The sequence below is a fragment of the Aegilops tauschii genome, chromosome 3 (assembly GCF_002575655.3).
Source record: "Aegilops tauschii subsp. strangulata cultivar AL8/78 chromosome 3, Aet v6.0, whole genome shotgun sequence".
NCBI lineage: Eukaryota > Viridiplantae > Streptophyta > Magnoliopsida > Poales > Poaceae > Aegilops > Aegilops tauschii.
In genome coordinates, this window is record NC_053037.3 from 451,993,087 (window position 1) to 452,065,175 (window position 72,089).

The 72,089-nt window shown below is 46.1% G+C and overlaps 5 protein-coding genes across 5 annotated transcripts; 2 read left to right on the forward strand and 3 right to left on the reverse strand.

Annotated features, from left to right (window-relative positions):
* Positions 1-11,562: 11,562 nt before the first annotated feature.
* Positions 11,563-14,210, reverse strand: LOC109776508 (uncharacterized). The gene is made up of 2 exons (XM_020335152.4): positions 12,827-14,210; positions 11,563-12,007 (listed from the first exon to the last, which is right to left on the reverse strand). Exon 1 carries the CDS (start codon positions 13,332-13,334, stop codon positions 12,843-12,845), a length of 492 nt encoding a protein of 163 aa, XP_020190741.3. The 5' UTR covers positions 13,335-14,210; the 3' UTR covers positions 11,563-12,007; positions 12,827-12,842.
* Positions 14,211-16,662: 2,452 nt separating this feature from the next.
* Positions 16,663-18,752, forward strand: LOC109776507 (F-box protein At4g18380). Its single transcript, XM_020335151.4, has 2 exons — positions 16,663-17,048; positions 17,314-18,752. Exon 2 carries the CDS (start codon positions 17,457-17,459, stop codon positions 18,525-18,527), a length of 1,071 nt encoding a protein of 356 aa, XP_020190740.1. The 5' UTR covers positions 16,663-17,048; positions 17,314-17,456; the 3' UTR covers positions 18,528-18,752.
* A 16,110-nt stretch (positions 18,753-34,862) lies between these two features.
* Positions 34,863-39,648, forward strand: LOC109776504 (aquaporin NIP3-3-like). Its single transcript, XM_020335148.4, has 4 exons — positions 34,863-38,156; positions 38,222-38,626; positions 38,723-38,784; positions 38,889-39,648. Exons 1-4 carry the CDS (start codon positions 38,022-38,024, stop codon positions 39,034-39,036), a joined length of 750 nt encoding a protein of 249 aa, XP_020190737.1. The 5' UTR covers positions 34,863-38,021; the 3' UTR covers positions 39,037-39,648.
* Positions 39,649-66,657: 27,009 nt separating this feature from the next.
* Positions 66,658-67,266, reverse strand: LOC109776505 (uncharacterized). Its single transcript, XM_020335149.2, has one exon. The coding sequence runs from the start codon at positions 67,264-67,266 to the stop codon at positions 66,658-66,660; it is 609 nt and encodes a 202-aa protein (XP_020190738.2).
* A 2,640-nt stretch (positions 67,267-69,906) lies between these two features.
* Positions 69,907-71,369, reverse strand: LOC109776509 (protein RETICULATA-RELATED 3, chloroplastic). The gene has a single exon (XM_020335153.3). The coding sequence runs from the start codon at positions 71,210-71,212 to the stop codon at positions 70,145-70,147; it is 1,068 nt and encodes a 355-aa protein (XP_020190742.1). The 5' UTR covers positions 71,213-71,369; the 3' UTR covers positions 69,907-70,144.
* Positions 71,370-72,089: the final 720 nt, after the last annotated feature.

A 72,089-nucleotide genomic window follows, 5' to 3' on the forward strand; every position in this document is an offset into this window, starting at 1 on the left:
AGCAGTAGTCGGGTTACCAGAGCAACACGAAGCAGCTGAATAGTGGGCACTACCATGTCTTCACCACTAGCCTGTGTAAGCGCGATCAGAAGCTTCATAAAAGGGCAGTGAACTCAGTTGAACCGGCGGTACCCTGTTACTTGCGCTGGTCTGAACAGCCCATCGTGTGGAGTCGAGAGGATCATCCATCCCGGGTTGATAATCCAGGTCATCTAGCATTGGTGGTGGCGCCTCAGGTTGGAGGGTATAAGTCCACCAAGGTACTCATGGATGGAGGGAGTAGTATCAATATCCTTTATTATGAAACCTTCCGTCGCATGGGGTTAACAGATAAAAATCTTAAACCATCGAACACCGTTTTCCATGGTGTCGTGCCTGGTAAATTGGCTTATCCAGTTGGTAAGATAGCTCTGGAGGTTGCTTTTGGAGATGAGCATGACTCGAGGTCAGAAACATTGACTTTTGAAGTGGCAAAGATCAAGAGCCCATATCATGCCCTGTTTGGATGGCCGGCTTATGCCAAATTCATGGCAAGGCCCTGTTATGTTTATCTGCAGCTCAAGATGCCGGGTCATAAGGGAACCATCACAGTACATGGAAGCCGTAAGATCACTTTGGAATGTGAAGAAGGTGATGCGGCATATGCTGAGTCGGTTTGTGCGACAGAGGAGTTGAAGTTCTACAAAGACAATGTTGATCCGGCGGATATGACCTCTTTGAAGAAACCAACTACAGGGCATGATCCGGCCTTGAAGTTTAAATCGGCTGATGAGACTAAGCTAGTTGATTTTGTTCCTGGAGATTCATCCCAGCAGTTTAGCATCAACGCTAACTTGGATCCGAAATAGGAAAGTGCGCTCATCGAGTTCATCCGTGAGAACCGGGACATCTTTGCATGGAAACCCTCCGACATGCCAGGTGTACCGAGGGAACTCACTGAGCACACTCTTAATGTTGATCCCAAGTTTAAACCGGTCAAGCAGTTTCTCCGCCGCTTCAATGAAGAAAGGCGCAAGGCTATTGGTGAGGAGGTAGCCAGGCTCTTAGCGGCTGGGTTTATCGTCGAAGTATTTCATCCTGAGTGGTTGGCTAACCCGGTGCTGGTACTTAAGAAGAACGGCACTTGGCGTATGTGTGTGGATTACACAGATTTGAACAAGGCTTGTCCAACAGATCCTTTTGCTCTCCCTCGTATTGATCAGATCATTAATGCTACGGCGGGTTGTGAGCGTTTGAGCGTTCCGGATGCATACTCTGGTTACCATCAGATCAAAATGGCAGTTAAGGACCAGGAGAAGACAGCTTTTATAACTCCCTTTGGAGCCTTCTGCTATGTGTCTATGCCTTTTGGGCTCAAGAGTGCCCAGGCGACTTATCAGCGCTGTGTGCAGAATTGTCTTCATAATCAGATCGGCCGCAATGTTCATGCTTATGTGGATGATATTGTGGTGAAATCCAGAAAGGAGGAGACATTGATAGATGACTTGAAGGAGACCTTTGATAACCTCCGGGTTTATAAAATGATGCTTAATCCGGCCAAGTGTGTCTTTGGTGTACCGGCAGGCAAACTCTTGGGCTTTCTGGTGTCTAACAGGGGCTTTGAAGCTAACCCGGAGAAAATCAAGGCTATAACTTCTTTGGCTAAACCGAAGTGTATCAATGATGTTCAACACCTGGCAGGTCGGATTGCAGCCTTGAGCCGGTTTATCAGTCGCCTTGGGGAGAAGGCCATCCCTTTATATCAGATGCTGAAGAAGACGGATGACTTCGTAACTTTGCAAAGACTCAGTAACTTCAGCCTCTGTCAGCTCAATATCAATATGTCGTTGGGGATCCTTGAAACTCCCTGTGTATTCACACATAAACCAGGGCGCCGGCTTAAGGGAAGAATGCTCCAGGATATCCAGCAGCGAACAAAGTCAACACATGTTAAACCATTCGCCATAAAGGCTCTGAGCTTTGACAGTTGCGATGCATAGTTGGACCTTTCCTTTGCAGTCAGTCTCTGAGGAAAGGGATGTGTGTTGCTAAGCCGGTGAGGACGGTAACCCGGCAGAGGATTTTCATCAGTTGGAGACGTATCTTTGCAATAAAACCAAGTCTGATTCCAGTCCTTGGGGTGACTATGAAGCTTGGCATGAGGGAAGCTGACATCTTTCCTCTTTTGAATAGCCATTCCACCAAGTTCAGTGTTGGGACCGTCTGTAAACTCGGTACGACGGTTTAAATAGAAGAAATCCCTAAACAGTTCAACTGTGGGCTCCTCTTGAAGATAAGCCTCACAAAATACTTGGAAATTGCAGACGTTGGACACGGAGTTTGGGCCAATGTCCTGAGGATGCAGTTGAAAACTAGCAAGTACATCCCGGAAATTTTTTGATCCGGGAGGGCTAAACCCTCCACCCAGGTGATCAACAAATATGACTATTTCTCCATCTTTTGGCTCAGGAGGATTTTCTGGACCGGGGACCCTCCAGTGGATGATTTCTTTCTTTGCTAAAGCGCCAGTTGCGACACATCCCTCTAGTTGCGCTTCCGTAACCCGGGAAGGGACCCAGTTACAAGCGTAAAATTGTTTGGCCGTTTCAATGAAAAGCTAGAAAAAAATCAATGTCGGTTTAAGATTTATGACGAACAGGCATAAATCGACGCAAGGTCAGAAGCAGAAACAGAGGCATGTACACTTTGTCAAACCGGAGTCTGACATTATTAAACCGGAATCTAGCATTGGAGGAGTTACAAAGATAACGAATTGGCAGCTTAAGAGGGGACTAATGGTACCTACCGAATTATCATTTTCTAAAAAGTTAAACCGCCCATATCAGTGCGGAAGGTACAGATCTGAGATGACTAAGTGATGAAAAATAGGTTTCACAGATTGATATGATAATTTCAGATCTGCGGTACGACAGAAAATTAGAATATATTCAGACCTAAATTTCAGGTGCTCAAACAGTTCATCAAGTTCAGATGAGTTTGTCTATATGAAAGGGATGCTCTAATGAGGAAAAAAGGAACTATAACTACGACGGCACAGGAAAATATCAGATCTAACTTGCCATTTACGCTACTGAGAAGAACAGGGAAGAACAGCTCTAGAACTTCGGTGAACTCCGATGAACACAAACCCTAATGACAAGATCTAGGGTGAAAGGAGAGAAGACTTACCAGTATCACATGAATAGCTGAGAGGAGCCGCGGCTTTCTGGTTCGATCAGGGTGATGCAGCGGCCGTTGTTGGGGCAGAAGCGAAGGTCGACGGCGGCGGCAGAGCTCGAACGTTCGGTCGGTGCAAGGAAGAGGACGATGTGAAGGGGCACGAAGGGGAAAAGTGAAAATGACCCTTGGCCTTATTTATAAGGTGAATGGATGAGTGACAGGCGCGAGAACCGAGGAGCCCAAAGATTGGATATGTGACACAGCGGTCGCCTCGATTGTCAGAGGCTCATTAATGAAGGTCAGATATATACAATCTTTAAATAACAGGTGACGTCATGGCGGTTTATCATGATCCTAGAAGATGACGTCATGGCGGTTTACAAGATTTACGTGCTGAAGGAGGAATTTTCCTAAGTGTTGAAGATTGACATGAACCAGTTCAAATCAATCTGGGCCCTAATGTTGGGGATATTACTGCTGGGTATAAACCGGCCAGGAGAGGCCGGGTTATCCCCATAATGAGTTATTATATTTGAAGCCCATGAAGACAAGGATTGTGGCGCTTTACGAAGGCCCAGGGCCCAAAGGCGGATTAAGGCCTGCAGACATAAACCGACATTGATATGTAAACTTGTGTTGTAAGATAGGAAGAGTAGAGACCGGGCCGGACACATTTATGAGCCGGCCTCGGGATTCTGTAAACCGACAAGCGTCAACCCATGTATATAAGGGGACAACCCGGCGGCGGTTTAGGGACAACAATCAACAACTCGAGAGCCAGGCATAGCGGATTCGCTCCCTTGTCATCGAAACCCTAGAAATTCCACAACAACTGGATTAGGCCTTTACCTTCACCGCAAGGGGCTGAACCAGTATAAACTTCTTGCGTCCTTTGTCCGCTTTAACCCCTTTAAGCCAACCCGTCGCGATGGCTCCATGACTAAGTCATTTCCCTAGGACATCTGTCGTGACAAAACCACGACAACTTATTTCATTGTTCTATAGTTGATAACCCAGTAAATGACGCGTTCGTGGTTGACTATTGCCACACATTCCCTTCAAATCTCTGCCCATTCCTTGTAAAAGGCTTGAGAATTTACTAAATACCACGAGTATGGTTTTTCTAGACCGTTCTTGTGCACCATTTCAAGCACCAATTGTTTGAATTTGAATTATGTGCACTAATGCCTACAAAATGCACATAATCCCCTAAATATTGTAAATGAACCCAGAAAAGTGTCAAATTTGAACACGGTGATTAGCAGGGTTTATGTTCATCGTAGAAAAAACTCCTGGATGAAGGACAAAGGAAATTTGGATTCCCATTCAATCTTGATGATTTACTATCGCACACGATTCATCTCTGTTGCCTCTGCGAACCGTGTGTGTTCACTCACACATGCAAAGAAAAAGAAAAACCTCGCCCACTTTGTCCCCACCCACTCGCCGCGGACTCCTCCGCAACTCTGCACCTCATCGACTTCTCTATCGCGGCAGCCATCCTAAGCTCGACGGCTGTTGTCGGCGGGCGTAGGTCGTGCTCCAAATGGCACGGGATTTCGCCCCTACCGCTTTTCGCCGCCTATCTGCACAGACATTCTAGACTCTGGTCGACTGGGGTTTTCTGCGGGATTGGGCCGGGGATTTTTCTCATGAAGAAGGTAATCAACTTAGAGAAATATTCACTCATCTCTTATCGCAATTCGTCCATTGCTGTTAATCAACCGGCGGAAATCACCGTGGAATCAGTTTTGTTCTAGCTGATTCGTGGGTGTTCATTCATGTGTCCATAGTGCGAGCACAAATCGGGCAAGTGTGGTCGTGGTCAGTCGGAAACAAAGTTCTATCTCACCATTCCGGATGACTTCAGGGATCGCTCGGTATGTTCAATCTCAACCTACCACGGTCGGCATGGCCTAAATTTGTGAACATATACCGTCTGTTGTTACATTATCTATATATTTGCATCAAATCTTTGTTACATTATCTATTTTTAATTCTATATTTTTGTACTTTGCTTTCATCTATATATTGATCTGTTCTACTAGTTACTCCCATATTTGCATCTTACTCTGTTATTTCAATATATCTAATTTACGATCTTAATTTTCATTTCAAGCAGTACATCCCTTGCTTTGCAAGAACAGGAGTAGAAGGAAATCTTGGGCTTTACTTTGTTGATGACTCCCAGGATGTTATATTGACAATGCAGCATGGATTTACAATGACGGTTAGCGTAAAACTTGATAAAGATGGTCACTCCTATTTTAATGCGGACCTTTGGAGAAAAATTTCTAAGTGTTAGGAACTGAAAGCTGGCAATAAAATTCTAGTGCGTGCACCACAGCCTGGTCTAATTAACATGGATGTTTACTTCCCCAACGTCATCAGCCGATCAAAGTCTGATCGAGGTTAGTGTCCTTTCAACTTTATCCATGCTGCCATATTACTTAGCAAAATCGGGGTATTTGTTCTAACTAATTGATCACTATTTAAGCAACCAATTGTGGTTTCATATTCTGACTCCGTTCCTAGGCAGTAACAAATTCTATTTACCAATTTATGCGCACTATATATTCTTCTGCCATGTTCTGAATAAATAATACCTTTCCACCTTTTAAGCACGATATGTTGGATGCATAGTGAATGATCTGTATGTTACTAAGCGTACCAAATTTCACTGGAAGGACTTGCAGCATGTCATAAACTTTGTTGATAATCTGACAGAGATAGCACAGAGTATGAACGCTGGATTTTGGATGGGATTAATTAGATCTATGGTGCACACATTGAACAAGACCAATTGTGTGCACAAAACGCTGGTAAAAAGTCTTATTTTAATGTTGATGCTCATAAACTATATATATCTTCAACGATATGTTAAAATTAGTTTTTATTCTACATGTCAACAGAAATTGTCCGTTGTAGCAGTTCCTGGATCGATTTCCCGGCGTGGTCGAATTACACTTGTGCCTGCTAATAACGCCATAGTGATTGCAAGGTACTGCATTTCCCGCAGGAATGGAACCATTCAAATTAATAGTTCTCGCTTGTCGTGGCAATGCATCCATATTGGAAAATTGGAGACACTGTTCTACTCATGCTCTACCAAGGCACAAGAGGGCTCTTCCTTTTCATTGACGAGATGCCGTGTCACCGTGATCATGCTGCTTCCAGCGGATAGTTGTGGTTGTTGGCCCTCAACCTCTTAAAATGTGCTAGCTGTTACTATGTTAAGTATGTAGATATGGACCATATGGTTGTTGGCCCTTAGCCTCTTAAAATGGGATAGTTGTCACTATGTTAAGTGTGTAGATATGGACCATATGATTGTCAAAACCGTGTTACGAAGATCCTCCTTTTGTCAAATAGTGTAACCACTATATATATGTTACTCAAATGTTGTTACCCAAGTTCTTAAATTTTCATGGAAAGTATTAGTATTGTACACAGTTCATTGAGTTTAAGCGTGTGCCCGATGTCCGGAAGGCATTTGCATATTAACTGTCCATATTGCAAATTCACACACATGTTAACATAAGGAAACGTATGTGTAACTTACTAATCATCGCACACGAGTACTCACAGACGCATCGTGTGCGATACTCCTAGCCACTGAAGGCAACTAGTTTGCTTTTTTCCAAGATTTTATACACACAAAATCGCACACGAACTAACTGTATTAACCGTCTGTGTTGTAATTTGTCATCGCAAATAATTCATCCGAGTCGGCTGTTTGCCATGTATCACACACATCTTGTTTACACGACTCGATTATGTTCTTTTGGCTCATCGCAAACAGTTCATCCATGTGAACTGTATGCCGCATATCACACACGTCTTGTTAAGTCGAACCGTTTCTGTTGTGTTCCCTAATCGAAATAGTTCGTCCAAGTGAACCATATGCCATATATCGCACACACATTGATATGGCTGCCCTTTTCTGTTGTTCTACCTATTGCAAACAGTTCGAATGGATTAACTGTGTGCCCTGCACCGCACACGCAACTAAAATCTAAACCGTGTTTGATGGCTCCGCCATCGTAAACATTTTGCACCTTTTTTGATGGGTTTTTTTACACCACCGTTTGCGATTATTGCATCGCACACAGTTTCGTCGAAGGGTCTCTGATCGTAGTGTCGCGTTAGCAGTGTCCTGCAGTAGTGAGGGCTAACCTTTCTTGAACTATGTTGAAGTGTTGTCGGTTCTGTATATTATTTTAGGTGGCGTGTTTATTTGCACTGGTGGTGTCCTTTGATGCCCAGTGTATGTAATCTGCTGTCTGGTTGCGCTTTATTATCGCTGGCGGCAAAATTTTATGCCCAATGTACGTAATATGCAGTAATTTGTTTGTTGTATAGTCTAGGTATATTCTTCGTCATGATACTATAATTTAATTTGTGTATATGCCGTCGTCGCTCCCTGAGAAGGTCGTAAGCTTTGACGGAGCGCAATGGGCCTAAACGTTTGGTTTATTATATATAAAAATTACGGTACTAAAACTGGTCGGCCGCCAATCGTTGTAAATGGGCCGAAATGTGGGCCTACAATTATGTCCGGCCAATAGCAGGCCTAGACGTAAACTCACCAACTATTAGTTTCGCGCCTTTAACAGGTCGAGTAAACCAGTTGCCTAAGTTGGGCCAGAAAAAAGAATGGGCTTTTAAAAGTTCGATAAGTAGATTGGGCCTGAACAGTGTTGGAGGCCCATGATTGGCTCAACCACAAGACGGGCCATTAACGGGCCAAAATATTTGTCGGACCACATTTGGCCAAATAACATAATGGGTCATAAGCAGGCCGGATGCAAAGCAGGCCATCATTAGGCCCAATTATCTCACATGCCTTTAATGGGCCAATAGTCAGGTTGGGCTAAAATATATCCACGAAGACTACGGGCCTTTAAGGGGCCAAAAGCCACTTTGGCCTAGAAATAGGCCCGCATGCAGCATAGGCCGTTAAATGGCTGAAAGTGAAACCGGGCCAACAACAGCCCATATGTACCAATGGCCATTAACAAGCCAAAAGTAATATCGGGCTGAAATATTACATGGGCCTTTAAGAGGCCGTACTTCAAATGGGCCCCCAATGGGGCTGAAAGCATAGTGCCTGTTAACGGGCCAGATCATATATGGGCCATAATTTGGCCCAAAGAATGTCAGGTAGTTAACGGGCAGGATCCTATATGGGCCGTCATTTGGCCCAAAACATGGTAGGCTATTAATGGGCCGGATCTAATGTGGGCTGTCATTTGGCCCAAAATGTGACCGACATCTAACGGGCTGGATCTTATGTGGGTCGTAATTTGGACCAAACCATGGCAGGCTGTTAACGGGTCGGCCAGTAGAGTATGACAAAATCTTGTGGGCCCTTGGATGGGCCAGCCTTTTTATCTTTAATGGGCTACTGTTGGGCCCTGCCACGTGTCGAGGTAACATAGGCATGTCCCCTCGAATGTACGGATGACATTTGTCCCAACGCTAAGTCGACACGTGGATCCTCCGGCGAATGAGAATTTTACACGTGGAAAATCCCCATTGGTCTGGGCTGTTAACGGGTTATTGGATCCAAACCGGAAGTCGATAGCTTAACGGCGACCCATTTCAGTGGATGCCACATGTCGGTTACCCTTGACGAAAACACTTCCATGACGCGCCATTTATCGTCATGGAAGTGGACACTTCTGTGATGATAATTTTGGTATTGTCATGGAACACTTCTACGACAGCACAGGTATGACTATCTTGATTCTGTCATAAAATCGTCATGGATGTACATGCATGACAGAAAACATGACCTACTATGACAAACACGTATCATCACGGAAGTGTTTTTTTTGTAGTGCGAGTCTTGAGATGAATCTACTCAGAGCTGCCAGACAGCCTGTGAGGCGCTGCACATCATGGAGACGCTCTGGTTGTTTCATTCGGATGATAGCCCCTATCTTCTTAGGGTTGGCATCGATCCCTCGTTAGGAAGCGAGGAAACCGAGTAACTTGCCTGCGGGTACGCCGAAGTACACTTAGTCGGGTTGAGTTTGATGCCGAAAGTGCGTAAGTTTGCGAAGGTCTCGACGAGGTCAGACAGGAGGTCGGAACCTTTCCTGGACTTGACCACGATGTCATCCATATAGGCCTCCATGTTTCGACTGATTTGTTTTCGCAAGCACTTCTAAATCATGCGCTGAAACGTGGCCCCAGCATTTTTCAACCCGAATGGCATAGTGATATAGCAAAAACGCCCGAATGGGATGATGAAAGATGGTTTTATTTCATCGGGACCGTACATTCGGATCTGGTGGTACCCGGAGTACGCATCCAGAAACGATAACCGCTCACACCCGGCAGTAGAATCTACTATCTGATCTATGCGAGGGAAAGGGAAATGATCCTTTGGGTAGGCCGATTGATGTGCTCAAAATCAATACACATTCAAAGATATTAGCTATCTCCATAGCCCGTCTGAGAGTCAGGGTCTCAGTTCGGCCGAACTTCATGTTCAGCTCACAACATTTGACTCCAGCCTTGAAGGCGCAGATCGCCTGGTGCTCGGTGACGTTCTCCACCGTAAGGTGGTCCACCGTTGAATGAACTCGTGGAGAGTCTTGTTCCGCCTCTATACACAGTGTTGCAACTCGGCCAGACCACCTGGTCTCTTGTAAGTGCCTTCAAAAGTTTTGACGAACACTCTCGCCAAATCATCCCAACAGAATATGCTGCCCGGCGGGAGCTGTGTCAGCCAAGCCCGAGCGGAGCCCTCGAGCATCAGCGGTAGGTGCTTTATGGCCACATTGTCGTTGCCGCCGCTGATCTGGACCGCCACTCAGTAATCTTCTAGCCAGATCTCTGGCTTGGACTCGCCGGTGAACTTGCTGATCCCAGTAGCCAACCTGAAGTTGCTGGGAATCTCTGTTGCCCATATGTAATGACTAAAACACTCGGGACCTGATGGTACGGAACCACTCGGAACATCGGGATCTTGTCCTTCTCGCAAGGCCTGGCCCCTGTCGACCAGGTTCTAAGTGAGAACGGATCTCGCATTGAACTGCGGGTCTCGGGTGTCCCTCGTGTGATGAGTGGGACTTGGCCTACGATCGTTGTCGTGCGTTCGTCTGTCGTCGTAGGGCTGACGCTCATATGCGCCATCTCACGGTGGAGGCATCAGGGCATGATCGTAGTCGTCGTGACGCCAGGGTGATGCAACTCAACCGCGCCTCCAATCTTCGTAGTGATCTCTTGAGGAGGATGTGGCTCGGCGCCTGCCGAAGCCGAGCGGGCTATGAGCCGACTGAACGGTCTCTGTGTGCACTGATGAGCTGTGGATACGGTCTCTGGACTGGACACGACCACATTTTGCGACAGCGCCGTCTTTAGGAGTGCTTGGATCTGCCAAATCCCCTCTCCAGCTGCTGAGCCAGAGGGCTGGATGGAATCCATGATCCGAGTGGCGGCTGCCACATTTTGTAGCGGAGTATTGAGGACTTGATACTTACGAGGCTGGTCACTCGAGAAGAGCTGACGCTTATGCCGACTGGAACTGGGTTGACGGGCTCGCGGTCGTCCAGCTCCCTCTGAAGCCGTTCGAGGCGATCGCGCTTGGCCAGGGTGGCCAGGCAAGTCGACTCCATGGCCAATGCCTCAAGGGTCGCCTCGATGATGGGGGTGTTCAGGAGCCGCTCGTTCCTGCGATGGAGCTCGTCTTGCTGCTCCCGGGTGAGAGCCTGAGGCACGTACGGCTCGTGGCCCGTGGTGTCACCGTCAGTGTTGCCGTGCGACGGCGTCTACTCCAACGTCGGCGCGGAGCTTGGGAGGTAGTCGAGGAGCGGATGCAGATTGTGGTCTGCATTGACGACATCTGGAAGACGGAACATGTGCTGGGCTCGTGGTTCGTGGATGGCAGGTATGGTTTCCTCCTCCGACGTCTTAGTCATGTGGGGGTGCCAGATCTGGAGTTCGATGGCGTGTCCGGAGTGTTGCTCCGGTCTGATTCGTTCAACGGCAATGGTTTCGCCTTTGGCGAGCCACCTTGGAGGTCCGCAAAGCTGCATATCAGCGATGGAGCCGTGTTGAGCTCGGGTGAGAAGGTGATCCATCATTTTTTTTCGGTGGCTGCTATGGTGGTGCCGGAAGCAGGTGACGGGCGTTGGTGTCAAGCTCAAAGACGTTTTACTATCTTTTCAGTTTTGTCATGTCGGTCTTTATGGGACTTGTACTTTAATCTTTATGATATGAACGAGACCCAAGTTATCATGAAAAAAAATGTGTGGTGCCTCACCCGTATTCCCGAGTCTGACAGCAACGTGTCTCTGATAATTCTCTGTTTTGTCTTCTTCCTTTCGAACGGGAGCTGCCAATAATGCCGCGAAAAGAAAAAGGGAAACCCGATTGGACGACAGATGCGGATGGATGTAACGCGCATTATTTATTCCTGACAAGATAGCGGATAGCACATCATGGATAAGCATCTGCAGGTCGCTAGCTGCGAGTTGCGTGCGGCATGAGATGAACGAGGAGCCTTGATTAATCTATCGATTCAGTAGGCCGTCGTCCCAAAGATGAAAGATTCCAGGGTGGAGAGCGAGGCATCGGGCACCAACCAAAATGAGCCAATCAGCCCAGCCGTGGGGCTTGGTTAGGCCGGCGGGCCCGCCTCCGCATGTGCAGCGGCGAAGCGTGCGCGCGCGGGGCAAACTTGTGTTGCGCCGTCGTGGTTCTCGGCGAATAATGCACGGGCGGACGGATCGTCCCCGTCGACGAGGCAGGCAGGGGCAGGGGTCTCCCCGCCGGCGGTCTAAGCTCGGGCTGCCACTCCGGAAGCCAGGCGGCTAGTTGTACACGAATTTCGACTCTGAAATCAACGAATTTCAGTTAGTGCTGAACTGACGTTACTGCAAATGTGTGCACTATCATTTTGTTGTTGTTTAATTTGGGACTTACGTGCCGTCTACTACTCCTGATCGATCGTGGCAGAATAGTTTGTTCCGTATAACCGGACTGACATACCATACTGCTCTAGTACTACTATATGATTTACGTTGTCCTTGCGGCTCTGCTAGTCTAATGCCACTTGCATGTACGGGCCCTTCCAGCTTATCGCGCTAATAGTAGCTTACAGATTACTACTGCTCCCCTTACAGCTTGTACGGTGTACTACAATGTAATTGCACGGTGTCTGGCCAAGTACATACAAGCAGCGAGTAAACAAGTGAGTCGTGGACACGCACGCACGCATCGTGGGCTGCGCGGCGTCAGTTGGCACGTCCATGTTATTGTTAATCCTGCATCTCGTGAGGGGGTACAGTGCGTAGACGCAGATCGTAGATGGAAACCGTATGTTGCGAGACCAGGAGACGACGAAAACCTCGTGCTCGTGGAACCATGGCTCACCGTCACCGTTCACGTCGCCCCGTCGGCCGGGGCAGCACCGGAGCCACCAGACATGCAGCCTGCTCATCCCACTCTTCGCGGAGCCACCAGATAGCTAGGCTGCCTCGGCTTGACCGCATTCGACCTCAGTGAGTAAATTGCATAGAAGTACCACAATTGGGGCATTGGAAGCAGATTGGTATCAAGATTGGTAATTTTTACGTGTCCGTATCAACTTTGAGGCGAGGCGTTGCAAAAGAGGCTAAAACAGCTGTTTATACGTATTGACACGAAAACTGACCGGTTGGGCCCGCCTGTCAGGTGCTGACGTGGCATGTTTTTTGCAGCACCGACACCGGGCTCGAGTTCTCCAGGCCGCATTCCTCCGCCGCCGCGGCCGGCCTCCTGCTCCGGCCAGGCTTTGACTCCGCGTCCTCGTCGCCGCGCCGCCGCCGCGGGAGCCTTCTTCGCCTCCGCCTCTGTTTCTTGGCCCCGTCGCCGTCCACCGTCCTCTTGCCGCGCCTGCTCCCGGCCATCTCCGCGTCGTCGTCGTCGCTTCTGGGCCACCCTGCCGCGTCGCGGTCGTCGCCGCCGTCGTCGTCCGGGCTGAAGCTGAGGAGCAGGAACTCGTCGTTCTCCCGCCTCAGGTACGTGGGCCGGTCCCGGAACGACGCCGACGTGGTCCTGACCACCCTGCGCCGCGGCGCGTCACCGAAGCAGCACGGCGTGGGCGAGGACCAGCCCTCCGCGGAGCTGGCGGAGCGGCTCCGGCGCAGCGTCTGCTGCTGGTCGCGCGGCGGCGTCGGCATTTACTCCCCCTCTCGACCCTCCTGGCGACCAAGCCTACGAGGACGACGACGGTTACAGCTACCAAGGGGAACCGGCCTCCTACGCCGTCCGCCCCGGCGAGTTCTATCGGCGCACGCGCACCGTTGTTGCGCGCCTCGCCGTCAACCATGCCGCGGAGAGGGCCCGACGAATCAGGCGATTTGGTGGCGGCGTCCGCGCCGTTGACCGTGCCGCGGAGAGGGCCCGATGAGTCGCGCGATTTGACGCCGTCGCCCATGATGCCAAGGCGGAGAGGGCCTGACGAATCGCGCGATTTGATGCCGTCAACCATGCCAAGGCGGAGAGGGCCCGATGAATCCTCGGCTTCGGCTCCCACACGCACGAATCCATGGCGACCTCTTCCTCGGCTTCGGCTCCCACACGCACGAATCCTCGCCGGCCTCGCTCCTCTCGTCAATGCCGAGGATGGAGGCGCTGATCCCCCTGCCGGAGTCAGAGAAGCTCGACCCCAGCGGCTCCGGCTCCCCCTCCAGCTCCCGGATCGGCGAGACGTAGCCGCGGCCGTCGATGTCCAGCTCCGCGGTGGGCGCCGGGGGCCGGGGCCCCCGGCGAGGCGAGGACGCCCGGACGGATTCCAGCAGGAAGAGGGAGAAGGCGGCGACGGCGACGGCCGTGGAGGAGAGGGGGAGTTTTCTGCAAAAAACATGCCACGTCAGCACCTGACAGGCGGGCCCAACCGGTCAGTTTTCCTGTCAATACGTATAAACAGCTGTTTTAGCCTCTTTTGCAACGCCTCGCCTCAAAGTTGATACTGACACGTAAAAATTATCAATCTTGATACCAATCTGTTTTCAATGCCCCAATTGTGATACTTTATGCAATTTACTCGACCTCAGTCTACTAGTATCTCACTGTGACGGTGACCTGTCCCGTGTGCGGACCAGGTTTAGCCGCGGCGACTCACTGTGGCCCTGGATTTACGTCGCTCGCCGCCACACATACTCGAGTCGATGGTGGTGTGAGTACGTGGTGGAGAGTGTAGGAACAGGAACAGCCATGCCGTGCCGTGCGTGTGCGTCGTCACAAACAGGAAGGCAAGTGTGCCGGCAGTGCAGTGACATTTTCGCGCTTTCATGCATGTCAATCGTCTTGCTAAGACTTGGTCTCGCTGGAGTATGAGATTGCTTTGCCAGGTCTCATACGTCGGGATAGGAGCAAGGCGGTAGGGACTTCATCTAACGACTAATTACTCCTTTGAGACGTATATATTCTTGTTTTGAAAACGTTTGGTTTGAGACCAAAAAAATTTACATCTCGCTTGGGGCATGGGGTTTCTGCTCCCTGGTGCACATGTATCCGGATTAACGGTAACGTTCAAAAAATAGATAAATAATTTAAGCAATTTTGAAAAAGAATTGTGGTGAACAGCGACGACTTTCAATCGCATGCAAAATTTCACGATGGGGGTCTAGAAAAAATGATATTCCAAAGAGACTATTTCTTAAAGCATCTGCGAGAACTGATTTTTTTCACGTGCCCAAGAATGTCGTTTCATCATGAAAATTCACACAGGTAGAAAACTAAGCAACGTTCGTTGACGAAAAACATTTTTTTTCTATTTCTGCATTTTTACTCCTCGTAAAGATGCACATAACCTGAGGACTAGAATAACAATTTATGTCTCGCTTGTCCTTTTACCTCTCCGACACATCAATTTTGGCCTCGACAACATGACAACCTATGTTGAGTGGGAGGAAGATCTCTAGATGGTATCCCATATACCTTTTTTAGAGATATTGCGGGCCAAAACAAAGCGCCCCGCTTCCATTTCCACGAAATGAAACCAGGATAAACAAAAGTTCAAGGATGCTCGAGATGAACCTGAGTAGCCATCAGAAGGGTTTAGGTTTTTTTTTGACAATTCATTGCAACCAAGGTAGACAATGATGATAAAGAAATCAGAACCATGATAAAGCAACCGACACCAACACAAAAAATGTCTCACATTGTATATACTTGTCCTATACTTCCATATAAGTACTAATAATACCATCAAACTATCGAGTACAACGTGTAACGGCACATCACTGACCACAAACACTCAATCAAATCTGTCAGAAACTACTGTAGAGAAAACCACTTCTAGTAACCACAGAAGTAACCGTTGGCTTGGTTTGAGAAAATAAATCAACTTTGGAGCCTCGATAGAGTGTAATTACTCAAATGGAGCCTGAGAGGAATTACACTATGTCGAAGCAAGAACATTGGAAACACACAAAGAAAAATTGTACATGATTACAACACAGTGCATAAAAAACCCTCCTAAAAATAGGGGTTGGATGTTGCAGCTAATGTTGTTCTGGTTTAAGGCTTAAGTTATCAGATTAACTAAGTAAACAGTAAAATACAAAATATTATTTGCTTCTTAAACGGTGTCTTTTGTGGATACAAACTCCTACATGCATGACTGTATATGCCACCATGAGCGACAAGGATGCTTGGGTCTCGGGTGCCAATGCGCCCAAATGAAAAAAAAAGACCACCATTAGGGTCGCCGCCCCGTCATCCAAGACCACCCCACTGTCGCCACACCTGGACACCATCGATTGATGAAGGGAAAAAGGCACCTCCTTACATCGCAAATAACCGCCCTTTGTAGGAAGGGGGCCCAGCCGACCATAATCGGGTAGGGGAAATGTCACCGTTGGCCACGCCGCAACCACTGCACCGCCCCGCTAGGGACCAGTGCCACCGTCACAACCCATTTGGCTCCTCCAGATTTCGGCGACGACAAGGCTGGGAGGAATCCTTGCTGGTGTTGGCGTCGGCTGGGCTTTGCCGAACCGCGCCCTCAGGCGGCAGCGAGGGACGGCTAAGAGGTGGAGCCGGTTCCCCCTTGGTCGCACGCGGGGCAACACGAAGAGGGGAGCGGGCATCCACTGCACCTTATATTCATGTGGCAATCAGGCGCCACATCAAACATCAACCGCTTTAAACTTAGTGAAGGGTGTAAAATTAAGTGAACTTTTTCATAAGCTACATGTTGAGCGCACGAAGGTCACGTCCGTCGCCCCACTAACACCAAAGCCAAAGGGAAAAGGTCCAGGTGTACGTGTCTGCATACGGACGTACCACTACCGCAAGCAAATGGCCACGTCCTCTGTTTCCGATCGCTTATCAGTGCTCATCTTTCTCGTGGTAAAAGCGAAGGGGAAATTAGCTTGCCGACCAGGGCAAAGCGCAAAGGCGCAGGCGCGTGCGCGAGTGACCCGGTCACCGTGCGTCCACCCGAGTCTATCCACGTAAAACGGCGTTATTAAACTAAAATTAAAGTAGGCCCGTGCGCGCGCCGCAGCGACACCGTCGCCTCCCTCCCAAGGCAGTACTATTCCCCAAGCCACGCCCACACCCAGTCCCAGTGGTGAGCAGCACGCTTCCCCTCCTATAGAAAACGTCCCCGGGACGAGACCCCGAGACCGGAAATTCTCCAAAGCAAACCACATCCTCTTCCCCTCCCCTCCCCTTCCCTGCTCGCGCGACCTCACTGCCCGAATCCAAGCTCCCGTCTGGGCGGCTGCTCCTGCTCGTGTGGGTGTGCCGTCGTTAGTCTGCGCTCGGGTTCGTCCGGAGCTGGGATCCGGTTGGGTTTCCGGGCGGAAGGCCGGATTTGGGGCCGGCCGGCTTCATCTCGGCCCATTGTTTTCGCCGCCGAGCTCTCCGTAGCCATTCTCCTGGTAAGCACAGCCTTCCCGGGTTAGCTTGCTTCGTGTTCTGCAGTGCGTCTCCTAGTCTTTGCATAATGGTACTACCCATGGATGAATTTTTGTTCGTCTCGCCTGTTTGTGCGGAGAGATTCAGTTGCATTGTGAATAAGTATGTTTTGTCTAGCGTTGGATGTGTCTTGCTGGCTCTTCTCGGGTCGTTTGCGCACCAAGTTTGTGTGACCAATTCTGCCCCCGTCAAATTCTTCTTCTTACCATAGCTCTTGTTTTGTTCCAGAAAGTAAAAATTAGCTTCAGTTTGAGGGGTTCTCCCGCCGGCTCAAGTCATCCGAAGAACCGGACGCTCTGTTAGCGCTAGCGTTTCCTGCTGCAACAGACAACGGATTGCTGGTTCGTTCGTAGCAGTCCAGAGTCTGAAAAATGCATCCCAAGGCTCGCATCCACGCGGACCCGGCGGCACCGGAGCCGGACCGGATCGACGGCCTGCCGGACTCGCTCGTGCTGCTCATCCTCAACAAGCTGGAGGACGTGCACTCGCTGGGCCGCTGCGCCGCCGTGTCCAGGCGCTTCAACGACCTGGTCCCGCTCGTCCACGACGTGTACGTCAAGATCGACCGCGTGGTGGCCGTGGACGGCGACCCCGACGACGCGCTCAACCTGTCGTCCCCCAAGCCCCGCCACATCTTCTCCCACCTCTTCAAGCTCATGCTCTTCACCATCGCCAAGCCGTTCCAAGGCATGCGCGGCCCGGGCGGCGCGGGCGGCCGGCCGCTGTTCCCGCGGCTCGCCCAGCACTCGCCCGTGCAGGTGCTCAGGGGCTTCTCCCACGTCCGCAACCTCCGGGTGGAGCTCCCCTCGGGGGACGTCGGGACGGAGGAGGGGGTTCTGCTCAAGTGGCGGGCCAGGTACGGCAGCACGCTCCAGAGCTGCGTCATCCTGGGCGGCACCCTGGTCGACCGCAAGCCCGCCGGCGGGCACGAGCCGTCGGCGGCGGAGGACGGCGGGAGCATGCCGGAGTCCTTCTACACCAACGGCGGGCTGAAGCTGCGCGTGGTGTGGACCATCAGCTCCCTGATCGCCGCGTCGACGCGGCACTACCTGCTCCGGTCTATCATCAAGGAGCATCCGACGCTGCGAAGCCTGGTGCTGGCGGACGCCGACGGGCAGGGGACGCTGTGCATGGGGGCGGAGCAGCTCGCGGAGTTCAGGGAGAGCCGGCTGTCGGCCTCGGCGTGCTCCAACAGGACGCAGGTCCCGGCGTGCAGCATGAAGCTCAAGTACGCCCCCTACCTCGAGCTGCCCGGCGGCCTGGGGCTGCAGGGCGCGACCCTGGTCGTCATCAAGCCCTCCGGCGACGGGGCTGGCGGGTGTCACGTTGGCCGGAAGGAGACCGAAGCCTTTGTCTCGGGTGCGTTCGATGGGCCGTTCAGGTTCGCGGCCAAGGCGCTGATGAAGCGGCGCACCTATCTGCTGGAGATGAACGGGTTCTAGATGCTGTTGAGGTGTTTGTGGATGGATATCTTGCATTTGCAGTGCTTCTCATGAGTATAACTGTTTTCTGCTTGGGCAAATGCAGTTTCTGAATTGTAGTGTTGCATATAAGCTGGTGCGATATTAGTTGACAGTCTTATCTGTAGCGTTTGGGTGCAATCTGTCTTGCTCGCACAATCCACTCTTCCAATAGTAATGGAAAGAAATTTGAAATTTCCAGAAAAATATTTACATATATGCTTCTACATTATGGGAACGTTTAGAAATATAAGAACGTTTAGATCACTTAAGTATCAGAAATATAAGAACGTTTAGATCACTAAAGTATTAGAGAGAGTAAATACTACTCCCTCCGTCCCATAATGTTGGACGTTTTTTGATACTATAGTCAAAAAACGTTCTACCTTATGGGACGGAGGGAGTAACTAGTAAGACATATTTTGAAGAGACAAGCTCTAGGAAGAAATCAGGTCAGTAGATTCAGACTGAATATGCATTGACGCTCTCTACGGCATTTTACAGGAGAATTCAATTTTATGGTAGCTTTTATACTGCAGCTATTGACCCCCAAGTCCATTTCATCTATTTACTACTTGTTATTCAAGTAACAAACAATAGGACATAAAAGCTGAAAAGTCATCTACAAATTATTATTTCTTGATAAAGAGAGCTCTCTCTCTGATTTCCATTAACGGAAACCACAATGTCTTATACAACAACTAGAACTAAGAAACATAAACGACGATGCATGATCAAGAGGGAGCAGAATGGGCTATCCCGAACGGCCTCCAAGAGAGCACAAAAGGCTATATCAGTATATAGCTAACCGATAACCTGCAAAAGCTAATAAACTCCGAAGCCATCATCCTGGGGGCTACAAACCAGGTCTCCAGGAAATGGTAATACGAAAGAAACCGATAACCTGCAAAAGCTAATAAACTCCGAAGCCATCATCCTGGGGGGCTACAAACCAGGTCTCCAGGAAATGGTAATACGAAAGTACAAGGGAAATTCTAACCATACATCAACATATATCACAGTTCTAAAGCAGGATAGCAAATGAACATCTTCAACATCAGCCAAAGGTAGGAGGGACAGAGAGTTCCACTGAAGATCACTCAGCCATGATCCTGTTGGTCCCTATCCTCCACCCATGCGTCGCCTTGAAGACTTCACTTGCAATCAACTTAACCATTTTTACGCCCCACTTCATTGTTCTTTGTCTTTATGATTTTTTTTTTGCAAAGTATTTCAATCATGAAGCCATTTGATAATCATATTAACAGTAGCACATGGATCGGTCACCTTCTTGTTATAAAAAATAATACTATTTCTCAATTTCCAAATAGTCCAGAAAATAACAGATATTCCAACCACAACTAGGTTCTGTTGAACAGGTCATGTACACTATCAGGTATATCATGTTAGACTGAAAGAACACTTCATGATATTCCAAAGCAATTTAGCAACAGAACGCCGCAAGAGTAAATGATTTATAGATTCCTTCCTTCCCCAATATGAACATTTATTATCACCAGCCACCCTCTCCTAAGAAGATTCTCATTAGGTAGGATGCTATTTTCTAAGCACCAGCCAGATAATCACTTTAACTCTAGGGGCATCTTAACTTTCCACAAGAAGTTATGTGGATATTTTGATCCCATTTTCAGCCAAGAGCCTATAGTAAGATTTAACTAAATATATACAATTCTTAGTAAGTGTCCATCTGATGGACTTTTTGATATGTCAAAACTACTACAGCACAAACTTCTTTAATATCTTCCCACAACTCTAAAGAATCCCCATACAAGGTCCTTATAAACTGCACCTGATAAGGCTCTTTGCATATTTGTTTTTACCAAAGCATACATTGTAGTCTAGTAAAATTGGTTTTGGAGGCTTATCCCCAATCCACCAGTCTTCCCCAAACCTCACATTTTCCCCAATGCCAACTATAAGTTTACATAAAGAGAAAAATGATCTTTATGTTTTAAAATCTCTATCCGAAACTGAGAATCACCATGTTTGGGTTTGCTCCATGGAAGGCATGCTCCTTTCTGATATTTGTACAAAATAACATCCTGGCACAATCTTTCAGCATTGAAAAGTTTCCACCGCCATTTACATAACAATGCTTTATTCATCAAAGCCGAATTTTGAATACCTAAACTACCCATATCTTTAGGCCAGCAAACCTCAGACCATTTAACTAAATGATATGTTTACTTATTCACATCTTCATGCCATACGAGCCTAGCTCTAAAAAAATTCATTCTCTTATTAACTCCCACAAGCAAACTATAGAAAGACATCATAAAATAAGCGACACCAGTCGGTGAAGACTGTATTAAAGTAATTCTACTAGGACTAACAGATATTCTACATTGCCAATTACTGCGTTTCTTCTTCATTTTATCTTCACGAGGTTTCCAATTCTTTTGTCATCAACAGGTAATCCTTTCTTCTTCATTTTATCTTCACGAGGTTTCCAATTCTTTTGTCATCAACAGGTAATCCCAGGTGTCTCATAGGAAAAGAACCTATGGTACAAGTAAATACTTTTGCATAGTTTTCTGCCTTGCTAATAACATCTCCAAACAAAAACAATTCACTCTTATGAAAGTTGATTTTTAGGGCAGACTTGTTCAAATAGACAATCAACAAATTTCAAATTATGAGCATGCATGATTATAATCATCTTGTAAAAGAAAAACAATGTCATCGGCATACCACAACATATTGACCCACCATTACCCCTAGCTTTGTCCATGATCATAGCCAAAGCATCACCAACTAGATCAAAAATCAAGGGAGACACGGAATCTCCTTGCCTTAACCCCTTATGTGTAGGAAATTAAGGGCCAATATTACCATTAACCTTTATACTAACATTCCCCCTGTAATGGTATGCATAACCCAATCAATCCACTTATCAGGGGAGCCTTTTATTTTGCGCATTTGGAAAACTAAAGGTCTTTTGACCTTATCATAGGACTTTTCAAAATCCAATTTTAAAAGTATGGCACTTTGCTTCTTGCGGTGTGTCTGTTTAATGCCTCATGTAAAATAAGCACCCCCTCCATAATATATCCCCCTTTAACAAAGGTAGCTTGAATGGGTGAAACAACTTCCCTAGCCACTCCATTCAACCTATTCATGAACACTTTTAAAAGAATTAAAGCTAACATTCAAAAGACATATTTGCCTGAATTTCTGTATTTGATTTGCATCCTTTGTTTTGGGCGTCAAAGTGATGATCCCATAGTTTAGCATGGCTATGTCTAAAGTCCCTCTATGAAAAATTACAAATCATCAAAAAGGGCTTCAAGATCATTTTTAACCAACCAAAAAAGTCATCTACAATAACTCTGAACAATTTACCCCTATGCCTTTTTTGTGAATCAATGAATTTATCTTTGTGTTCCCTGGTATTTCTTTTTCAAAAGGAGGATGGCGCCCAAGCTTGGTAGCTATTATTGCACATAATCATATATTATTTATTATTATGGGAAATGCCACCAAATCATTCATGCTTAACAAAATCGATTAAAAAATTATGAACCATCCACATTAGACTTGCCTCGTGATAGCATTTCCACAATCCTAACACAAAGCCTCTGTGACTCACCGTTGACCGTTATGAGCCCCCTTAACCAGCAATAGGCCTGTTAAAAACGAATTCGAGTTATGGATGAGAGCTCGATCAGGTGGGGTCACCACACATATGTAATCTTGTGTCCATGAGGGTGGTGGTCCCCGCTGAGCTCTTGCAGCGGGTTCCAATTTGTAACGTAAACTTGCTTTCTCCTTTAATATAGAAGGCCCGCACCGCTTGTACGTGTTCTTGAAAAAAGAAGCAAGATGGGATCCTCATAGGGACACAAAAAATTGAGGCCCTGAAATCCAACTTCGGTGTAATTACCCAATATAAAAATTAAAAACCAAAGCACCATACAATAGGCCACTAGCCCACAATGTTTGTGATTGCCTAGGACTCTAGGAGGCTACTATTATTCTATCCCACCAGCGCCCCTATTCCTCGAAATCACTAATTGAGGAGTACTCCTTGTAAAGATCACTCCAATTCCCCTTGTTGCGACAAGTGGCGCACATGCAGCGCGCCACTTGTCGCAACGTGGGAGTTTTCCCTTTTTTCTAGATCCGTTTATTCAAAACGTTTCATCTCTCAAACCGTGCGTCCAAATCTCGAACCGCTTTCATCGTTGGATTCCTCGTGTTGAGATCTTCAAAACTAGATGGCATGTTGATAGGTTTTGCCGAACTTTTTTTCACGAAAAACCCGAAGGAAAAAACTGGACAAAAAAACCGAACCAGGAGCACGGGTTTTTTCCCTTTCCGAAAGAGGCACGCCCGTGCCTCTCGCGGAAGCAAAACCGTGACTCTCGAGGAAGGAAAAAAAAGAAAACGCGTTTTTTCGTTTCCGAGGAGGCACGGCCGTGACTCTCGTGAAAGCACAACCGTGCCTCTTGCGGAAGCAAAACCGTGACTGTCGCGAAAGGAAAAAAAACAGAAAACATGTTTTTTCCCTTTCTGAGAGGCACGGACGTGACTCTCGCGAAAGCACAACCATGCTTCTCGCGGAAGCAAAACCGTGACTCTCGTGAAAAAAAATAGAAAATGTTTTTTTTTTCGTTTTCGAGAGGCACGGCCGTGACTCTCGCGAAAGCACACCCGTGCCTCTCGCGGAAGCAAAACCGTGACTCTCGCGAAAAAAACAAAAAAGTTTTTTTTTCGTTTTTGAGAGGCACGGCCGTCACGAAAGTAAAACCGTGCCTCTCGCGGAAGGAAAAAAACGCGTTTTTTCGCGCAATTGTTTTTTCACATTTTTTATTGAAAAGCTAAGGAAGACCGGTGGAAAACCAAAACGTCGAAAAAACCCGAAAAAACCGTTTAAAATGCCGAAAACGCGTGCGGAAAAAATAAAATAAAAACTAGATCCGGAGGGAGCGCCCAGAGCGCGACACGTGGTGAATGGCTGAGAGCGCGTCAAGTGGCGCTGATCGTTGCGAGGCTCCCGAAGGAGCGCTCGTTAACTAGTTGCTCCCCCTATTCCTCACGTTCAGCGAGACAGGAGTGAACCTCTCGCATTGGGCGAGCTCGACATGGGCCACGGCCCAGTCGCAGGGGAAGCTCCAGCCTCCTCTTTCTGTTTTTTTTTCTTTCCATCCTCTGTTTTCTGTTTTGCTTTTTTGTTTACTTTTATTTATACTTTAGAATATTATATATATATATATATATATATATATTAGAATATTGAAAATATTGAATAAGTATTAAAAAATGTTGAACAAGAATTTGAAAGATGTTGAACAAGTATTTGAAATGTTGAAAAAGTATTAAAAACGTTGAACAAGTATTTGAAAAAATGTTGAATCGGTATTAAAAAAATGTTGAATCAGCAATTAGAAATGTTTAACAAGTATATGAAAAATGTTAAACAAGTATTTGAAAATATTGAGTAAGTATTAAAAATATTGAACAAGCATTTGAAAAATCTTTAATAAATATTAGAAAATGTTGAAGGAGTATTTGAAAAATGGTGAACAACAGCACAAGTAATTGAAAAATGTTGAATATGTATTTGAAGAATGTTGAACAAGTATTTAAAAATGTTGAAGAAGTATTTAGAAAAATGTTAATCAAGTATTTGGAAAAAATGTTGAACAAGTGTTTGAAAAATGTTAAATGTGTATAAAAAAATGTTGACCATTTATTAAAAAACAATTAATATTTTTTTGAAAACTGTTAATCAATAATTTAATTTAATGTTTAAAATGTATAGAAAAAATGTTGACCATGTATTTAAAAAATGTTAATCTTGTTTCTTGAAAATATTAATCAAGCATTTAAAAAATGTTAAAAATGTGTATAGAAAAATGTTGATTATGTATTACGAAATTATTTAATTTGTATTGGAAAAATGTTACATGTGAATTAGAAAAATATTTTTTGACATATACAAAAAATGTAGAATAATAACCAAAAGAACAAAGAAAAACGAAAAAAGAACCAGAATAAACAAATGGGAAAGGAAATGAAAAAACAATGATAAAAATTCAAAAAACAATGAAAAGAATGGGGAAGAAAAAGAAAAGAAATAAAATAAATAAAAAAAGGAAAATAACTGGGTTGAATCAAGTCAACTAGGACGCGCTCCTACAACTAACTACGAATGGGAACTGGGTGGGGTGGCTAGCAACGCACACGACGAGTCAATAAACCTTCGTGAGATTGTCTAAAAAACATATTCTTACAGAAGACAGAGATTTTGGACTATTTATACTTTATATGTATTTTTTTGGATTTTTTACAGCCACGCGTAGGTGCACCTGGGAGTCAAAACAGTGCAAATCAGCCTTCACCTGGAAGCCAAAACAGTGATCTGACGATTTTGTTAAGATGGAAAAAAATATAGAGCTGACCGCTTTATAAGAAAATTTTGGTCAAAATCTACGCGGGAACAAGAAGAAGAAAAACACAATGAAGATCCATACGGTCCACCACCTCAAAGGACCGCGAGCGAGATCTTTGGAAACGCCATCAACAAGCAAGATGACACCAAAGAACGTCGTCATTGCTGGAATCGACCGCCCTGGACACAAAGATTTCGCCAAAAACTGTAGACAACTGCCCCACCGAATCTCAGGAAAACATCCGTCTCTTTCAACAACCACTATCGCCACTCCCACTCCGAGCAAACACGACCTAGTGAAGAGGGGAGTACTCTTCGATAATTCCTCCAAGGACGGAAGGACCCTGTTGAATCCAAAACTTTCGTCGAAAAGCCTAATGCCTCACCACGATCACAGGCTCCTGAAAGGATGCCTAACCGCCACGAACCTGCGAGACCAAGCTATGACTTGCTCGCAGCGAACCACACAAAACGGACTAGAAGGGCAAACATGCACACCACACAACAGATGAATGCATGGAACGCCGACACCACCCCTATCGCAGCAGCCGAGACAATCGGCTTTCATCTGCTGCATTGTGTTTGCCGACTTTTGCGTGGAGTAGAAAGAATGGCACAATGCTTTGCATTTGTTTAACAAAGACAAGGACTATTATGGTAGTGCTCAAAATGGTAATCCACGCTACGCAAGCTATCACAGTGATTAAGGTAACCTGATCAAAGTCGTCGTTTTCAAGGCACAACTTGAGGGTTGCTCAGATGCCCGGTGGGATCGTTCCCGGTGCGTTATCTTGGGCTGCCTTTGTCAATAAGGAAGCAATCAACGACGCAGTTACAGTATCTTGTGGATCAGATGGCGAATCAATTGCCGAAGTGGAAGGCTTCTCTTATGCCTAAAAGTGGTAGGCTCACTTTGGTGCACTCTGTTTTATGTGCGATGCCCATACATGCGATGATGGCATTGGATCTTCCTATCAAAACGATCACAGCCATGAATAAGGTGTGTCGAGGGTTTTTGTGGTGCCGAAAAGCGGAAGCAAACGGGGGAAATTGTGCGGTCGCATGGGATGCTGTGTCTGCCCTGAAATGGGCAGGAGGCCTAGGGCTGCCCAACCTGAGGTGGATGAATGTCGCAATGCAAGCCAGATGGCCGTGGTTACAAAGGACAGACACCAGTAGACCATGGAGTGAGTTCCAAATCAAAGGGCCAGACAACTCGATGAGAATCTTCCAAGCGGCAACAAGGTGCACGCCACATAATTGATTGGACACGCTTTTCTGGGAAGATCGATGGCTGGACGGAAGGCGGATACAGGAGATTGCACCGGCCATCTACGACAGGATTCTGAGCCGTGTCAGGCGGACGAGCCGGCTTGGTCAGGTGGTGGCCAACGGGTCATGGGCTGCCTGCATCAGCCCTGATCTTGGCACGGATGCATTACAGGAGTACTTGGAGCTTTGGCAGAGAGTGCAGACCTGGGAACCGACTGTGAATGTCCCGGACGAAGTAGCATGGTCATGGGAGGCAAATGGACATTTCTCAGTGAGATCAGCATACGCTGCGAAGTTTTGGGGCAGGGAGGTGATACCCACTGCGGAGTTAACTTGGAAATCACGCGCTCCGTCACAATGCAAATTCTTTACGTGGCTTGCATTACGTAATAGATGTTGGACGTCCGACAGGCTTGCTAGGAGAGGGTTGCCGCATCAAGACAAGTGTCTGCTTTGTGACCAACAGGAGGAAACAATAGACCATGTGCTACTAACATGCGTCTTTGCCAGGACAATCTAGGCGGTGGTCTGTACGACATTGGGGAAGCCCGAGTGGACGCCAATGTTGGAAATATGCCCTAGAGGCAATAATAAAATGGTTACTATTATATTTCCTTGTTCATGATAATTGTCTATTGTTCATGATATAATTGTGTTATCCGGAAATCGTAATACATGTGTGAATACATAGACCACAACATGTCCCTAGTGAGCCTCTAGTTGACTAGCTCGTTGATCAACAGATGGTCATGGTTTCCTGACTATGGACATTAGATGTCATTGATAACGGGATCACATCATTAGGAGAATGATGTGATGGACAAGACTCAATCCTAAGCATAGCACAAAGATCATGTAGTTCGCTTGCTAGAGCTTTTCCAATTGTCAAGTATCATTCCTTAGACCATGAGATTGTGCAACTCCCGGATACCATAGGAGTGCTTTGGGTGTGCCAAACGTCACAACGTAACTGGGTGGCTATAAAGGTGCACTACGGGTATCTAAGAAAGTGTCTGTTGGGTTGGCATGAATCGAGACTGGGATTTGTCACTCCGTTTGACGGAGAGGTATCTCTGGGCCCACTCGGTAATGCATCATCATAATGAGCTCAAAGTGACCAAGTGGTTGGTCACGGGATCATGCATTACGGTACGAGTAAAGTGACTTGCCGGTAACGAGATTGAACGAGGTATTGGGATACCGACGATCGAATCTCGGGCAAGTAACGTACCGATTGACAAAGGGAATTGTATACGGGATTGATTGAATCCTCGACATCGTGGTTCATCCGATGAGATCATCGTGGAACATGTGGGAGCCAACATGGGTATCCAGATCCCGCTGTTGGTTATTGACCGGAGAGTCGTCTCGGTCATGTCTGCATGTCTCCCGAACCCGTAGGGTCTACACACTTAAGGTTCGGTGACGCTAGGGTTGTAGAGATATTAGTATGCGGTAACCCGAAAGTTGTTCGGAGTCCCGGATGAGATCCCGGACGTCACGAGGAGTTCCGGAATGGTCCGGAGGTGAAGAATTATATATAGGAAGTCCAGTTTCGGCCACCGGGAAAGTTTCAGGGGTTACCGGTATTGTACCGGGACCACCGGAAGGGTCCCGGGGGTCCATCGGGTGGGGCCACCTATCCCGGAGGGCCCCATGGGCTGAAGTGGGAGGGGAACCAGCCCCTGGTGGGCTGGTGCGCCCCCCCCTTGGGCCTCCCCCTGCGCCTAGGGTTGGAAACCCTAGGGGTGGGGGCGCCCCCCACTTGGCTTAGGGGGGAAACCACCCCTTGGCCGCCGCCCCCCTTGGAGATCTGATCTCCCAGGGCCGGCGCCCCCCCAGGAGGCCTATATATAGGAGGCGGGGAGAGAGGGCAGCCGCACCACAGCCCCTGGCGCCTCCCTCTCCCTCCCGTGACACCTCTCCCTCCCGCTTGCGCTTCGCGAAGCCCTGCCGGGATCCCCGCTACTTCCACCACCACGCCGTCGTGCTGCTGGATCTCCATCAACCTCTCCTTCCCCCTTGCTGGATCAACAAGGAGGAGACATCGCTGCTCCGTACTCGGTTGAACGCGGAGGTGCCGTCCGTTCGGCGCTCGGTCATCGGTGATTTGGATCACGACGAGTACGACTCCATCAACCCCGTTCACTTGAAGACACGTAAAAACTTGCAACAACAATTAGAGGACGTCTAACTTGTTTTTGCAGCATATGCCTTGTGATGTGATATGGCCAAAAGGATATGATGAATGAGATATATGTGATGTATGAGATTGATCATGTTCTTGTAATAGGAATCACGACTTGCATGTCGATGAGTATGACAACCGGCAGGAGCCATAGGAGTTGTCTTTATTTTTTGTATGACCTGCGTGTCATTGAATAACGCCATGTAAATTACTTTACTTTATTGCTAAACACGTTAGCCATAGAAGTAGAAGTAATCGTTGGCGTGACAACTACATGAAGACACGATGATGGAGATCATGATGATGGAGATCATGGTGTCATGCCGGTGACGAAGATGATCATGGCGCCCCGAAGATGGAGATCAAAAGGAGCAAAATGAAATTGGCCATATTATGTCACTATTTGATTGCATGTGATGTTTACCATGTTTTACATCTTATTTGCTTAGAACGACGGTAGTAAGTAAGATGATCCCTTATAATAATTTCAAGAAAGTGTTCCCCCTAACTGTGCACCGTTGCGAAGGTTCGTTGTTTCGAAGCACCACGTGATGATCGGGTGTGATAGATTCTAACGTTCGCATACAACGGGTGTTGACGAGCCTAGCATGTACAGACATGGCCTCGGAACACACGCAATACACTTAGGTTGACTTGACGAGCCTAGCATGTACAGACATGGCCTCGGAACACGGAAGACCGAAAGGTCGAGCATGAGTCGTATAGAAGATACGATCAACATGAAGATGTTGACTAGTTCGTCTCACGTGATGATCGGACACGGCCTAGTTGACTCGGATCATGTTTCACTTAGATGACTAGAGGGATGTCTATCTGAGTGGGAGTTCATTGAATAATTTGATTAGATGAACTTAATTATCATGAACTTAGTCTAAAATCTTTACAATATGTCTTGTAGATCAAATGGCCCACGTTACCCTCAACTTCAACGCGTTCCTAGAGAAAACCAAGCTGAAAGATGATGGCAGCAACTATACGGACTGGGTCCGGAACCTGAGGATCATCCTCATAGCTGCCAAGAAAGATTATGTCCTAGAAGCACCGCTAGGTGAAGCACCCATCCCAGAGAACCAAGACGTTATGAACGCTTGGCAGTCACGTGCTGATGATTACTCCCTCGTTCAGTGCGGCATGCTTTACAGCTTAGAACCGGGGCTCCAAAAGCGTTTTGAGCAACACGGAGCATATGAGATGTTCGAAGAGCTGAAAATGGTTTTCCAAGCTCATGCCCAGATCGAGAGATATGAAGTCTCCGACAAGTTCTTCAGTTGTAAGATGGAGGAAAACAGTTCTGTCAGTGAGCACATACTCAAAATGTCTGCGTTGCACAACCGCTTGACTCAGCTGGGAGTTAATCTCCCGGATGACGCGGTCATTGACAGAATCCTTCAGTCGCTTCCACCGAGCTACAAGAGCTTTGTGATGAACTTCAATATGCATGGGATGGAAAAGACCATTCCTGAGGTATATTCAATGCTGAAATCAGCGGAGGTGGAGATCAAAAAGGAACATCAAGTGTTGATGGTGAATAAAACCACTAAGTTCAAGAAGGGCAAGGGTAAGAAGAACTTCAAGAAGGACGGCAAGGGAGTTGCCGCGCCCGGTAAGCCAGTTGCTGGGAAGAGGCCAAAGAATGGACCCAAGCCTGAGACTGAGTGCTTTTATTGCAAGGGAAGTGGTCACTGGAAGCGGAACTGCCCCAAATACTTAGCGGACAAGAAGGCCGGCAACACCAAAGGTATATGTGATATACATGTAATTGATGTGTACCTTACCAGTACTCGTAGTAGCTCCTGGGTATTTGATACCGGTGCGGTTGCTCATATTTGTAACTCAAAACAGGAGCTGCGGAATAAGCGGAGACTGGCGAAGGACGAGGTGCCGATGCACGTCGGGAATGGTTCCAAGGTCGATGTGATCGCCGTCGGCACGCTACCTCTACATTTACCTACGTGATTAGTTTTAAACCTCAATAATTGTTATTTAGTGCCAGCTTTGAGCATGAACATTGTATCAGGATCTCGTTTAATTCGAGATGGCTACTCATTTAAATCCGAGAATAATGGTTGTTCTATTTATATGAGAGATATGTTTTATGGTCATGCCCCGCTGGTCAATGGTTTATTCTTAATGAATCTCGAACGTGATGTTACACATATTCATAGTGTGAATACCAAAAGATGTAAAGTTGATAACGATAGTCCCACATACTTGTGGCACTGCCGCCTTGGTCACATTGGTGTCAAACGTATGAAGAAGCTCCATGCAGATGGACTTTTGGAGTCTCTTGATTACGAATCATTTGACACGTGCGAACCATGCCTCATGGGTAAGATGACCAAGACTCCGTTCTCCGAAACAATGGAACGAGCAACCAACTTATTGGAAATCATACATACTGATGTGTGCGGTCCAATGAGTGTTGAGGCTCGCGGTGGCTATCGTTATGTTCTCACTCTCACTGATGACTTGAGTAGATATGGGTATGTCTACCTAATGAAACACAAGTCTGAAACCTTTGAAAAGTTCAAGGAATTTTAGAGTGAGGTTGAGAATCAACGTGACAGGAAAATAAAGTTCTTACGATCAGATCGTGGAGGAGAATATTTGAGTCACGAATTTGGCACACACTTAAGGACATGTGGAATAGTTTCACAACTCACGCCGCCTGGAACACCTCAGCAAAATGGTGTGTCCGAACGTCGTAATCGCACTCTATTGGATATGGTGCGATCTATGATGTCTCTTACCGATCTACCGCTCTCATTTTGGGGCTATGCTTTAGAGACTGCCGCATTCACTTTAAATAGGGCTCCGTCGAAATCCGTTGAGACGACACCGTATGAATTATGGTCTGGGAAGAAACCTAAGCTGTCGCTTCTAAAAGTTTGGGGATGCGATGCTTATGTCAAGAAACTTCAACCTGAAAAGCTCGAACCCAAGTCGGAAAAATGCGTCTTCATAGGATACCCTAAGGAAACCATTGGGTATACCTTCTACCTCAGATCCGAAGGAAAAATCTTTGTTGCCAAGAACAGGTCCTTTCTGGAGAAAGAGTTTCTCTCGAAAGAAGTGAGTGGGAGGAAAGTGGAACTTGATGAGGTGATAGTCACCCCTTCCGAGCCGGAAAGTAGCGCAGTGCGGGAAGATGTTCCTGTGGTGCCTACACCGACTGGGGAGGAAGTTAATGATGATGATCATGAAGCTTCGGATCAAGTTACTGCTGAACTTCGTAGGTACACAAGGACACATTCCGCACCAGAGTGGTACGGCAACCCTGTCCTGGAAATCATGTTGTTAGACAACGGTGAACCTTCGAACTATGAAGAAGCAATGGTGGGCCCAGATTCCAACAAATGGCTTGAAGCCATGCAATCCGAGATAGGATCCATGTATGAAAACGAAGTATGGACTTTGACTGACTTGCCCGATGATCGGCGAGCCATAGAAAATAAATGGATCTTTAAGAAGAAGACAGACGCGGATGGTAATGTGACCATCTATAAGGCTCGACTTGTCGCTAAGGGTTATCGACAAGTTCAAGGGGTTGACTACGATGAGACTTTCTCACCCGTAGCGAAGCTGAAGTCCGTCCGAATCATGTTAGCAATTGCCGCATTCTATGATTATGAGATATGGCAAATGGACGTCAAAACGGCATTCCTTAACGGCTTTCTTAAGGAAGAATTGTATATGATGCAGCTGGAAGGTTTTGTCGATCCTAAGAATGCTAACAAGGTATGCAAGCTCCAGCGCTCCATCTATGGGCTGGTGCAAGCATCTCGGAGTTGGAACATTCGATTTGATGAGATGATTAAAGCGTTTGGGTTTACATAGACTTATGGAGAAGCCTGTGTTTACAAGAAAGTGAGTGGGAGCTCTGTAGCATTTCTCTTATTATATGTGGATGACATACTATTGATGGGAAATGATATAGAATTCTTGGAAAGTATAAAGGCCTATTTGAATAAGTGTTTTTCAATGAAGGACCTTGGAGAAGCTGCTTATATATTAGGCATCAAGATCTATAGAGATAGATCAAGACGCCTCATTGGTCTTTCACAAAGTACGTACCTTGACAAGATATTGAAGAAGTTCAATATGGATCAGTCCAAGAAGGGGTTCTTGCCTGTATTGCAAGGTGTGCAATTGAGCACGGCTCAATGCCCGACCACGGCAGAAGATAGAGAAAAGATGAGTGTCATCCCCTATGCCTCGGCCATAGGATCTATTATGTATGCCATGCTGTGTACCAGACCTGATGTAAACCTCGCCGTAAGTTTGGTAGGAAGGTACCAAAGTAATCCCGACATGGAACACTGGACAGCGGTCAAGAATATCCCGAAGTACCTGAAAAGGACTAAGGATATGTTTCTCGTATATGGAGGTGACGAAGAGCTCGTCGTAAAGGGTTACGTCGACGCTAGCTTCGACACAGATCTGGATGACTCGAAGTCACAAACCGGATACGTGTATATTTTGAATGGAGGGGCAGTAAGCTGGTGCAGTTGCAAGCAGAGCATCGTGGCGGGATCTACTTGTGAAGCGGAGTACATGGCGGCCTCAGAGGCAGTGCAAGAAGCAATCTGGATGAAGGAGTTCATTACTGACCTAGGGGTGATTCCCAATGCGTCGGGCCCGATGACTCTCTTCTGTGACAACACTGGAGCTATTTCCCTTGCCAAGGAGCCCAGGTTTCACAGGAAGACCAGGCATATCAAGCGTCGCTTCAAATCCATTCGTGAAAGTGTTCAAAATGGAGACATAGATATTTGTAAAGTACATACGGACCTGAATGTGGCAGATCCGTTGACTAAACCTCTCCCTAGAGCAAAACATGATCAACACCAGAACTCTATGGGTGTTCGATTCATCACAATGTAACTAGATTATTGACTCTAGTGCAAGTGGGAGACTGTTGGAAATATGCCCTAGAGGCAATAATAAAATGGTTATTATAATATTTCCTTGTTCATGATAATTGTCTATTGTTCATGCTATAATTGTGTTATCCGGAAATCGTAATACATGTGTGAATACATAGACCACAACATGTCCCTAGTGAGCCTCTAGTTGACTAGCTCGTTGATCAACAGATGGTCATGGTTTCCTGACTATGGACATTGGATGTCATTGATAACGGGATCACATCATTAGGAGAATGATGTGATGGACAAGACCCAATCCTAAGCATAGCACAAAGATCGTGTAGTTCGTTTGCTAGAGCTTTTCCAATTGTCAAGTATTATTTCCTTAGACCATGAGATTGTGCAACTCCCGGATACCGTAGGAGTGCTTTGGGTGTGCCAAACGTCACAACGTAACTGGGTGGCTATAAAGGTGCACTACGGGTATCTCCGAAAGTGTCTGTTGGGTTGGCACGAATCGAGACTGGGATTTGTCACTCCGTTTGACGGAGAGGTATCTCTGGGCCCACTCGGTAATGCATCATCATAATGAGCTCAAAGTGACCAAGTGGTTGGTCACGGGATCATGCATTACGGTACGAGTAAAGTGACTTGCCGGTAACGAGATTGAACGAGGTATTGGGATACCGACGATCGAATCTCGGGCAAGTAACGTACCGATTGACAAAGGGAATTGTATACGGGATTGATTGAATCCTCGACATCGTGGTTCATCCGATGAGATCATCGTGGAACATGTGGGAGCCAACATGGGTATCCAGATCCCGCTGTTGGTTATTGACCGGAGAGTCGTCTCGGTCATGTCTGCATGTCTCCCGAACCCGTAGGGTCTACACACTTAAGGTTCGGTGACGCTAGGGTTGTAGAGATATTAGTATGCGGTAACCCGAAAGTTGTTCGGAGTCCCGGATGAGATCCCGGACGTCACGAGGAGTTCCGGAATGGTCCGGAGGTGAAGAATTATATATAGGAAGTCCAGTTTCGGCCACCGGGAAAGTTTCGGGGGTTACCGGTATTGTACCGGGACCACCGGAAGGGTCCCGGGGGTCCACCGGGTGGGGCCACCTATCCCGGAGGGCCCCATGGGCTGAATTGGGAGGGGAACCAGCCCCTGGTGGGCTGGTGCACCCCCCCTTGGGCCTCCCCCTGCGCCTAGGGTTGGAAACCCTAGGGGTGGGGGCGCCCCCCACTTGGCTTGGGGGGGAAGCCACCCCTTGGCCGCCACCCCCCTTGGAGATCTGATCTCCCAGTGCCGGCGCCCCCCCAGGAGGCCTATATATAGGAGGCGGGAGAGAGAGCAGCCGCACCACAGCCCCTGGCGCCTCCCTCTCCCTCCCGCTTGCGCTTGGCGAAGCCCTGCCGGAATCCCCGCTACTTCCACCACCACGCCGTCGTGCTGCTGGATCTCCATCAACCTCTCCTTCCCCCTTGCTGGATCAAGAAGGAGGAGACGTCGCTGCTCCATACGTGTGTTGAACGCGGAGGTGCCGTCCGTTCGGCGCTCGGTCATCGGTGATTTGGATCACGACGAGTACGACTCCATCAACCCCGTTCACTTGAACGCTTCCGCTCGCGATCTACAAGGGTATGTAGATGCACTCATCTCTCTCGTTGCTAGATGACTCCATAGATTGATCTTGGTGATGCGTAGAAAATTTTAAATTTCTGCGACGATCCCCAATAGCCAACCCCACAGGATGCATTACAACCATGGCTGTGTGCGAAACAAGGGTTAACTACCATGGCCGAAAAAGACCTACGTGCTTTCCTGCTACTGACAATGTGGGAGTTATGGAAGCATAGAAACGCAGTGGTGTTTGACGGTGCCTTGCCATCGATTGACTAGCTCATGCACAGAATTGAGGCGGAAGGAAAGATTTGGGCATGTTCTGGACTTATGAAAGGAAACGTCGAATTCGTGCTTGCGGGCCTAGTGAGGTGGATTAGTGAGGAGGAGTAGTCTAATGTGTAGTAGGTGGAGTGGTGTTGTACATATGTGTGTGTGAAATCACCACACTTGCAATTGACCGGTGGAGGCTTTCTATGCCTTTCCTTCTTTAATATATGATATGCACACTCGTGCATATTCGAGAAAAAAAGATTAGGTTTCTTTATGGTTGATACGAGAATTTGCTGATACGATACAATCCACACTACCAAGGGCGTGTTTGGTTACATTCCCGATTCAGCCTGGCTCGGCGAGCCTGGCTCTATTGAGCCGGTTTGAGGGGATGCAGGCAAAAAAAAACCAGATGCACATAGTTTGGTTGCCTGCATGCCCCTAGTTGCATGAGACAAACATTTTTGACCCAGCGTTTGGTTGCCCGCATTGCATTAGATGCACATATGACATGGTGTTTGGTTGCAACCTGCATAAGGTGTTGTCACCACTTCTATCTAGTGGTGACCTTACCACACACAATCTGAACATAGTGCCAGCTAGTTAAACAAATGACAGTTCATCCTAAGTACAATCAAATGACAGATCAAATTATTAAGAGCCATTGGCTAAATAGGGGATAGTTCATTAGTGTTGCTGCTTCATCTTCCTCTTCTGCTACTGCTGCTGCTGCTTCTTCTTCTTCTGTGCTTCTGCTGCTACTATTTCTTCTTCCTCTTCTTCAAATCCTGCACTGACCTCTGTTAAGCCACATTGTCTCTGCCCACTCCAACATTTTGTTCTTCCAAGCGTCATTGTCAAATGCCTCCACACCATGGCCAGAGCTAACAACATCGTCAGGCTCGACCTCTTCCTCCTCAGGCACGTGTTCATCAAAGCCCCAGTGGAGGATCCAGTTATGCATAATGCAACAAGCAAGAACTAGCTTAACTTGAGTGGAGTATGGGTGGAATGGCTTCTGATCTAGGATCTTAAACCTATTCTTCAGAGCTCCAAATGCCCTCTCAACAGTTACTCTAAGGCTGGAGTGTCTGAGATTAAACAGCTCCTGTGCAGTCCTAGGAAAGTTCCTACCAGAGAACTCATTGAGATGGTACCTTGTTTTCCTGGAGGGTGGAAGAATACCCGGCCGACATGCATAGCCAGCATCTCCAAGGTAGAACTTGTCGTTGGGGATGTTGATCCCATCAGGTCGACTCATGCTGTCAGTGAGAATGTTTGCATCATGCGCCGACCCCTCCCAGCCAGCCAGCACATACGTGAACCTCAGATCAAAGTCAACAGCAGCAAGCACATTCTGGCTTGTGTAGTGCTTCCTCCCCCTGTATGCTGCAGATTGTGACCTAGGAACTCTGGCAGTGACATGAGTACCATCTATTGCCCGAATGCAGTCCTGAAAATGGCATCACTAGCCTGTGTTAGTGCTGAACTTGCACAATGCAAGCATATCAAGCCATGAAAAGTGTATATTGTCAATGCTCACTTTGAAGTATGGATACCATCTTGGGCTTCTGCCAATCTTTGGTGGAGTCTGGCTAGATGGTCTTCTGATCATCTCTCCTCTAAGCTCCCCAACAGCAAAAAGCACCTGCTTGAAGTACCTAGAGATGGTCTCCATTGACCTCCTAGACGTGTTGTGAATGACCCTGAACCTCTGGTTATGGCCAACAACATGGAGGAACATGGCCACTTGCTCTTCGACACTGGTGTTGATACTATCTTGTAACAGGCCCCTGCTCCTGAAGGTCTCGACAAGCCTGACAAATGGTGCTCTTTTCATTCTAAGCATCCATAGAGCCTCGACGTCATTGCAGTTGTAGATGTAGTTCAGATTTTGGATCCTCTCCTATTCCCGGGGAAACAATGGACCATAGTGGATCAACGGTCTCCCAGCACGACGAACAGCTCTGTGGTGCATGAACATGACCCGTGCCTGAATCACACTAATCAGTGCTGCTGCCTGGATTATCAGCCTCATCCGTGCGTCCATAACCTAGTCGACATCGACGGTTCGTTCAGTGGTAAATCGATCCTACACCTAGCTTAAAGGCCTAACCACTGAGCTAACAAAGGGGGAGGGGGTGCTGCTTACCGGCATCGGAGACGAGGACGGCGTAGGGGGAGCCATGGCACAGAGTAGGTCGACCAGACGGTGGCCAACAGCAAAGGGAGCACCAGATCAGCCGCAAACGCCGCCGCCTCTTCCGCCGCCGCCTATAGCGCAGATCTGAAATCGCAGCCGCCGCCGGTGGTGAGGCAGTGGAGAAGAAAGGGGGGCAGTGGCTATGGGTGAGCGAGTGAAAGGGGGTGAGGCTAATTTGACGCCGGGACGGCGCGCCAGATTTCCATCTCCCGCCATCCCCCCTCGCCCGCGCCTCGCTCCCGCCCAGCGACCTCGCGCCGCACTCAGCCTGGCTCACGAGAAACTGCCGATCCGAGGGTTTCCTGCGAGTCGGGCTCTAGGCTGCTTTGAGAAGCGTGCGATGCAGGCCCAACAGGAAAACCAGGCAACCAAACAGGCCTCTCCCTTCCCGCGCGGGCCTGGTTGGACTCGGTGCGGGCAACCAAACACGCCCCAAGTCTATTTACGCAAGCTATCACAGTTGACCTGTCGTTGTTTATTGTTGATCATATCAGCAAAGCATGTAATAGCTTGTTTTAAAGGTATTGACCACAGCTAAAAAGGGTGTTGATCCAGAGAAACAAGACAGCGTAATGTTATATCCAACCCAAAGGCAAACTAGTGCTTGCAATGGGGTCGATGATCGTGCCGATGGAGCCGATCAACCACGTCGACGACGGCAACGGCGATCAGCCGGCCTCCCACGCAGCTCGCCAGCGGCGTCCGAAGTTCCCAAACATGGTAGCGGTGCCACTCCTGAAGAAGGTAAGAAACTGAACCTTCTTCTGGCCACATTCCTTCGGCTAACCAAGAACTAACGGTTCGATCAGGCGACGGCGGAGTTTCTCGGGACGTTCATCCTGATGTTCACCCAGGTGTCGGCCATTATCATAGACGACCAGCACGACGGCGTGGAGGGCCTGATGGGCATCGCCGTGTCCGTGGGCCTGGCGGTCACGGTGCTCGTCTTCTCCACCATCCATGTATCTGGGTGCCACCTGAACCCCGCGGTGAGCATCGCCATGGCGGCCTTCGGCCACCTCCCGCCGGCCCACCTCGCCCCCTACGTCACCGCGCAGGTGCTGGGCTCCACCGCCGCCTCGTTCGTGGGCAACGCCATCTACCACCCCGTGAACCCCGGCATCGCCACCGTCCCGAGCGTCGGCGCCGTCGAGTTCATCATCACCTTCGTCCTTCTCTTCGTCATAACCGCTGTGGCCACGGATCCTCATGCAGTAATATATACTTCTTCCATTCCTTGTATGCTTTCTCTTTGGTGGCTTCCTTAGCTAGCTAGTGATCTCAGCTGTCTTACCAAAATGCTTAATTAGGTGAAAGAACTGATCGCGGTGGCAGTTGGCGCGACGGTAGTGATGAATATTCTCGTCGCAGGGTAAGGAGAATCTGTGTACATACATGTATATATTGTGGTTCATTTCTGTGTTGGTTCCAAGCTGAACACACTTCTATTTGTTGGCTTCAAAAATCTGTGAGCAGGCCATCAACAGGTGCATCTATGAACCCTGGGCGTACGATTGGACCGGCGATTGTTACGGGGAGATACAACAAGATTTGGGTTTATCTGGTGGCTCAACCACTGGGTGCTATTGCAGGAGCTGGATCCTACGTTGCAATTAAGCTGTAGTTACGAATATGCACACGAAAAGGAGTTACTAGAAAGAGACGAATGTAAATAATTCAATTTTCTTAGCAAAGTGCTTTTTTTTTGCAGGAACATTTGCTGCTCTGTTCACTGGTGTGCTTAGAGAATCTCTATCGCACCCCTATCATTTAACTCAGAGGCGGACCACGAAAAAAATTTAAGGTGGGGCGAAGTCTCACTAAATATTTTTTTGATGCGAATCAAAGGAGTCAATACAGACTAACAATGCACACTACAAATGAATAACCAAATACAATGAAAATATAGACATGTTTCAATAGGAAAACAACCTAAAACATACCGATAATGAAGCGTATAATGGCGTCTAGAAGACCCAGACAATGGCAGTGCCCTACCATCCTTCTGAAAATCTTCCTAATTTTAGCAAGAGCAATACTTTTGAAGATCTATCACTCAATGTAACACATCTTCCTTAATTTTACCAAGCGGACATGATAAATATACCTCTTCCTCCTCTTTCCTTTGCATTTGCTGGTCCTTTCCTCTTCTTTTCCATCTTATGGAGAGAAGTCACAGAACTGCGCCGGTTGGGCATCTTATTAGCTTGTACGTATAATCATCTAAAAACAAAAACGTGTGCATACACTAGCATGAATGAAAAATATAATTGTATAAACAAAGTGGCAGTGGCTGCAAATAGTTCAGAGCAGAGGAGTGGTTCAGAGTTTCGGACCCTAGGAGATTACCAGGAAAATCCCCAACTGCCGTCGCCCGCTGGAGCCGCCGCTTGCTGCTGCCGCTCGAGCTTGCTGCCGCCGCCCTCTAAGCCCCCAGCCAGCCGCCGCCGCCGTCCGGCCGTCGGCTGCCCCGTCGTCGATCGCCTGCGGCCCTCCTCGTCCTCACGACCTGGCCAGCCGCCGCCGCGCTAGCTGCTTAGGGTTGCGTCGTGTCTCGTGTGCGTGGGCGCTGGATCGATCTGGACCGGTTGTTACTGGCCCAAGTGCCCAACAGCTGGATGCGTCGCGTCAGCCCATCAAACCAGACTGGGTGCGGTCGAACGAGTCAAGCAATTCATTCAAGTACCAATCGATAGATGCATATGTATATAATTTTTTTTGCCCAGAAGTAAGGTATGGCGGTTGCCATACCCTGCCCACTGGAGAGGTCCGCCAGTGATTTAACTTCTCAAGCGACCTTCCAAAACTTAACTTCTTGAATTTTAAGGAGTCCCATGTTTTGCACTTAGCCCTTTCCCAAATTATAAACTCCTCAAAAAAATCAAATTTGCACAAATGCTCATTTCAAACAAACTGAAACTACATTTAGTGCATAACTGTACAATAGTACAACATTAAACTTAGTACCTTAAATGTACAATAGTACTCCCTCCTTTCCGGTTTATAGGGCCTATCTCAAAATTTTAGTTTTTCCATTTTATATATAAGGCTCAATTTGATTGTTCCCCATCACATGTTCAGATTTCAAGGTGCATTAAATCGTTGGATGCAGGTATTAAGAGAAGGTTGACCGATGCATGTACTTCATGCATGCATGCATTGCAATTATGCATTAATAAACATAAATTTTGACGAAAACAAGAGCATTAATTAGGTGCTTTTGCAAACTACAAAAAATATTACACCACTCACCATCTACCTTGGTTGGTGAGATTTTTGAACTGAGCCTTATAAACCGGAAAGGAGGGAGTACCACTAGATTAGCTCTAAAATGAGCCAAAAGGGAGCCCTATTTTTTTCTACTTTTCGTCCGGAGTCTCATCCCGACTTGTGGGGGAATCATAGTCTCCATCATCCTTTCCTCACTGGGACAATGCTCTAATAATGATCATAATCACACTTTTATTTACTTACAACTCAAGAATTACAACTCAATGCTTAGAACAAATATGACTATGTGAATGCCTCCGGCGGAGTACCGGGATATGCAATGAATCAAGAGTGACATGTATGAAAATTATGAATGGTGGCTTTGCCACAAGTACGATGTCAACTACATGATCATGCAAAGCAATATGACAATGATGGAGCGTGTCATAATAAACGGAACGGTGGAAAGTTGCATGACAATATATCTCGGAATGGCTATGGAAATGCCATAATAGGTAGGTATGGTGGCTGTTTTGAGGAAGGTATATGGTGGGTGTATGATACCGGCGAAAGGTGCGCGGTATTAGAGAGGCTAGCAATGGTGGAAGGGTGAGAGTGCGTATAATCCATGGACTCAACATTAGTCATAAAGAACTCACATACTTATTGCAAAAATCTATTAGTTATCGAAACAAAGTACTACGCGCATGCTCCTAGGGGGATAGATTGGTAGGAAAAGACCATCGCTCGTCCCCGTCCGCCACTCATAAGGAAGACAATCAATAAATAAATCATGCTCCGACTTCATCACATAACGGTTCACCATACGTGCATGCTACGGGAATCACAAACTTTAACACAACTATTTCTCAAATTCACAACTACTCAACTAGCATGACTCTAATATCACCATCTTCATATCTCAAAACAATTATCAAGTATCAAACTTCTCATAGTATTCAATGCACTTATAAGAATGTTTTTACTAATCTTGGATGCCTATCATATTAGGACTAATTTCACAATTTAAGCAAATTACCATGCTGTTTTATAGGACTCTCAAAATAATATAAGTGAAGCATGAGAGAACAATAATTACTATAAAATAAAACCACCACCGTGCTCTAAAAGATATAAGTGAAGCACTAGAGCAAAAACTATATAGCTCAAAAGATATAAGTGAAGCACATAGAGTATTCTAACAAATTCCGAATCATGTGTGTCTCTCTCAAAAGGTGTGTACAACAAGGATGATTATGGTAAACTAAAAATCAAAGACTCAAATCATACAAGACACTCCATACAAAACACATATCATGTGGTGAATAAAAATATAGCTCCAAGTAAAGTTACCGATGGACGAAGACGAAAGAGGGGATGCCTTCCGGGGCATCCCCAAGCTTTGGCTTTTTGGTGACCTTGGATTTACATTGGGGTGCCTTGGGCATCCCCAAGCTTAGGCTCTTGCCACTCCTTGTCCCATAATCCATCAAATCCTTACCCAAAACTTGAAAACTTCACAACACAAAACTTAACAGAAAATCGCGTGAGCTCCGTTAACGAAAGAAAACAAAATACCACTTCAACGTACTGTAATGAACTCATTCTTTATTTATATTGGTGTTAAACCTGCTGTATTCCAACTTATATATGGTTTATAAACTATTTTACTAACCATAGACTCATCAAAATAAGCAAACAACACACGAAAAATAGAATCAGTCAAAAACAGAACAGTCCGTAGTAATCTGTAACTAACGCAAACTTCTGGAACTCAGAAAAGTCTACCAAAATAGGACGACCTAAATAATTTATTTATTGATCTTCTGCAGTTGGAATAAGTATTTTATCACGTTCTGGTGATTTTTAACAATTCTTTTCGTGAACAGAAAGTTTCTGGAATTTTCAGCAAGATCAAATAACTATCACCCAAGAAGATCCTATAGGTTTCACTTGGCACAAACACTAATTAAAACATAAAAACAAATCTAACCAGAGGCTAGATCAAATATTTATTGAATAACAGCAAGGAAAAATATTGGGTTGTCTCCCAACAAGCGCTTTTCTTTAAAGCCTTTTAGCTAGGCATTGATAATTTTAATGGTGCTCACATGAAAGACAAGAATTGAAGCACAAAGAGAGCATCATAAAACATATGACAAACACACTTAAGTCTAACATACTTCCTATGCATAGGTATTTTATAAGCAAACAAATTATCAAGGCGAGCAAGATCTAGCATATGCAAGGAGGAAGAAAGAAACAAAAGCAATCTCAACATGACGAGAGGTAATTTAGTACGATAAAAATTTCTACAACCATATTTTCCTCTCTCATAATAATTACATGTAGGATCATAGGCAAATTCAACAAAATAGGTATCACATAACATATTCTTAACACGATCCACATGCATGCGAAGTTGATACTCTTCCAAAATAGTGGGATTATCATTAACTAAAGTCATGGCCTCTCCAAACCCACTTTTATCAAAAAATTCATAAGATTGAACATTCTCCAAATATGTGGGATCTAAAGCTGACACTCTCCCAAACCCACTTTCAATATTATTGCAAACACTATTATCAATCTCATATTCATCATGGGGCTTAAATAAATTTTCAAGATCATAAAAAGAATCACCCCAATCATGATCATTGCAACAAGTAGTAGACATAGCAAAACTAGCATCCCCAAGCTTAGGGTTTTGCATATTATTAGCACAATTGACATCAAGAGAATTTATTATAACATCATTGCGATCATGCTTTTCATCGAAGGAACTATCAAGTATGGGTACAATAGCAACGATCTCATGTTTAACATATGGAACCATAGCAAATTCATCTTTATAAATATTGGCATCATGGCCACAAGAATAGCAAGCATCATGTTCATCAAGGGATATTTCAATCAAATCATCGGAATCATAATTATCTATAGATTCATGCATATCATTATTTTCTTCCTCCATAGACTCTTGCAAAATATTAGCCTCTTCTTGGACAGCGGAGGAGTCCTCAATATATGGTTTAACATAGGCATTGGAAGCATAATTATCATAACAATATTTAAGTATGGCAAAATTTTCAGATTTGTAAAGAGTAGCATCATACGTTTCAATCAAAGAAGCAATTTCATAAGCACCCTTAAAAGCAACAAATTCTTCAATTTGTTGAACATCATAGTAATTATAAACACCCTTAGCATACGAAGATACGATTCCATTATCACTAAACTCACATTGGTAGGGAAGGCGTTTCTTAATGTTTTCAGAGCAACAAGTAAAATCATAAATTTCACAAAGATTCCAAGCATAACACATCAATCTATTTATTTGATCCCATAAGAGTCTCCCCCTTTCAGACAAACGGTGACGCAAAAAATGAGCATGCTCATCTAAAGATTTCCCATCAACTAGGCTAGTTGGGGTTTCAGCACGAGCGCATAAGGATCGAAGATGATCCAAGTAGAACACTTAAGTGGATCCATAACAATAGATTTTTAGCAAGCAAAGATGCAAGCAAATAGAAGGCACATGGTAACACAAGAAAACAATAGATCTGGCGAGAAAAAGGCAAACGAAAAAGAAAGCGAATAAAACGGCAAGGGTGAAGTGGGGGAGAGGAAAACGAGAGGCAAATGGCAAATAATGTAATGCGAGGGATAAAAGTTTGTGATGGGTACTTGGTATGTCTTGACTTGTGCGTAGACTCCCCGGCAACGGCGCCAGAAATGGCTCGTTGTCGGGAGATCAAATCTTGACTTGACTTGGTGTATACCACCCCGGCAACGGGGCCAGAAATCCATCTAGCTACCTCTTGAGCACTGCGTTGGTTTTCCCTTGAAGAGGAAAGGGTGATGCAGTAAAGCAGCGTAAGTATTTCCCTTAGTTTTTGAGAACCAAGGTATCAATCGAGTAGGAGGCCACGCACGAGTCCCTCGCACCTACACAAACAAATAAAATCCTCGCAACCAACGCAATAAAGGGGTTGTCAATCCCTTCACGGTCACTTACGAAAGTGAGATCTGATAGATATGATAAGATAATATTTTTTGGTATTTTTATGATAAAGATGCAACGTATAGAAAGCAAAATAAAAAACGGTGCCAGAAATAGCTTGTTGTCGGGAGATTAAATATGATGGAAAATAGACCCGGGGGCCATAGGTTTCACTAGTGGCTTCTCTCGAGAGCATAAGTATTACGGTGGGTAAACAAATTACCGTTGAGCAATTGACATAATTGAGCATAGTTATGAGAATATCTAGGTATGATCATGTATATAGGCATCACGTCCGCGACAAGTAGACCGACTCCTGCCTGCATCTACTACTATTACTCCACACATTGACCGCTATCCAGCATGCATTTAGAGTATTAAGTTCAAAAGAACAGAGTAACACTTTAAGTAAGATGACATGATGTAGAGGGATAAACTCATGCAATATGATATAAACCCCATCTTGTTATCCTCGATGGCAACAATACAATACGTGCCTTGCTGCCCCTACTGTCACTGGGAAAGGACACCGCAAGATTGAACTCAAAGCTAAGCACTTCTCCCATTGCAAGAAAGATCAATCTAGTAGGCCAAACCAAACTGATAATTCGAAGAGACTTACAAAGATAACCAATCATACATAAAAGAATTCAGAGAAGATTCAAATATTGTTCATAGATAATCTTGATCATAAACCCACAATTCATCGGTCTCAACAAACACACCGCAAAAGAAGATTACATGAATATATCTCCACAAGAATCGTGGAGAACTTTGTATTGAGATCCAAAGAGAGACAAGAAGCCATCTAGCTAATAACTATGGACCCAAAGGTCTGAGGTAAACTACTCACACATCATCGGAGAGGCTATGGTGTTGATGTAGAAGCCCTATGTGATCAATGCCCCTCCGCCGGAGCGCCGGAAAAGGCCCCAAGATGGGATCTCACGGGTACAGAAGGTTGCGGCGGTGGAATTAGGTTTTTGGCTGCGTATCTGGTAGTTTGGGGGTACGTAGGTATATATAGGAGGAAGAAGTACGTCGGTGGAGCAACGTGGGCCCCACGAGGGTGGAGGGCGCGCCCAGGGGGGTAGGTGCGCCCCCTACCTCGTGCCTTCCTGGTAGCTTTCTTGACGTAGGGTCCAAGTCCTCTGGATCACATTCGTTCCAAAAATCACGTTCCCGAAGGTTTCGTTCCGTTTAGACTCTGTTTGATATTCTTTTTCTGCGAAACTCTGAAATAGGCAAAAACAACAATTTTGGGCTGGACCTCCGGTTAATAGGTTAGTCCCAAAAATAATATAAAAGTGTATAATAAAACCCATTAATGTCCAAAACAGAATATAATATAGCATGGAACAATCAAAAATTATAGATACGTTGGAGACGTATCAAGCATCCCCAAGCTTAATTCCTGCTCGTCCTCGAGTAGGTAAATGATAAAAACAGAATTTTTGATGTGGAATGCTACTTGGCATAATTTCAATGTAATTTTCTTAATTGTGGTATGAATATTCAAATCCGAAAGATTCAAGGCAAAAGTTTAATATTGACATAAAAATAATAATACTTCAAGCATACTAACTAAGCAATTATGTCTTCTCAAAATAACATGGCCAAAGAAAGTTATCCCTACAAAATCATATAGTCTGGCTATGCTCTATCTTCACCACACAAAGTATTTAAATCATGCACAACCCCGATGACAAGCCAAGCAATTGTTTCATACTTTTGATGTTCTCAAACTTTTTCAATCTTCACGCAATACATGAGCGTGAGCCATGGACATAGCACTATATGTGGAATAGAATGGTGGTTGTGGAGAAGACAAAAAAGGAGAAATTCTCACATCAACTAGGCGTATCAACGGGCTATGGAGATGCCCATTAATAGATATCAATGTGAGTGAGTAGGGATTGCCATGCAACGGATGCACTAGAGCTATAAGTATATGAAAGCTCAACAAAAGAAACTAAGTGGGTGTGCATCCAACTCGCTTGCTCACGAAGACCCAGGGCATTTTGAGGAAGCCCATCATTGGAATATACAAGCCAAGTTATATAATGAAAATTTTCCCACTAGTATATGAAAGTGATATCATAGGAGACTCTCTATCATGAAGATCATGGTGCTACTTTGAAGCACAAGTGTGGTAAAAGGATAGTAACATTGTCCCTTCTCTCTTTTTCTCTCATTTTTTTTATTTTTTTTATTTGGGCCTTTTCTCTTTTTTTATGGCCTCTTTTTTTTAGTCCGGAGTCTCATCCCGACTTGTGGGGGAATCATAGTCTCCATCATCCTTTCCGCACTTGGGACAATGCTCTAAAAATGATGATCATCACACTTTTATTAACTTACAACTCAATACTTAGAACAAAATATGACTCTATGTGAATGCCTCCGGCGGTATACCAGGATATGCAATGAATCAAGAGTGACATGTATGAAAGAATTATGAACGGTGGCTTTGCCACGAATACAATGTCAACTACATGATCATGCAAAGCAATATGACAATGATGGAGCGTGTCATAGTAAACGGAACGGTGGTAAGTTGCATGGCAATATATCTCGGAATGGCTATGGAAATGCCATGATAGGTAGGTATGGTGGCTGTTTTGAGGAAGGTATATAGTGGGTGTATGATACCGGCGAAAAGTGTGCGGTATTAGAGAGGCTAGCAATGGTGGAAGGAAGAAAGTGTGTATAATCCATGGACTCAACATTAGTCATAAAGAACTCATATACTTATTGCAAAAATTTACAAGTTATCGAAGCAAAGTATTACGCGCATGCTCCTAGGGGGATAGATTGGTAGGAAAAGACCATCGCTCGTCCCCGACCGCCACTCATAAGGAAGACAATCAATAAATAAATCATGCTCCGACTTCATCACATAACGGTTCACCATACGTGCATGCTACGGGAATCACAAACTTTAACACAAGTATTTCTCAAATTCAAAACTACTCAACTAGCATGACTCTAACATCACCATCTTCATATCTCAAAACAATTATCTAGTATCAAACTTCTCATAGTATTCAACACACTCATAAGAATTTTTTTACTAATCTTGAATGACTAACATAATTAAAGCAAATTACCACGCTGTTTTGCAGGACTCTCAAAATAATCTAAGTGAAGCATTAGAGAACAATAGTTTCTATAAAACAAATCCACCACCGTGCTCTAAAAGATATAAGTGAAGCACTAGAGCAAAAATTATATAACTCAAAAGATATAAGTGAAGCACATAGAGTATTCTAACAATTTCCGAATCATGTGTGTCTCTCTCAAAAGGTGTGTACAGCAAGGATGATTGTGGAAAACTAACAAATAAAGACTTATATAATACAAGACGCTCCAAGCAAAACACATATCATGTGGTGAATAAAAATATAGCTCCAAGTAAAGTTACCGATGGAAGTAGACGAAAGAGGGGATGCCTTCCGTGGTATCCCCAAGCTTTACCTTTTAGGTGTCCTTATATTATCTTGGGGTGCCATGGTCATCCCCAAGCTTAGTCTCTTTCCACTCCTTGTTCCATAATCCATCAAAATCTTTCACCCAAAACTTGAAAACTTCACAACACAAAACTCAGCAGAAAATCTCGTGAGCTCCGTTAGCGAAAGAAAACAAAACACCACTTCAAGGTACTGCAATGAACTCATTCTTTATTTATATTGGTGTTAAAACTACTGTATTACAACTTCTCTATGGTTTATAAACTCTTTTACTAGCCATAGATTCATCAAAATAAGCAAACAACACACGAAAAACAGAATCTGTCAAAAACAGAACAGTCTGTAGTAATCTGTAACTAATGCAAACTTCTGGAACTCCAAAACTTTAGACAAAATAGGAAGACCTATAAAATTTGTTTATTGATCTTCAGAAATTGGAATCAATATTTTATCACGTTCTGGTGATTTGTAACAATTATTTTCATGAACAGAAAGTTTCTGGAATTTTCGGCAAGATCAAATAACTATCATCCAAGAAGATCCTTAGGTTAAATTTGGCACAAACACTAATTAAAACATAAAAACACATCTAACCAGAGGCTAGATCAAAGATTTATTCCTAAACAGAAGCAAAAAGCAAAAAAAACTAAAAATAAAATTGGGTTGCCTCCCAACAAGCGCTATCGTTTAACGCCCCAAGCTAGGCATAAAAAGCAAGGATAGATCTAGGTATTGCCATCTTTGGTAGGGAATCCATAAGTGGCTCTCATGATAGATTCATATGGTAATTTTATTTTCTTTCTAGGGAAGTGTTCCATGCCTTTCCTTAACGGAAATTGGAATCTAATATTCCCTTCCTTCATATCAATAATTGCACCAATCTTTCTAAGGAAAGGTCTACCAAGAATAATAGGACATGAAGGATTGCAATCTATATCAAGAACAATAAAATCTACGGGCACATAGTTCCTATTTGCAACAATAAGAACATCATTAATTCTTCCCATAGGTTTTTAAATAGTGGAATCCGCAAGGTGCAAGTTTAGAGAGCAATCATCAAAATCACGGAAACCTAGCAAATCGCACAAAGTATTTGGAATCATAGAAACACTAGCACCCAAATCACACAAAGCATAGCATTCATGATCTTTAATTTTAATTTTAATAGTGGGTTCCCATTCATCATAAAGTTTTCTAGGGATAGAAACTTCCAACTCAAGTTTTTCTTCATAAGATTGCATCAAAGCATCAACGATATGTTTGGTAAAGGCTTTATTTTGACTATAAGCATGAGGAGAATTTAGCACGGATTGCAACAAGGAAATACAATCTATCAAAGAGCAATTATCATAATTAAATTCCTTGAAATCCAAAATAGTGGGTTCATTAATATCTAGAGTTTTGATCTCTTCAATCCCACTTTTACCAATTTTTGCATCAAGATCTAAAAACTCCGAATTTTTGGAACGCCTTCTAGGTAAAGGTGGATCATATTCAATCCCATCATTATCAAGATTCATATTGCAAAATAAAGATTTAATAGGGGACACATCAATAACTTTAGATCTTCATCTTTATTTTCATAGAAACTAGAAGAACACGCTTTCACAAAACGATCTTTCTTAGCACGCATCCTAGCGGTTCTTTCTTTGCACTCATCAATGGAAATTCTCATGGCCTTGAGAGACTCATTGATATCATGCTTAGGTGGAATAGATCTAAGTTTCAAAGAATCAACATCAAGAGAAATTCTATCAACGTTCCTAGCTAATTCATCAACTTTAAGCAATTTTTCTTCAAGCAAAGCATTGAAATTCTTCTGCGAATTCATAAACTCCTTAACACTAGTCTCAAATTCAGAAGGCATCTTATTAAAATTTCCATAAGAGTTGTTGTAGGAATTACCATAATTATTAGAGGAATTACTAGGATACGGCCTAGGATTAAAGTTTCCTCTATACGCGTTGTTACCAAAATTATTCCTACCAACAAAATTCACAGCCATAGATTCATTATTATTCTCAATCAAAGTAGACAAAGGCATATCATTAGGATCAGAAGAAACACTTTTATTAGCAAATAATTTCATAAGTTCATCCATCTTTCCACTCAAAACATTAATTTCTTCTATCGCATGCACTTTTTTATTAGTGGATCTTTCGGTGTGCCATTGAGAATAATTAACCATAATATTATCTAGGAGTTTAGTAGCTTCTCCTAAAGTGATTTCCATGAAAGTGCCTCCCGCGGCCGAATCTAAAAGATTTCTAGAAGCAAAATTCAATCCGGCATAAAAAATTTGTATAATCATCCACAAATTCAAACCATGAGTAGGGAAATTACGTATCATTAATTTCATCCTCTCCCAAGCTTGTGCAACATGTTCATGATCAAGTTGCTTAAAATTCATAATATCGTTTCTAAGAGAGATGATCTTAGCGGGAGGAAAATACTTAGAGATAAAAGCATCTTTGCACTTATTCCAAGAATCAATACTATTTTTAGGCAAAGACAAAAACCAAGCTTTAGCACGATCTCTAAGCGAAAAAGGAAATAGCTTCAGTTTAACAATATCATTGTCCACATCTTTCTTCTTTTGCATATCACACAAATCAACGAAGCTGTTTAGATGGGTAGCGGCATCTTCACTAGGAAGGCCGGCGAATTGATCTTTCATGACAAAATTCAACAAAGCGGCATTAATTTCACAAGATTTAGTATCGGTAAGAGGAGCAATCGGAGTGCTAAGAAAATCATTGTTGTTGGTATTGGTAAAGTCACATAAATTAGTATTATCTTGAGCCATCGTGACAAGCAAGCAATCCAACACACGAGCAAACAAGAAGCAAGCGAAAAAGAGGCGAACGGAAAAGAGAGAGGGCGAATAAAACGGCAAGGGTGAAGTGGGGGAGAGGAAAACGAGAGGCAAATGGAAGATAATGTAATGCGGGAGATGAGGGTTTGTGATGGGTACTTGGTATTTTGACTTTTGGGTAGACACCCCGGCAACGGCGCCAGAAATCCTTCTTGCTACCTCTTGAGCACTGCGTTGGTTTTCCCTTGAAGAGGAAAGGGTGATGCAGTAAAGCAGCGTAAGTATTTCCCTCCGTTTTTGAGAACCAAGGTATCAATCCGGTAGGAGGCCACGCACGAGTCCCTCGCACCTACACGAACAAATAAAATCCTCGCAACCAACGCAATAAAGGGGTTGTCAATCCCTTCACAGTCACTTATAAAAGTGAGATCTGATAGATATGATAAGATAATATTTTTTTGGTATTTTTATGATAAAGATGCAACGTAAAGAAAGCAAAATAAAAAACGGTGCCAGAAATAGCTTGTTGTCGGGAGATTAAATATGATGGAAAATAGACCCGGGGACCATATGTTTTACTAGTGGCTTCTCTCGAGAGCATAAGTATTACGGTGGCTAAACAAATTACTGTTGAGCAATTGACAGAATTGAGCATAGTTATGAGAATATCTAGGTATGATCATGTATATAGGCATCACGTCCGCGACAAGTAGACCGACTCCTGCCTGCATCCACTACTATTACTCCACACATCGACCGCTATCCAGCATGCATTTAGAGTAATAAGTTCAAAAGAACAGAGTAACGCTTTAAGTAAGATGACATGATGTAGAGGGATAAACTCATGCAATATGATATAAACCCCATCTTGTTATCCTCGATGGCAACAATACAATACGTGCCTTGCTGCCCCTACTGTCACTGGGAAAGGACACCGCAAGATTGAACCCAAAGCTAAGCACTTCTCCCATTGCAAGAAAGATCAATCTAGTAGGCCAAACCAAACTTATAATTCAAAGAGACTTGCAAAGATAATCAATCATACATAAAAGAATTCAGAGAAGATTCAAATATTGTTCATAGATAATCTTGATCATAAACCCACAATTCATCGGTCTCAACAAACACACCGCAAAAGAAGATTACATCGAATAGATCTCCACGAGAATCATTGAGAACTTTGTATTGAGATCCAAAGAGAGAGAAGAAGCCATCTAGCTAATAACTATGGACCCGAAGGTCTGAGGGAAACTACTCACACATCATCGGAGAGGCTATGGTGTTGATGTAGAAGCCCTCCGTGATCCCCTCCGGCGGAGCACCGGAAATGGCCCCAAGATGGGATCTCACGGGTACAGAAGGTTGCGGCGGTGGAATTAGGTTTTTGGCTGCGTATCTGGTAGTTTGGGGGTACGTAGGTATATATAGGAGGAAGAAGTACGTCGGTGGAGCAACGTGGGCCCCACGAGGGTGGAGGGCGTGCCCAGGGGGTAGGCGCGCCCCACTACCTCGTGCCTTCCTGGTAGCTTTCTTGACGTAGGGTCCAAGTCCTCTGGATCACATTCGTTCCAAAAATCACGTTCCCGAAGGTTTCATTCCGTTTGGACTCCGTTTGATATTCTTTTTCTGCGAAACTCTGAAATAGGCAAAAAACAGCAATTCTGGCCTGGGCCTCCGGTTAATAGGTTAGTCCCAAAAATAATATAAAAGTGTATAATAAAGCCCATTAATGTCCAAAACAGAATATAATATAGCATGGAACAATAAAAAATTGTAGATACGTATCAAGCACAGCGTTGGTGATGCAGTAAAATAGCGTAAGTATTTCCCTCACTTTTTGAGAACCAAGGTATCAATCCAGTAGGAGACCACGCTCAAGTCCCACGCACCTACACAAACAAATAAGAACCTTGCAACCAACGCGGTAAAGGGGTTGTCAATCCCTTCACGGCCACTTGCAAAAGTGAGATCTGATAGAGATGATAAGATAATATTTTTGGTATTTTTATGATAAAGACTAAAAGTAAAGAAGGCAAAATAAACGGCGCCAGAAAATAGCTAGTTGTTGGGAAATTAATATGATGGAGAATAGACCCGGGGGCCATAGGTTTCACTAGTGGCTTCTCTCAAGATAGCATAAGTATTACGGTGGGTAAACAAATTACTGTCGAGCAATTGATAGAATTGAGCATAGTTATGAGAATATCTAGGTATGATCATGTATATAGGCATCATATCCGTGACAAGTAGACCGACTCCTGCCTGCATCTACTACTATTACTCCACACATCGACCGCTATCCAGCATGCATCTAGAGTATTAAGTTCATAAGAACGGAGTAACGCTTTAAGCAAGATGACATGATGTAGAGGGATAAACTCATGCAATATGATATAAACCACATATTTTTATCCTCGATGGCAACAATACAATACGTGTCGTTTCCCCTACTGTCACTGGGATCGAGCACCGCAAGATTGAACCCAAAGCTAAGCACTTCTCCCATTGCAAGAAAGATCAATCTAGTAGGCCAAACCAAACTGATAATTCGAAGAGACTTGCAAAGATAACCAATCAAACATAAAAGAATTCAGAGGAGATTCAAATATTGTTCATAGATAATCTTGATCATAAACCCACAATTCATCGGATCTCGACAAACACACCGCAAAAGAAGAGTTACATCAAATAGATCTCCAAGAGAATCGAGGAGAACTTTGTATTGAATCCAAAGAGAGAGAAGAAGCCATCTAGCTAATAACTATGGACCCGAAGGTCTGAGTTAAACTACTCACACATCATCGGAGAGGCTATGGTGTTGGTGTAGAAGCCCTCCGTGATCGATGCCCCCTCCGGCGGAGCGCCGGAAAAGGCCCCAAGATGGGATCTCATGGGTACAGAAGGTTGCGGCGGTGGAAATAGGGTTTTGGCTCCGTATATGATGTTTCCAGGGTATATGAGTATATAGGCGAAGGAGGTCGGTATTCGGGAGTTGCATAATCTCATAGTCATAGGAACATGTATAGGTTATGAAGAAAGCAATAGCAACAAACTAAACGATCGTCGTGCTAAGCTAACGGATGGGTCAAGTCAATCACATCATTCTCTAATGATGTGATCCCGTTCATCAAATGACAACTCTTGTCTATGGCTAGGAAACTTAACCATCTTTGATTAACGAGCTAGTCAAGGAGAGGCATACTAGTGACACTCTGTTTGTCTATGTATTCACACATGTACTAAGTTTCCGTTTAATACAATTCTAGCATGAATAATAAACATTTATCATGATATAAGGAAAAATAAATAACAACTTAATTATTTCCTCTAGGGCATATTTCCTTCAGTCTCCCACTTGCACTAGAGTCAATAATCTAGATTACATTGTAATAATTCTAACACCCATGGAGTCTTGGTGCTGATCATGGTTTGCTCGTGAGAGAGGCTTAGTCAACGGGTCTGCAACATTCAGATTCGTATGTATCTTGCAAATCTCTATGGCTCCCTCCTTGACTTGGTCGCGGATGGAATTGAAGCGTCTCTTGATGTGCTTGGTTCTCTTGTGAAATCCGGATTCCTTTGCCAAGGCAATTGCACCAGTATTATCACAAAAGATTTTCATTGGACCCGATGCACTAGGTATGACACCTAGATCGGATATGAACTCCTTCATCCTGACTCCTGCATTTGCTGCTTCCGAAGCAGCTATGTACTCCGCTTCACACGTAGATCCCGCCACGACGCTTTGCTTGGAGCTGCACCAACTGACAGCTCCACCATTCAATAAAAATGTGTATCCGGTTTGTGACTTAGAGTCATCCGGATCAGTGTCAAAGCTTGCTCCATAAACGAGAAACATATCCTTAGTCCTTTTCAGGTATTTCAGGACGTTCTTGACTGTTGTCCAGTGATCCACTCCTGGATTACTTTGGTACCTCCCTGCTAAACTAATAGCAAGGCACACATCAGGTCTGGTACAAAGCATTGCATACATGATAGAACCTATGGCTGAAGCATAGGGCATGACCTTCATTTTCTCTCTATCCTCTACAGTGGTCGGGCATTGAGTTTGACTCAACTTCACACCTTGTAACACAGGCAAGAAACCTTTCTTTGCTTGATCCATTTTGAACTTTTTCAAAATTTTATCAAGGTATGTGCTTTGTGAAAGTCCAATTAAGCGTCTTGATCTATCTCTATAGATCTTGATGCCCAATATATAAGCAGCTTCTCCGAGGTCTTTCATTGAAAAATTCTTATTCAAGTATCCTTTTATGCTATTCAGAAATTCAGTATCATTTCCGATCAACAATATGTCATCCACATATAATATCAGAAATCCTACAGAGCTCCCACTCACTTTCTTGTAAATACATGCTTCTCCAAAAGTTTGTATAAAACCATATGCTTTGATCACACTATCAAAGCGTATATTCCAACTCCGAGATGCTTGCACCAGTCCTTAAATGGATCGCTGGAGCTTACACACTTTGTTAGCACCTTTTGGATCGACAAAACCTTCTGGTTGCATCATATACAACTCTTCTTTAAGATATCCATTAAGGAATGCAGTTTTGACATCCATTTGCCAAATTTCATAATCATAAAATGTGGCAATTGCAAACATGATTCGGATGGACTTAAGCATCGCTACGGGTGAGAAGGTTTCATCGTAGTCAACTCCTTGAACTTGTCGAAAACCTTTCGCAACAAGTCGAGCTTTGTAGACAGTAACATTACCGTCAGCGTCAGCCTTCTTCTTGAAGATCCATTTATTCTCTATGGCTTGCCAACCATCGGGCAAGTCAACCAAAGTCCACACTTTGTTCTCATACATGGACCCCATCTCAGGTTTCATGGCCTCAAGCCATTTTGCGAAATCTGGGCTCATCATCGCTTCCTCATAGTTCGTAGGTTCGTCATGGTCAAATAACATGACCTCCAAAACAGGATTACCGTACCACTCTGGTGTGGATCTTACTCTGGTTGACCTACGAGGTTCGGTAGTAACTTGATCAGAAGTTTCATGATCATCATCATTAGCTTCCTCACTAGTTGGTGTAGGAATCACTGGAACTGACTTCTGTGATGTACTACTTTCCAACTCGGGAGAAGGTACAATTACCTATTCAAGTTCTACTTTCCTCCCACTCACTTATTTCAAGAGAAACTCCTTCTCTAGAAAGGATCCATTCTTAGCAACGAATATCTTGCCTTCGGATCTGTGATAGAAGGTGTACCCAACAGTCTCCTTTGGGTATCCTATGAAGACACATTTCTCCGATTTGGGTTCGAGCTTATCAGGTTGAAGCTTTTTCACATAAGCATCGCAGCCCCAAACTTTAAGAAACGACAACTTGGGTTTCTTGCCAAACCACAGTTCATAAGGTGTCGTCTCAACGGATTTACATGGTGCCCTATTTAACGTGAATGCAGCCGTCTCTAAAGCATAACCCCAAACCAATAGCGGTAAATCAGTAAGAGACATCATAGATCGCACCATATCTAGTAAAGTACGATTACGACGTTTGGACACACCATTACGCTGTGGTGTTCCGGATGGCGTGAGTTGCGAAACTATTCCGCATTGTTTAAAATGAACACCAAACTCCTAACTCAAATATTCTCCTCCACAATCAGATCGCAGAAACTTTATTTTCTTGTTACGATGATTTTCAACTTCACTCTGAAATTCTTTGAACTTTTCAAATGTTTTAGACTTATGTTTCATCAAGTAGATATACCCATATCTGCTCAAATCATCTATGAAGGTAAGAAAATAACGATACCTGCCGCGAGCATCAACACTCATCGGACCGCATACATCAGTATGTATTATTTCCAACAAGTCTGTTGCTCGCTTCATTGTTCCGGAGAACGGAGTCTTAGTCATCTTGCCCATGAGGCATGGTTCGCAAGCATCAAGTGATTCCAAAAGCCCATCAGCATGGAGTTTCTTCATGCGCTTTACACCAATATGACCTAAACGGCAGTGCCACAAATAAGTTGCACTATCATTATTAAACTTATATCTTTTGGCTTCAATACTATGAACATGTGTATCATTACTATCAAGATTTAGTAAAATAGACCACTCATCAAGGGTGCATGACCATAAAAGATATTACTCATATAAATAGAACAACCATTATTCTCTGATTTAAATGAATAACCGTCTCGCATCAAACAAGATCCAGATATAATGTTCATGCTCAACGCTGGCACCAAATAACAATTATTCAGGTCTATAACTAATCCCGAAGGTAGATGTAGAGGTAGCGTGCCGATGGCGATCACATCGACTTTGGAACCATTTCCCACACGCATCGTCACCTCGTCCTTAGCCAATCTTCACTTAATCCGTAGCCCCTGTTTCGAGTTGCAAATATTAGCAACAGAACCAGTATCAAATACCCAGGCTCTACTGCGAGCATTAGTAAGGTACACATCAATAACATGTATATCAAATATACCTTTCACTTGGCCATCCTTCTTCTCCGCCAAATACTTGGGGCAGTTCCGCTTCCAGTGACCAGTCCCTTTGCAGTAGAAGCACTCAGTCTCAGGCTTAGGTCCAGACTTGGGCTTCTTCACTTGAGTAGCAACTTGCTTGCCGTTCTTCTTGAAGTTCCCCTTCTTCCCTTTACCTTTTTCTTGAAACAGGTGGTCTTGTTGACCATCAACACTTGATGCTCCTTCTTGATCTCTACCTCCGCAGCCTTTAGCATTGTGAAGAGCTCGGGAATCTTCTTATCCATCCCTTGCATATTATAGTTCATCACGAAGCTCTTATAGCTTGGTGGCAGTGATTGAAGAACTCTGTCAATGACACTATCGTCAGGAAGATTAACTCCCAGTTGAGTCAAGTGGTTGTGGTACCCAGACATTCTGAGTATATGTTCACTGACAGAACTATTCTCCTCCATCTTGCAGCTGTAGAACTTATTGAAGACTTCATATCTCTATATCTGGGCATTTGCTTGAAATATTAACTTTAACTCCTGGAACATCTCATATGCTCCATGACGTTCAAAATGTCGTTGAAGTCCCGGTTCTAAGCCGTAAAGCATGGCACACTGAACTATCGAGTAGTCATCAGCTTTGCTCTGCCAGACGTTCATAACATCTGGCGTTGCTCCTGCAGCGGGTTTGTCACCTAGCGGTGCTTCCAGGACGTAATTCTTCTGTGCAGCAATGAGGATAATCCTCAAGTTACGGACCCAGTCCATGTAATTGCTACCATCATCTTTCAACTTAGCTTTCTCTAGGAACGCATTAAAATTCAACGGAACAACAACACGGGCCATCTATCTACAACAACATAGACATGCAAAATACTATCAGGTACTAAGTTCATGATAAATTAAAGCTCAATTAATCATATTACTTAAGAACTCCCACTTAGATAGATATCCCTCTAATCATCTAAGTGATCACGTGATCCATGTCAACTAAACCATGTCCGATCATCACGTGAGATGGAGTAGTTTTCAATGGTGAACGTCACTATGTTGATCATATCTACTATATGATTCACGCTCGACCTTTCGGTCTCAGTGTTCCGAGGCCATATCTGCATATGCTAGGCTCGTCAAGTTTAACCCGAGTATTCTGCATGTGCAAAACTGGCTTGCACTCATTGTATATGAACGTAGAGCTTATCATACTCGATCATCACGTGGTGTCTCGGCACGACGAACTGTAGCAAGGGTGCATACTCAGGGAGAACACTTATACCTTGAAATTTAGTGAGAGATCATCTTATGATGCTACCGCCGTACTAAGAAAAATAAGATGCATAAAGGGTCGCATGCAATCAATATAAGTGATATGATATAGCCATCATTATCTTGTGCCTTTGATCTCCATCTCCAAAGCACCGTCATGATCACCATCGTCACCGGCGCGACACCTTGATCTCCATCGTAGCATCGTTGTCGTCTCGCCAGCTATTGCTTCTACGACTATCGCTACCGCTTAGTGATAAAGTAAAAACAATTACAGGGCGATTGCATTTCATACAATAAAGCGGCAACCATATGGCTCCTGCCAGTTGCCGATAACTCTGTTACAAAACATGATCATCTCATACAATAAAATTTAGCATCATGTCTTGACCATATCACATCACAACATGCCCTGCAAAAACAAGTTAGACGTCCTCTACTTTGTTGTTGCAAGTTTTACGTGGCTGCTATGGGCTGAGGAAGAACCGTTCTTACCTACGCATCAAAACCACAACGATTTTTCGTCAAGTGTGATGTTTTAACCTTCAACAAGGACCGGGCGTAGTCACACTCGATTCAACTAAACGTTGGAGAAACAGACACCCACTAGCCACCTGTGTGCAAAGCACGGCGGTAGAACCAGTCTCATGAACGCGGTCATGTAATGTCTATCTGGGCCGCTTCGTCAAACAATACCGCCGAATCAAAGTATGACATGCTGGTAAGCAGTATGACTATTATCGCCCACAATTCTTTGTGTTCTACTCGTGCATATAACATCTACGCATAGACCTGGCTCTGATGCCACTGTTGGGGAACGCAGTAATTTCAAAAAAAATCCTACGCACACGCAAGATCCATCTAGGTGATGCATAGCAACGAGAGGGGGGAGTGTTGTCTACGTACCCTCGTAGACCGAAAGCAGAAGCGTTATGACACCGCGGTTGATGTAGTCGTACGTCTTCACGATCCGACCTATCCTAGTACCGAAGGTACGGCACCTCCGCGATCTGCACACGTTTAGCTCGGTGACGTCCCACGAACTCTAGATCCAGCTGAGGTCGAGGGAGAGTTTCGTCAGCACGACGACGTGATGACGGTGATGATGAAGCTACCGGCGCATGGCTTCGCCTAAGCACTGCAACGATATGACCGAGGTGGAAATCTGTGGAGGGGGGCACCGCACACGGCTAAACAATCAACTTGTGTGTCTATGGGGTGCCCCCCTCCCCCGTATATAAAGGAGTGGAGGAGGGGGAGGGCCGGCCCTCTCATGGCGCGCCCAAGGGGGGAGTCCTACTCCCGACGGGAGTAGGATTCCCCCTTCCCTAGTTGGAGTAGGAGAGGAAGGAAGGAGGAGAGAGGGAGAAGGAAAGGGGGGCCGGCCCCCCCACCCCAATTCGTATTGGGCTTGGGGGGGCGCCCCCACCTTGGTCGCCTCCTCCTCTTTTCCACTAAGGCCCATATACTCCCCGAGGGGTTCCGGTAACCCCCCGGTACTCCCGGTAACGGGGGCCCGGGATGGGTCAAGTCGATCACATTATTCTCTAATGATGTGATACCGTTCATCAAATGACAACTCTTGTCTATGGCTAGGAAACTTAACCATCTTTGATTAACGAGCTAGTCAAGTAGAGGCATACTAGTGACACTCTGTTTGTCTATGTATTCACACATGTACTAAGTTTCTGGTTAATACAATTCTAGCATGAATAATAAACATTTATCATGATATAAGGAAATATAAATAACAACTTTATTGTTGCCTTTAGGACATATTTCCTTCATGGCTATCCCACAAAAAACACCAATCCGGCTACTCGCTCAGAACCCTAGCTCACTCACTCTCCTCTCTCGCCCTATCCTCTCCCCTCCCCTCTCTGATTCTGACCCAATCCGGAAATGTCGAGCTCCGGCTCTGATGCCGACGTCGACGAGGAGCTGGCCTCCACATTGCCTTGGGCGGTCCAAGGTGGACACTGGGGGCAGCTCTGGATCTACAGCGTCGCCGCAACTCCCGCACCGGCGCAGCGCGGACGCCAGAGCTGGCCCCTCCCGGCCCGGGCGCAGCTCCGCCAGGGCAGCGTAATCCGCTCCGCCCCCGTGCCGTCCCCTTCCCCCATAGGTTGCTGCTCCGCGTGGGCAGCGATGTGTGCTAGTGCCTGCACCACCGGCCCGCACGCGCACTCCGAAAATGGAGGTGCGTGCCGTCGGCCGCGAGAGGCAGCGGGCAAGGGAGAGGGGCATGGTGGAGCAGTCTGTGCACCGCTGCCGCGGGATGCCGGCGAACCAGACGAGGACGAGCGGCTCCTCGCTTGGGTCTACCGTCGGGCGGTCACGACAGCGAAGACAGACGCTCGCCGCCTACAGCGGAAGAACGCGAAGGCGCTCCGGCCTACCATTGAGCAGTCGGAGCGCGAGGCGGCTCGGTTGTCCAAACTCAAGTGGCAGCAGGACAGGGCCGTTCGGCGGCTGAAGGGGCTCATCATCCTTTTCGATGACTCTGATGAAGACGGCGACGACCACAACTCCTCCGACGACGACTCCGATGATCCACCACCTGCAGTCGACGCCTACAGCTACGCTGGCGACCGGAAGGGCAAAGGCCCGGCGAGGAAGTGGTGAATCTCCGCCGTCTGCGTAGTTATTTTCTAGTTATTTTATGTCTCTAGTTAGAACATGTCCCTTCTATGTGGATTATGTGAACTTCGAGTAGCTTTTGGAGATCCGTCTGATCTTTTCATGATTGGAATGTGCATATCTAGCTCTATTTCATAGTCCATGCGATGATCTATGTAATTTATCTTCACGTTGCATGGGCAACATGGCCTGGGGCGTCCGCGGCCGTTTGAGCGGCCGAAACATGTCCGGCCGTATCTCGCGGGACCAGACCTGGGGCGTCCGAGGATGCTCTTACTAGGAGAGTTGTATCTTCTCCTCTATACCGGGAGAGTGGACGTGCTTTTTTTTTTTGATAATCAGAAAATATTAACAAAAGGGGGTCTTCGGGAGTATGTTTTTTTCTGCTAACCTTCCCCTATACCAGAAATATTTTGGGAATATGGAATTTGTTATAGATGCTCCTTAACGTTTCATGAAAATATAAAAAATACTCTCTCTGTCCCAAATTACTTGTCGAAGGAATTGACGTATCTAGACGTATTTTAATTCTAGATACATTCATTTTTATCCATTTCTGCGACAAGTAATTCCGGACGGAGGGAGTATGTGAGATGCCAACTTGTCACTTTCGGTGCGAAGGAACAAAACTTTTGAGGGATCCCCAACGCATGGTCACGCTTTAATATGCGTGCCTGATCATTGGAGTTGCATTGCGCAAAAGCTGTGGTTGCAAGTGGAGACGAGATATTCCATCCATCATTTCGTTCATCAGTACGATATTTATTCCGTGGAGCAATTGCTTTCCGTGGAGCAAAAGAAAAGAGAAAAAATGATACTAATTCGTAGGCTATCTTTTGCCTCTTGCGTTCATGGCTCACATTATAGGTCAGTCTGGATATCGTGTCTGGTATCTGAAATTTCTATGATGATACGTATCAAGAGTCTCAAAGGGCGTACTAATGTGACAGAAGAGCAGGAACTTTCTATGCTGTCAGAGCCTCAAAGGGCGAACGTAACAGAAGAGCAAAAATACAAACAAGCGGCAAATTAAGAGAATTAAATTAGAAAATTGCTGTTGTATCTAGCTATACTCCTACTCTCCATCTCTAAATCGCAAGATACAGAAAATGAAAAGATGGGTATTGGCTACTGGGGCTGCTACAAATAAAGAAAATCGCTCCAACATTTTAGGCCGCCAAACAAGACACGCAGAACTCCTCCTCTTGCACTCATAAATCACACACGGCATACTACTACTAATTCTGTATGGGATTGGACTTGGTGCCCGGCGTCTGCTTGTCGCTCCCTTCTGCTGCTGCATGGAAGGCCTGTGGATGCTCTGATCTTGTGAGCACATTGCTTTGCAGAAGCTTCCTCGCAACGAGCCTCTCCTCTCTTGATGCTCGATCACCCGAAGGCAGTGCTATTAGATAGCAAAAATGCAGAAGTAGCAAGGCGGAGAGGAAGCAAGCGCAGAAGCTGGCACCTCGCATTACTGCGTTTAGCCAGCACTGATTGTAGTGGAGAAGCGATGATGGGTGCTCGAGTCCGTCCACATATATAAGCCCCATACGATGTGATGCTAGTGCAATCAGCGGTGCGAGATCCGGTCGTGATCGGGAGATCTGGGGCCTGATTATTTTTCCGGCAATGGGCGATGATTGTTATCATAGCATGTGATTTGCGCGTTATATATATTACTACCATATTGGTTGTCTAGAAGCGATTGAGCGTAGCTTAAATGTTTAGGTTTGTTCTGCTGAACGGAAGCGGAAAATGAATTCCTAACCTCTCCTTTTTCTGAGGAGGAAATTCGAACCGCTGTGTTTCAGATGGAACACAACAAGGCACCGGGACCGGATGGCTTTCCCGCAGAGTTCTGTCAATGCTTTTGGGACGTCATTAAGGCGGACTTGGTTCAGTTGTTTAACCAACTGCATTCCGAGGACCTTGATATTTCTCGTTTAAACTTTGAGGAAATTATCCTACTGCCTAAGATTAAGGAGGCTAGTCGTATTCAACAATATCGACCGATTTGCCTTCTCAATATAAGTTTTAAATTTTTTACGAAGGTAGCGACTAATCGGTTGAACGGTGTAGCTGACCATGTCGTAAAACCCACACAAACAGCATTTATGCAAGGTCGCAACATCTTAGATGGAGTGGTCGTCCTGCACGAAACTGTACATGAACTGCACCGGAAAAAAATGAACGGTGTCATTCTTAAAATTGATTTTGAGAAAGCCTATGACAAAGTTAAGTGGCCCTTCCTGTTGCAAACCTTACGCATGAAAGGGTTTTCACCAAAATGGTGCCGCTGGGTAGAGAGCTTTGTCTCTGACGGTAGTGTGGCCATAAAAGTTAATGAAGACGTTGGCAACTATTTTCAGACAAGGAAGGGGCTTCGTCAAGGCGACCCCGCATCTCCTATTCTGTTTAACATTGTGGCCGACATGCTAGCTACCCTAGTGGAGCGGGCCAAGCTGGATGGTCAAATTAGCGGGGTCATCCCACATCTGGTAGAAGATGGTCTATCCATTCTACAATATGCAGATGACACAATTCTTTTTATGGATCATGATCTTGATAAAGCAAGAAATCTCAAGCTGCTCTTATGTGCCTTTGAGGAACTTTCTGGTCTCAAAATTAATTTTCATAAGAGTGAACTTTTTTGCTTTGGAGATGCTGCAGAATCTGCACCCGAGTATGCCGACATTTTTGGATGCCAGCTCGGGCAGTTTCCGATTAGGTATCTGGGTATCCCCATACACTATCGGCGTTTAACTATCGCTGAGTGGAAGCATGTGGAAGAGAGACTTGAGAAACGTTTAGCCAGTTGGAAGGCCAAACTCTTGTCTTATGGGGGGCGATTAATCTTGATCAATTCTGTCCTAAGCAACATGGTTTTATACATGTTGTCATTCTTCCACCTGCCGAAAGGGGTTCTACAGCGTCTAGATTACTTTAGATCCAGATTTTTTTGGCAGCGTGATAACGAAACCAAGAAATATAGACTGGCTAGGTGTATTATGCAGACCTAAAAGCCAAGGGGGCCTGGGAATCCAAGACCTTGAGATTAAAAATATCGCTCTTCTCAGCAAGTGGGTCTATAAATTACTCACTGAGAATGGAGTATGGCAGGAAATCATTCGCAACAAGTATGTGGGATCCAATGCCATTTCTCAAATTCATTGGAAACCTGGGGATTCACATTTTTGGAGTGGTGTCATGAAGGCCAAGGAATTCTTCTTCCAATTTGGGACCTTCTTGGTTAGGGACGGTGCTCAGGTTCATTTCTGGGAAGATACCTGGCTAGGGAACACTCCCCTAATGGTGCAATATCCGAGCTTGTACCGGATCGTCCGACATAAATTTGTCACGATCAAACAAGTATTAGGACGGGAAAACCCCGATATTTCTTTTCGTAGGGATCTTTTGGGCACTCGTCTGACAGCATGGAATGAATTACTCACTCGCCTGGAGGACATTCAACTGTCAGATGATCCGGACACTTTTCGATGGAACTTGCATCAGAATGGCAAATTTTCGGTCAAATCCATGTATGATGCAATGGTTCATTGTGATGTTCCTGTAGATAACAGGAAATTGTGGAAGCTAAAAATTCCCCTAAGAGTGAAGATTTTCCTCTGGTTTCTTAACAAAGGAGTCATCCTAACTAGAGATAATCTGGCACGACGAAACTGGCATGGCTCCAAGACATGTGTCTTTTGCCAACATGACGAGTCTATCAAGCACCTATTTTTTGAGTGCAAGTTCGCTCGGGTAGTTTGGGCTATGGTCCAAGTAGTTTCGAATTTATACCCACCACGTAGTGCACGGAATATGTTCGGCAACTGGTTGCGGGGTATAGATAAACAATTTTCTGCACATATTCTTGTGGGAGCGGCGGCCTTATGCTGGGCAATGTGGCTTACCAGGAATGATGTGGTTTTTAACAATAAATGTGTCTCATCTCCTATGCAGGTTATTCATGTTTGTACACGATGGCTCCGTACTTGGTCTATCCTGCAGAAGCCGGAAGACAGGGACATTTTTATGATGGCGTCTACACGGCTGAAGCGTACGGCCAGGGAGGTTTTCTACCCCCATGGATGGCGGTGTGATTTACGGATAGGATCTACCGCTCCTTAGGCTGGACACGATTTATTGCTTGGCGTTGTATCAAATTATTTTATTTTTAGGATGCTCTGAATTTTTTGGCTGTGTGCATCTAGCTATGCAGAGGCCGGGCTTTCTTTCGACATGATTGTATCATCTCGATATTTCTATTCAATGAAATGTCCTTTATCGAAAAAAAAGCAATCCACCCGAATTTCAAGTTCTAAACCTAGCATCGGTAGCATTTTTTTGAATTTATTTAAGATTATTCGTCGATGTTCGTTTAGTGGAAGAAGACATTTCTATCAACTATACGAGGTGTGCCTCTGATATAAGATGTTAGAGCATCTAAAACCGGACCCCTCAAACCCGTCTCATACGCCCGGGCAGGCCGCCCGATCGTTGCCCGGTCACGATTTTTTACCCAGACGGACCCCTCAAACGGTCCTCAAACGCCCGAGCTGACCAGCATCCCTCATATCCAGCCCATATATAGGCTGAATATGGGGCGCCCGGACGTTTAGGGTTTAGGGCGGATATCCAGGATGAGGCCTATGTGGAGGCCAACTGGGCGTTCCTCCGGCGGCAGCAGGTGGAGACCGGCGCGCTCTTCGACGAGTTCGACACGGAGATAGAGGCGGAGGAGGCCGAAGCGGAGCAACCGGAGCTGCAGTTGCCGCCCATGCTGCCGGAGCCGGGCACAAAGATCGTCGACATCTCCAACGACGTGTAGCTAGGTGATCGATGTAGTGCGTAGGTTTATTTTAGTTTACATATCTTTGTATGTATTTGAGAATCTAGTATGAAATGTCCGGCTGTAGTGAAAATTTGAGGCATGTCCGGTCACTGCCCGGGCGTTTGAGGGGCCGGATTTGCCATATGTGACTTTAGATGCTCTTATGCCGGCTCAATATCTCAAAGATGCTAAGACTGTTGGTTGTAAGTGCACGTGTCAGATGAGTGCATGTGCTTGTAATCATGTACGTGAGTGAGGTCCAAAACCATCTATTAGAGCATCTCCAATAGATGGTCCAAAATTTGGCGGTCCAAAATCAGAGATGTAAAATTTGGACCGTCAAAAAATGCGTTTTAGAGCTCCGAGAAAATCTCAACTCCAACAGATGGTCCAAATTGATGGTCCAAAAGAGCAACTCCAATAGATGGTCCAAAATGAAGATGTAAAACGACATACTACTAGTCCATTCAACATAGTTCAAACATCAAATTCAACATAGTTTCATACATCAACTTCAACTACTACTTATTCAAACTACTAGATAAACTACTCCTCATCGGAGCTACGGAACTGCTCCCAGAACTCCTCCTTCGTCGGGTCGTCGCACCCCTCCTCCTCCTCCTCCTCCGACGACGACGACGACGACGACGACGAGAAGTCTGCCCAGTCCTCCTCGGAAGAGGACTCGATGGGGATCACCATCGAAGGACCGGCCTCGTCCTCCTTCTTCGGCCTCTTCTTCTTCTGCTCCGCCTCACGCTTCCAGTAGTACTCCAGCTCGGCCTGGACGTACTCCGGATGCTCCCGAGCAAACCTCGCCATCGCCTCCTCGTCAGTCTCGCCAGCACTGACGACAACCGACGGCTTCTTCGTCTTCTTCTTCTTCGTCGTGATCTCCTTCATGTTGATGCCCTGCGGCACAAGCATCTCCGCTTCCGCCCGACTCTCGATCTCTGGGAAGTTGAGGTGCGACCAAGGCCTCTCGGCACGCCACACCGCCACGTCGTAGGCACGCGCGGCCTCGTGGGCGGAGGGGTACGTGCCGATCCACCAACGCCTTTCGGTGTCGGAGAACTCCACACCCCAGTTACCGGAGGGCTTCTGCCTCACGCCGAAGAAGCCCGACTTGCCCTTCGGCGTCTTCTTCGGCGCCATCGGAGAGCGGTGGAGAGGCGTGCGGCCGGGGCGGTGGCGGACGGAGCCGGGCGGGGCGGTGCTGCGGGGCGGCGGTGGCGTGCGGGGCGGTGGCGGACGGTCGCGGGCGGGGCGGATCTGCGGGGCTGCGACGGCGTGCGGGGCGGTGGCGGACAGAGCTACGGCGGGCGGCGACGCGGCGTGGAAACAGCGGCGGGCGGCGGGGCCGGATCCGCGGCGGGCGGGGGGCGGGGCGGCGTGGAAACAGCGGAGAGGGGCGGGGCGGCGCCGGATCTGATGCGGGCGGCGGGGCGGCGTGGAAACAGCGGAGAGGGGCGGGGCGGCGCCGGATCTGATGCGGGCGGCGGGCGGCGGGGCGGTGGCGGGGCGGCGGCGGACGGGCGGGAGGTTGGGGGCGGGCGGGCACGGAAAGGAAATGAAGTGGCGGTTGGACGTTCGCGGGCGGCGGCTGGTTTTGGACCAGATGCATCTCGTGATGTATATTTGCATCGCGAGGTGTTGCATTTACATCATGAAAAAGCCGCGGTCCAATTTGTTTTACATATGAATCGTCTGTTGGAGCAGCGTTTTTTATCCAGACGGTCCAAAAATTAATTATTTTTACATTTGAATTTATTGGAGATGCTCTTAGCTTCGCTGGGTATAGCGTGCGAAGAGAAACAGACACCCACCGGTCCTGCCCGATGCGTGAACAACCCCGGACTGGACCGCCGGACGGACGGACGTCCATGTGGCGCAAATCTGCACAAGGAGAGGCAGAAGTCGAGGGCAGACGGCGGTCCCGGCCCGGCCTCCACATGCCGCCACGCGCACCAACGCGCGCGCCACCTGCCGCCGAAAATGCCCGTTGGACGGACCAGCTTGACCACCCAGCTTCGCCCTTGATGGCGATACAGAGCACCTAGACGGGTCTCGCCCGAAACTAACCGGGATCGTGGCCTCACGCTCCCTCCCAGGCCGATGCCACGGGAGCGACACGTTTCCGATCCGACGAAAGTGGGGCACGAGGGCATTTATTCCTCTCGCACTGCGTTTGGCGACTGAATTCCCCCCACTCTTCCGCGAGGTACTCCTTCCGTCCGGAAATACTTATCCAAGGAATGGATGAATCTAAATGTATTTTAGTTTGCATCCATTTCTTCGACAAGTATTTCTGAACGGAGGGAGTACTGTAAGAAACGCGTCCTCCCGCGATCAGATTCCACGCGAGAAAATGATGCTCTCTAGCGATGACATCCGACCATTTGTAACGAACGAGCAGCTTCTCTGCCCTGTTGCGTCAGTGTCCATGCCGCGCGCGTCACGTCGACCCACTCTAGGCACCAACTGCCTGACCATCACGTTGAATGCGAAATTCCAATCGTAGTACGAATTTCGCAGGATCTTTTTTGCTAGGAAACGGCCAAAACGCCCCTAAAAATTGGAGAATTCTGAGGTGGGCTAGGTTCCAGTTCATTTCAGTTAACCTCACGTCTCAAACTTGCACGTAGAAAACAGCAGCAGTTTTCTACCTTTCAACAAAGAAAGTAGCGTTGAGCTGCAGCTGCTGCTGAGGCGCCGCAACCAGTCGCAGTTGATGCGCTGCTGCATTTGCACGGAGCCTACTGTTTCCATGTAGAAATTCCGGTCGCCTTTTACAAGTCACCGTCGCTTCCAACTTTGCTTCACCAACCACGGCGCACAACAATTGGAACCTCACCATACACCAACAACGATGTCGCACTCAAACCCTCGTGAGAAACTTGTCGAGACACTATGCGCCGAGGGACAAGATCTCAAGGGGAAAATCGACTCTGCCAGGTCTAGACTCTAGAGACCCGAACGGCTCCAACCATGAAAAATCGCACCATATATTCCTTTCTTGTTGCAACTTTCCCACGCCTACACAGCAATCTACAAGAGGCACGACCAGCCAATACTTCCGAAGCTTTCATGCAACAAGGACAGCATCGAAAAAAGCAGCAGTGCAAACTATTGCTATTTTGAATTTTGAAACAATGTCAGCAGAAAGGTTAGCCTTCTGAAATCTGAAACACTAATCACATCAAGATTTAGTTCCCCCAAGCAACGGCTCCTTTTTAGAAGCCCAGACACAAGGACTAAAACTACAACCGTGGAATGTCAATGTGCATACATGAAAATGGCCATGATGTGGGGAAATTATGAGCCACTACTCAGTGCCGACGCATATACTCCCCAGGAAAATCCCGTAGAAACTTCAGACCGAGATACAATCATTCTCAAGTATCCTAGCTAAGCAGGAAATTATAACTTTCAAACACATTGCCACCAGACTGATACATCCTTTCGATTACCAAAAGAAATGCAAATTGCTTAAAAGAATACTGAGATAGTACAATGTAACCTGTCGGAGTAGTCCAAAGTTACAACACTAGCATATACAGAAATTTAATTTAGTAGATCATCTCAGCACACTGTTGTGGCTAAATTTGGCTCTGTGGCCTCATTGCATCAATAAGTTTACCCAACTCATAAACATCTTGTCATCAAATATCAGTATATACTCACATCTTATAAAGTTGGTTAGTATCAGAAAATGCAAGCAAACAGATCAACATGAACTACTGAATAAGTAAAGACTGTGAATAAGTAAAGACTGCAGATGAATAATTGACCAAATGAGCACACGGGAGAATGATAAAACTTTATTCTAAGATCATCTAAGCAAGCCATCTCATAACACCAAATCACCATGAACTGACTGAACAAAATATTTCAAGCCTCACTCATTATTACCAACCAACCGACCGACTTACCATCTACAAGTTTCTTGGCCTGTGTCCAAGCAAAGGAGGCTAGGGCGATGCACAACGCAAGCAAGCATGCCCCGACCTACTTACCGTCTACTATACCCAAATCACTTGTCCTCACTGCTAACATTAGCAGCAATGGCATCGCCCTCAGCTATCAATCTCTCCTTGGCTTCTGAATCAGAAGATGCCGGCTTATCTGATTTCTGCGCACCAGTGAGCCTTGCAAGCAACACGAAGGACATCCCACCAAGCACGTTGTTCATGCAACGGAGTGCGATCACGGACACCTTGAAGACCGGGGGTGGCATGACATTGCCAAGGAGGAACTCGACCCCATTCAGGGTCTGGTATCGCAGGTTGCTGCTGATGCCCATGTGGAGCGCCCAGGTGCCTGCGTTGAGCAGCGTGGGCGGCGCCTTGTTGGGGGTCTCGAAGGCCGGGTCCATGCGCTTCCTCAAGGCGATGAGCCCGTTGGAGATCGCGGTGCCCATGAGCCCGGCCCCGAACCCCACCACCGCGAACGTGGTGCCCTTGGACACGAGGGTCGCGACGCGGGAGCCGAGCGAGTAAGCACCCGGCTCGAACATGTGGCTGGGGAGGGAGGAGACGGCGGCAGAGGCGGCGGCAGAGGCGGCGGCGGAGACCCCGGCTGTGGGAGCGAGCATGTACATGAGCACGAAGTTGAGGATGGATCCGACAACGAGGGTGGAGAAGACGAAGTCGAGCTCGTTGAGGCCGAAGTTGGGGCGGGACGACATGTCGCCGAGCACGCAGGCGGTGACGCCGACCAGCTCCTCCATGAGCACCTTGAACGGGAACTGGGGATCCGCGGCGACGCGGGCCGCCCACCCGGCGAGGAACATGCCGAGGATGCCTGCGCGGCCGCCGGCGCCGTCGCTGGCGCCCCCGGAGTCCGCTGCGTCGCCAGATCCGCCGCCGCCGCCGCCGTAGGAGCGCGGGGGCGGGGGCGGGGGCAGCTTCCCTCCCGGCCCGGATGGGGACGGGGACGGGGAAGCTGAGCGGAGGGCGAGGAGTGCCGAGGAGGAGGCGGGCAGCGGGGAGAAGGCGAGGTTGGAGGTCGGGGCGGCGCGGAGCGGCGCGAGGCGGGCGGAGGAGTCGAGGTGGGCGGAGGGGAGGAACTTGGCGGCGGCGAAGGCCGTCGGGGCGGCCATGGCGATCAGGCGGGGGAGAAGCTCGGTGTCCTCGGCGGCGGCGGCGGCGGGGGAGAGGCGCCAGATGCGGGGAGGTTTTGGGGGTTGGTGTGATGTGGTGCGGTGGTTCGGTGGGGAGTGGGTGCGCGGCGCAATATGTATACGTGCCGCGACAGCGCGACACCTGACCTACGGGACGGGGCCGCCGCTCGTGGGGAAAAAGAAAGCGCACAGTGCCGGCTGCGGACCTCAGCTCCCCAACAAAGAATTTCGCTTTGTTTGCTTCCTCTGAAAATTCGTTGGACCTCCAAGCTCTGAAAATTTTGCCTGAGTTTTCGTTTGATTCACACTCTTGCGTGATTGGAACGGTCCGAGTTTTTTTTTCTCAAATACGCACACTCGTACGTATCATATGGTACTTCACTATATGTCGATACATCTGTATCTATACAACTCTAAAACAGATGATTCGGGACAAACGTATCTAAATACATCCGTATGTAGATAAATTTAAGATACGTAATTTGGGACGGAGGTAATATTAGAGAAGAACGCGACAACAACCCCACCACCAAACAAGTTTTACATGGCAAATGGCATGATTACAAGGAACCACAACTCCACTCCACTCCTACCCTATAGGAACTACTCCCTCCGATTTATAAAAGAAGTGTTTTTAGAGATTTCAATACGGATTACATATGAATGTATATATACATACTCCATCCGTTCCAAAATATAGCGCGTCCTCGGTTTCTGTGTTGTTGACATCAGATTTTGGCATGGCATAAAAGAAAATGAGATGGCTTCGGGTGAAAGGGTTTTCAGCATGGAAAGTTTCACATCGCCGAATGGAACAACTTTGATGTTTAAGTTATCATCATCCGAACCCATCTTA

Excerpts from the sequence above, each read along its gene's own strand:
- LOC109776505 (XM_020335149.2), bottom strand. The coding sequence starts at position 67,266 with ATGGCGCCGAAGAAGACGCCGAAGGGCAAGTCGGGCTTCTTCGGCGTG.
- LOC109776508 (XM_020335152.4), bottom strand. The coding sequence starts at position 13,334 with ATGCCGACGCCGCCGCGCGACCAGCAGCAGACGCTGCGCCGGAGCCGC.
- LOC109776504 (XM_020335148.4), top strand. The coding sequence starts at position 38,022 with ATGGGGTCGATGATCGTGCCGATGGAGCCGATCAACCACGTCGACGAC. Across the intron at positions 38,627-38,722 it reads TGGCCACGGATCCTCATGCA|GTGAAAGAACTGATCGCGGT; the intron begins GTAATATATACT and ends ATGCTTAATTAG. Across the intron at positions 38,785-38,888 it reads ATGAATATTCTCGTCGCAGG|GCCATCAACAGGTGCATCTA; the intron begins GTAAGGAGAATC and ends ATCTGTGAGCAG.
- LOC109776509 (XM_020335153.3), bottom strand. The coding sequence starts at position 71,212 with ATGGCCGCCCCGACGGCCTTCGCCGCCGCCAAGTTCCTCCCCTCCGCC.
- LOC109776507 (XM_020335151.4), top strand. The coding sequence starts at position 17,457 with ATGCATCCCAAGGCTCGCATCCACGCGGACCCGGCGGCACCGGAGCCG.